A 71,195-nucleotide genomic window follows, 5' to 3' on the forward strand; every position below is an offset into this window, starting at 1 on the left:
GCTGAACACGGCTGGACCCATCACACTCGGGCCAAGGTCTCTGCAGCCCCAGAGATTTGGACATCTCAGCTGCAGGAGAAGGACGGGAAGCCGCGACTGACACTCGGCAGGAGGGGACTGGAGCAGCAGCCAGGGCGTCGACATCGGGGGAAGCCTCGTGTGCCCACCCACAGAGTGCCTGCTGAAATAGTCTGTGTGGGCATCCCTCCTCTCAGATCTCCAGGCACTGGGGGCCAACCCTTGCTGTCATTGTTTTCTTTATGTTAAGCTCTTTCTGTGCCTTCACTCGCCACAGGTGGTGTGGAAGACAACGTGAAAGTAAAAATTAAGTTAGGAGATTAGATTACACAATCAGAATGTTTCTCTTAATAATGTTCCCTTTATATTATCAGTTAGGTTGGGGCCAAGAATGGGAAAATAATTTTTTGACCTTAGGAGAAGAAGTAGCAAAAACCTTTAACCTTAGCAATTGTTGGGTCTGTGGAGGTCCAGGAGAATCTGAAAACGGGCCATGGGTGGCCAGCCCAGTTGAACATCAATAGTAGATTAACACCCTGAGTAAAGTCTGTAATGGAACAGGATTTTGGGATGAAGTAGGAAGTCCATGGCGGCTTCATTCTTCTGAAAAAGACACTTATTGCCTAAATAGGCAAATAGAAGACAATGGAAAAGTGGTGAAAAAAATTGCAAAATGAATAAAAAAAATTAGCTCATGTGCCAGTCCAAACATGAAAAGGATGGGAATGGGACATGTTTTCTTGGCTACCTGGTGAACTATAAGTTAAACAATTGCTTTTTCCCTCTTATGTGCTGCAGCAACTCTAATCTTTTTTGGCAAGCATGATCCCTTGCTTAGTACAACTTATTCAACATGTGATCAAAGGGATGCAGGTAATAGCCACGCCCACTGATCCAGAGATGATTACAAAAGGACAGAAATTGATGTCACTCCAAATAATTGCAAAACCAAAAAAGACTCAGGAACAAAAAATTAAGTCAATGAGAGCTAAAGTTTGTAAAGACAATTACTAAAAAATAAAAGAGGAGGGATTGAGAGGAATGTTGAATTTGTCTTTACAAATGAGCTGTGGATCTGCCTGTAGATAAGGCTAGCACTGAGAGATAAAAGAAACAATGGGATGAATTCCACTGATTGATGAATGGAAAGAGATATTTGCCTTTACAAACAAACTGTAGGGCTGCTGATAAATGAAATTAGATATTGAAAGATGAAAGAAGTAACGGGGGAGAAAACTATGAGTTCTGTAAGAATTAAAAATTAAAAGGGAGGGTTATACATTAGAGGGGAATTTCAGGTATCAGGCGTTCTGGGAAGTCTGTGCCTCTCAAGTACCTCAGCCAATGGGGAAAGAGAGAGGGAAATGCGGCCGGGAAAATAGGATAAAAAGGAGGCTGCGTCCTCCAAAAATTTGAGAGATGCCAGGGGAATGTCCCATGGCCTCTCCCTTTATTCGAATAAAGCAAAAAGGACTCCTCTCTCTCCTTTCTGGACATAAATCTCTGGTGTTTGTGGATTAATTTTCCTGACATAGGTGACCCGGGAGAGGGACCTCGCCCCCAATATCTTGGGCCGTCCTGGCAGGGTTTTTTTGAAAGGGGGAGGGATATTTGGAGCTCACCCGAAGTATCTTTGGGTCTCCCTGTTTGTGTATTTCGGGAGACGGCGGGCGGAGCGATGTTTGCATCTTGCAGGGCTCCAGAGCTGTCCCGAAATCCCCTTTTGGGGGATCCTGCGGGGTCCCCGGGTGGTTTTTTGGGGATGTCTGGGTGGCGGCTGCAGACAGAGCCCCGGCGGTGGGTGGGGGATGGAGGTCCCCGGAGCCCCGTGGCGATCGCCCGGGACTGGCAGGGCGAGGGGAGCAGCCTTGAGGGGGGGAAAGCGAAAAGGGGAGAGCCCCGGGAGTGCCGGAGCCTGGAATGGGGGCCTGGAGAGGGGGGACCCCGAGAGCCGGGAGTGAGGGGAGCCTGGAGAAGGGATGAGCCTGGAGACGGGGAACCCCTGGGACACCAACGTGGGGACCCCAAAGCCTCCCAGGGCTCTGGCCACCCAGGGGCTACAGGGACACGAGGCCGGGGCTGCTCCGGGCCACTTCCAGGCTGTCCCTCTGCTCTTGGGTGCCGGGGGTGGCCCTTTGTGACACAGGCGTGTGTCAGGGCCCTCGGTGATGTGGGACATTGTGGTGCTGTCATGAATGAGAGCGTTTGAGATCGCTTAAAAATCGGTGACAAGGGCATGAACAAAAGTCAGATTTAATATTAAGCAACAAAGTACAATAAGTTTGTTGGCAAGATTCACTCCACTGCCTACAGGACAGGTGAGGCACAACAAGGCAAGAACAACACCAAATAAAATCCATGCAATCAGAACAGAAATTAACGGGGAACTCTCTAGGGGAGTGTGGGTGGGTGTGTGCTGTGTTTAGGTGCATGCAGGGATTAAAAGGAACACGGCCTAAAAACTTAACAACTCTAAACAACTCTTTAAATTCTACCTTAATTTGTAACTTAACCTATACCTTAGGCCTAGCAATTCAACAGACGAACAACACCGAACTTATACCTAACTTAACTGATAACATTAACAATTCCACAGAGCAATAATACTTAACAAGTTTAAGCTAACTTACAGCTATAACTTCCAAGTTGTACTTAGCAACTTAATACAAAAACAACCCTGATTACTTACATTTAAGAATTTAGCAAAACACTTAGCATTTAACAGCATTTAAGTATGTTCATAACTATAACTGAACCTTGCTTACAGGCCTAACTTAGATATCCAAGGTACTTCCACATCTAGGAAAGCTGTATTTCTCCCAGATGTGCTATAGCATATGTGCAGGGGCAAACACAGACAGGAATAGTCAATGTAGGCAATTCACCTCAGAGCTCAGTGAAATCGTCCCTTCAGATGTTTTTGCATCTCCCACTGGCCGAAGGATGGGGCCTTGATCAGTGAGGGTATGGGCCCAGGACACGTCGTGTTTCAGCGATCCTCCAGGCACAGCAAAGCCGAGGGTTTGCTGGCTCTGAGGCCACTCAGAGAGAGACTGCTGGTCACAGCCCACGGTGGCCCAGGAGAGCTCAAAGGTCTCCTTTTGGATTTCTGTTGATAGAGAGTGGGCTCCAGTCATAACCATGTTTCATCCTAGCCGCAGTTTGGGTTGGACTTTATCTAGAAGTGGGGGAATGCATCACCACACTGGAATCTCAGGGGTGCCCATGGCCTGGGTGACGCTGGCCTGATGCCAGGCACCCACCAAAGCCACTCTGATCCTGCTCCTCCAGCTGCAAGGGAAGAGAAAGTTGAACCAGGAGCACCAGGATCAGATTAAGACAGGGAGAGCAAACACACAAAACAGCAAAACGGGTGTAACAGACCCAGCCTGGGCACAGCGAGGGAATTTATTCCCAATCAAATCATAGCAACAGAAGGAAAAGAGAGAGAAATCTCTCCAACAACTTCCCCCCACCCAATGGGGTTCACCAGGACCACGGATCACCAGGGCTCTGCCCAACGGGGGTCACTGGGGATCATCCAACACCGATCCTCCCATGGGGGATGGAGCTGGAGCAGAGGACAAAGCTCTTCCCACACTCGGGGCACTCACAGGGCTTCCCTTAGTGGTGACTCCGTTGGTGTCGGGTCAAGTTAGAGCTCTGTGAGAAGCTCTTCCCACACTCAGGACACTCGTAGGGCCTCTCCCCAGTGTGGATGCGCCGGTGGACAGTGAGGTTGCCATGTTGCTTGAAGCCCTTCCCACAGTCGGGGCAGCGGAAGGGCCTCTCCTCTGTGTGAATCCGCTCGTGTAGGAGGAGATTGGAGCTTCTCTGAAACCTCTTCCCACACTGGGGACACTCGTAGGGCCTCTCCCCACTGTGGATGCGCTGGTGGTATCTCAGGGAGGACATCCACCCAAAACTCTTCCCACATTCCAAGCAGGTGTAGGGCCGTTCCCCTGTGTGGATCACCTGGTGCTGGATCAGGTTGGAGCTGTTGCTGAAGCTCTTGCTGCATTCCCCACACTCGTAGGGCTTTTCCCCAGTGTGGATCATCTGATGCTGGATCAGCCTGCACTTGTAGCTGAAACCCATCCCACATTCCGAGCACTCGTGGGGCTTCTCCCCTCTAGGAGGCTTCTCCACCAGCTCTGAGCTCTGCCTGGATCTCCGGCCACCTTCTTGGAACAGGGAGGGTCTTTCCTCCTCGCAGCTCCCTGGGCTGGGTTTGCAGCCCCTCCTCATGAGGGATCTATGGGGCTTTTCACCGTCCTCCATCCACCCACGCCTTGGGAATGAAAAATCCTGGTTTGGGGAAAAAACAGGAAGAGAGCTCCATAAACTCCTTGCCCAAGTTCATCTCCAGAATTCAGGAGGACTGGGCATGTCATGTCTGTAAGAACCTCCCAAACACCAGGATTCAGAACCAAAAACCTCCTGTGTTTGTTTGAAAGATAGGGGTCTGTTAAGAAAGGCAGAAACCTCTCTTTAAAATGGTGAATGTAAACCCCCTCCCTCCAAGTTATTTTAATTTTGAAATTAAGGGGCTCTCAGGGAAAGATATGGGAATAGAAATTACAGTTCTTTACGAGGAAAAATTAAAATGGAACTACAGTATTACAAAGAACAAACCCAAAACACTGACCGAGTTAGAATACAACCTGACACCCCGTCAGTCAGGGTGTTGGTAGCAGTCCCATTAAATGGTGGCTGCAGTCCTCCTGGATGACAGATGTTGTTCAGTTGAGCACTGGTCCTCTAGAAGGGTGCAGTTTTCCTCCAAAGGTTCAGTGATGAAATGGAAATGTCTGGTTTTTCCTCTGGAATTCAATGGAAAAAGGCTGCCTTGGTGTTCCAAATCTCAGATTTTATCTAGCTAGGAAAGGCTTGGCTCCTCCCCCTGGCTGGAGCATCTCCCAGTGGGATGATGGAATTTTATCAGTCATGCAGTGGCACTCAATGGCCCATTAACAGAAGATATCTTCCTGGAGGAAGGATGGGTTGTGGAAAAGATAAAGAACACTGCCCCACCTGGTTTTAACAGATGGCCCATTAGCAGAGGATATCTCCCACAGAGATAAGGATCACTGCTCCACCTGTTTTTTTCCACCACTCTTTGTTCTTTTGTTTCTTCCTGGGACCTCTGACTGGTTACTTCATGTTTGCTGCTGATTTCCTCTCCCTTTTGAAGATGAAAATGGTAAAAGTGTCTTTGACCTGCCTTGCTGGATATTGTGAAGAGGAACAGTCATCTACTGCAAGTGGAAGTGTCACAGGTGGAGCAGAGTTCTGTGAGTGCTGTATCAAACCAGACCTCGTCAGACCTGCCAGAACAACTGGTCCATGCTGCCCTTCTCTGCCCTGCCTGTTCCCCACTGTTTCATGCCAGAGTAATTTAACTGCTGTTAATTGGGTGTGTGTTTCACTCGAGCCAGTCCAGCAGAACCAGCAGAAAGCAGCCCCAGAATGAATGGGGCTCTGCAGAGGAGCCCCAGACTATTCATCAGCCTGCCCGCAGAACTGGCTCCAGCTCTGAACCCTTGTGACCACACTCTGAAGAAGACACACTTCTGATATTTCTGAGGCACTTATGACTGAGGCACTGCACGTGCTTGTGCAGGGAAGAATCCCAAAGGTCTTTCTGCCAGGAAAATTAATCCACAAACACCAGAGGTTTATGTCCAAACAGGAGACAGAGGAATCCTTTTTGCTTCATTTAAATAAAGGGAGAGGCCATGGGACATTCCCCTGGGATCTCTCCAATTTTTGGAGGACACAGCCTCCTTTTTATCCTATTTTCCCGGCCGCATTTCCCTCTCTCTTTCCCCGTTGGCTGAGGTACTTGAGAGGCACAGACTTCCCGGAACGCCTGATACCTGAAATTCCCCTCTAATGTATAACCCTCCCTTTTAATTTTTAATTCTTACAGAATTCATAGTTTTCCCCCCTTGCTTCTTTCATCTTTCAGTATCCAATTTCATTTATCAGCAGCCTTACAGTTTGTTTGTAAAGGCAAATATCTCTTCCCATTCATCAGTCAGTGGAATCCATCCCATTGTTTCTTTTATCTCTCAGTGCTAGCCTTATCTACAGGCTGATCCACAGCTCATTTGTAAAGACAAATTCAACATTCCTCTCAATCAAAATCCATTTTTTACTGAGCACTACATGTGCTTATATACCATTTACAGGAAGGCTGGTAATATTTTACTGCAATCACATAGACAAACCTTACACAGACAAACTCTCACATAGACAAACTTTACATGTGGACTTAGTAAAATCTTATTTCCCATAACCCAGACTTGATCCAGTCCTCTTGCAGTCAGGTCTCTCTTTGCTCTTGCCAGGCATCCTCGTTGTCAGGCTGCATTTGCTGATTAAATCTGCAGTACTATCAGTCTCATTTGCATTACCCATATCCACACCTCCCCCGTTTCTTTTAACTAAAAATACACTCTTAAGCGATTTGTCTATTAAATTCTTAACACACTGTAAAATACAAGGAATAACTACTACAATGCATAATATGATGCCTAATACATACAAACCTATTTTAACTAAATTTCTAACCCAGCCAGTGAGTCCCCAGTGCCCTAAGAGCCAGTTCAGCCAGTCGTACCCATGATCTACCCGAAGTTTATTGACACCTTCTTTGAGGGCTTGAATGCTGGCATAGATGGGCTGGGAGTGGTCAGAAAGGTTAAGGCAACACATCCCATCGAATTCCTCAGCCACAGGCGGCGGCGGAGCTCGGAGGCGGCCCCAGCGCAGGTGGGAGCCGCGCTCGGTTGTGCGGGGGCTCGGGGCTCGCTGCGGGCCGAGGGGGCGGCAGGGGGCTCTGGCGGGTTGGTTGTGCCGGTGCCGGCCCGTGTTGGCGCTGGGCTGAGGGCGCTGCGGGAGCGGCTGCCCGCGGTCTCCTTCCCGCTGGGGCCTCGGCAGGAGCCGGTGCCGGAGCAGCGCTGCCTCGTCCCGGTTGCTGTGGGTGGCACAGAGGTGTCTGCCCTGTGGCCGGGGCTGTGCGGGAAAATTCCCGTGGCCAGAGGTTTGTGTGCCCAAAGGAGACAGAGGAGTCCTGTAAAAGTGACTTTATTGGTGAACAAAGAGAGAGGCCATGCGGCATTTGCCATGCGGTCTCTAAAACGCAGCCTCCTTTTTATCCTCATTTTCCCGGCTGCGTCTCCCTCTCCCTTTCCCCTCTTGCTGACGTTTTTGGAAGGTTCAGACTTCCCGATCCCCCTACTGCATGTCCCTCTTAATATTCACTCCTACTACGATATTAATATTACTGCTTTCAATCCCTCCTTTTCTTATTTTCTTAAGAATTGCCTTTACAAACTTTTAATTTCCATTGACTCAATCTCTTTTCCTGCGTCCTCTTTGGCGCAAGGTGTCGTGCATAGTAAAAAGCTGAGAGTTGCTGCAGCACGTCAGAGGAGGAGCAGCATTCGTTTAAGCCATGGTCTGCCAGGAAACCACGAAAACGTGTCCCATTCCCATCCTTTCCCTGTTTGGACTGGTACATGAACTAATTTCTTACTTCCTTTGTTATCTGTTTCACCACTTTTCGGTTATCATCTAGTCGCTAACAGCAATTTGAGTAATAAATTTTCCACAAACTCCCCCTCCTTCTTTTAATAGATAATCTGATCCCATCACGTGGTGAAATGTCTCGTTCCTCATTTCAGTGGATTGTTTGGCAGGAAGGTCAGGAGCTGGAGTTGTCTGGTTGGTTATTATTTCAAGGACAGTTTTTAACCTAATTATGCGACTCAAATTATGGATGGATTCTCTATATCGTGATATGAATTCGTTAGGGTTTCCAAGGGCTGCTCCATGATATTGTAGGATTTGTTCTGGTGTCTCTTCATCTTTTTCCTATTTTTGGGTGCTCCCTCCAGCCGGGGAAGAATCAATTGACCACTTTTTTCTAATTAAATCATCAAATACTTGGATACCAAACTGATTTCTCTGGGCAAGAAAATACAGTTCTGATATGCCCTATATAGCCTGGACAGTGGCAGCACATGTTGGAGTGAGGAGAGGGATGATTTCCCCCCACTTTTTTTCATGAAGTTTTCCCAACATTCTGCGTTTGCTGTTTCCCTTTGCAGCTTAACCAATTTCTGTTGCAGTCAGATATCCTCACTATGGGCTCTGCCTTTAGTTGTGCAAATTCCATCTGTGCAAGCAGGCAGAGCTGGGGGTGAGGAGCAGAGAGAATCAGCCCAATTCCTCCCCCAGGCAAGAAGATCCTGGGGCATTGTCCACACTTTGCTTCAGGTAATTTGCATTTCTAAAGCTCCCCTCAGGGCTGCCTCGAACCGATTCTTCTCTTCCAGAGCTGTCGTTTGGTGATTCACATGTGCACCCCCACAACCTGCTTGTTTTGTTTTGTTTTGTTTTGTTTTGCTTTGCTTTTTTTCTAAACGATTTTGTATTAACTGGTTATGCATTAAAGTCTCACCATTAATATTGTTCTAGTTTTGCCAAATGCAACCTAAAGATGTGCATCCAAAAATCCATTCTGACATTCTGCCATCATTAAGAGCCTCCTGCAAATATGTACAAAAATATTCCAATGCAATCAAGTCTTTTCTGCTTTTCCTGGGAGTAAAAATTGTCACAACCCTGGACCAATCCTAACTGATAATATAAATGTGGGATTATTATGAAATTTTTTTCTAATGGAGTAATCTTGTCAGTTAAACTGCAGGAAAAACAAAACTCTCCAATAATATCTTTAGTGTTAGAGAGTCAAGGTTTTACTTGATTCTGGTCGGGGTGTGCAACAGAAATCATTTCATCCACACATAGCCCGGATGTGCCAAGAAAATGATACCATGACACGTGAGTTTTACTAGATTTTCATAAAGGTTTTACAGCCTGAACCCATAGAAATCCACTCGTCTATTCCTCATTACATCAAAGTTGTGTGGTTCTTAGTATTTTGTTTCTTAGCAGACCCGGATTTCTCCTCTTGTGATGTTAATTAGGTCCGAACTCCTGGATTTCCTTCTCAGCCTTTTCCAGACCAGGTGTCTCCATCTGTGCTCTATGCCGGGGGCAGTGTCTGGGGTGGGTGTTCTTTGATATTTGCTGATGTTTCGTTGAGGTTTTGTTGATGGGCATTCTCTTTGTGGGTGTCTTTTGGGCTCTTCCCAGTCTGTTGACATGTTAAACTCATCCCTATTGACTGGTGTAACACCCCTTAAAAAGTTCTTTAAAATTTCTTTCCCCAGTGCAAAGGCAAAACAAGCCTGAGTTGAGAAATAACTTTTAAAAATTTAAACAAGGTATATTTTCCAACAGTGGAATCCCGGGCAGGCCAGTGTGTGAGTGTAACTGAGAGGCAGAGTGGAATTCTGCCATTGTCTTCCCCAGCAGCTGTGGCAGTGCAGGCACTCTTTTGGTTATCAAAGCTTTAATTTGATGCAAGACTTGACCAACAGGAGATCCTCCTTCCAGCAGTTTTTGGGCCTCAGGTCCCATTAAAGCTGTGGCTGCACAATTCTGCAGACAATGAGGCCACTCTGGCCACTGGGTTAAATATTTTAGCATGAGAATTCCTTGGGCATGGCCCTGTTTAGCATTCTCATACAATTCAAATTCTTTTTCCCTTTGTGGTAGGGCCAGGGCAGGAGGCTCAGTTAATCTGCTTTTTAACACTTGAAAATTCTGCTTTCCTCCTGCTGTCCATCCCTCCAGTTTCTTGACTGGCAAGACAGGAATGTCTTAGGAATAAATACCTGGCTCCAAAAGCCCTGCCTTTAGCAGGGACTCAATAGGAGGCTGTAAGCCCTTCCTTCCCTCCCTTGGAATAGGGTATTGCTTTCAGACGCCACTTGTCCTGGTTACTTCAAAGAGCTTTGGAGAGGCTCCATATCTAATTTCCCTATTTTCCTGGAGCTGCCCACACTTCTGGTTTCACTTCAGCATAGGCCTTGCCAGACATTTGATACAAAGGCACAACAGAACTAGCCTCTGTATCACCTTTTACAATATCAATTTGCATTCCCAATTTAGCCATCAATCCCTTCCCAGCAAATTACAGTCACAATTAGGAGGAAATAAAAATTCCTAAATTACAAACCCATCCCCCACAGCTGCTAACAGCGGTTGAATAAAACACACCAGCTCACCTTTCCCATTTATCCCCTGAATAATTTTTGGCGTTTTGTCACCTTAAATCTAAGATTGGGAGTGGATGGAGAGGTCTCTGTGTCCATCAGGAAAGGCCTCCTCTCGATCCAGATCCACCCTGAATGTTCTCAAGGGCCCCAATGCTCTGTGTCCCTGGTGTAATGGGAGCTGTGACACCCCTGACAATGTATGTCCATCAAGGGCTGGACTTGCTCCTCCTGAGGGTGCTCCTGTATCTGCTTCCAGTGTCCTTCTGCCCTGCAAATGGAACCCTGATTCCTTCCCAGGGACTGTTTGGGTTGGCTCTCCCCTACCGAGGAGGGCAATGCCTCTGCCAGGTCCTTGTGGCCGACCCCGTCCCCTGGGTGCTGGGGCCCCCTTGGGCCCTGGGGTTCATCCCTCAGGGGCTGTAGAAACTCTGCCATGGCCTTTGCCTTCCCCTTGGCCTTTTCCTCATCCCTTCTTGCATTCCCCTGCTGTGCCTTTGTGACCAAGTGCTCCAGGGGCTTCTTCTGCCCCTCCTGCAGCCCCCTCAGTGCCTGGGGGTGCTCATCCTCTGACAGCTGCTGAGCTTTCTGCTAAATCATTCCTTTCTGCACTGACCCAAGGAAAATGCTTAAAGGGTAATCTCGATCCGTGCACGTCCAATCCCCATTTCCCAGCTGTTCCTTCGTGCTGCTCCTTGTGCTGTGGCTGCCGTGGCCAGCCCGTATCCCAGAGCCGGTGCCTGTCCTGCCGCAGTGTCCAAACGCGGCCCCCCCGGCGGGCAGGGCCGGCAGCTCCACGGGGCCGGGCAGCGGCCGGGGCGTCCCGCAGCCTCCTGGGGGCCGGGGGCCACTGCCGGGCCTGCAATTGCCGGGGGGTGCTGGGCTCAGGCAGCGCCCGGCGCTGAGCCCCGGCTGCCCCACAGCCCCGGCCCGGCCCCGCAGCTCCCCACAGGCCCCCAGCCCGTGCTCCCGGTGCCGCCCCTCTGCGCCCGCTCCTGCCGCTGCCCAGCACAGAGAAACCCCCTGCAATCCTGACCTCCTTGTGTGCCTGTCCTGGCAACCGGGGATACAAAGGATCTGCAGCAGCTGGCAACTTCTGAGGATGAGTCTGCTGAAAAACATCCCCATCCTCAGTATTTTTCTCTTCCTCCTCTTTTCTATCACCCTTTTTCTTCCCACGTAGATTGCTCCTGCTGCATCTTGCCTGAACCATATTCCTGCACACTCCCCTTCACCCAGTCCCTTCCCAGCACACCATCACCATCCATCCCCTGTTGTCTAAATCCCTTCTGGACTTCCCTTATTGCCCCTCTGTGTGTCCATGTCCTTGATTACCTCTGGGAGAATGTGCAAACTCCCTCAAAATGCTCCCCAGGGACCCTTCAGAGATATTTTGGGATCATCATCCCTTTTGCCGGCATCCCTTCCTGGCCTTCCCTTTCTTCCCTCCATGGGTGCCCTGTAGTCACTGCTGAGATTTTCAGTGCTCTCTGGCTGCCGACTCTTCCCAGCCCCCCTGATCTGTCACTCGTCTGTCTCCTGGCCCCAGCGCCCCCCTGGAGGGGAATTTGGGGAGGTGGGAGGGGGGGAGCGCCAAGACCGGGTCCCCCCGCGCTGTGGTGGCGGCAGCGGCTGCAGTGGGGAGCGAGTGCGGGCGGGAGCGGCCGAGAGCCCAGCGCTGCCCCAGCCCGAGCTGCCCCAGCTCCATCGCTGCCCCTGCGCTGGGATGCTGTGGGTTTGGGGGGAAGAGGGAGCCGGCAGTGGGTGCTGGGCCTGGGGGCAGCAGGAGGAGGGAGGGACAAGCAGAGTTGAAGAACAAAATGATCAAACGATGCATATGGGAGGAGAAGGTGGGATTGTGCAGGAGAAGGAGGAATAGTAGGAGGAAGAGGAATGTGAGGAAAAGCAGAGACACAGGAAGAGCAGAAATGGGAAGCAGCACAGGATTCCAAACCTACAGCGTCCCTCCAGTCCCAGCGTGTTGGCCCCCCCCTCCACATTCAGCAGGTGACTGGAGAGGGGGATCCACCATTTTCAGAGGGGTGAACCTTGTTGTTTCTGAGCTTTATTGGGCTAAGACGTGGTGCTTTGTTTTTTTGCTGGGCCTGAATCTTTGTATTTTGCAGGGGGTTTGGCTGAGTCTTGCTTTTTTGGGAGTTTTTGATCTATGTCTTGATATTTGGAGGATTTTTGTGATCAGTCTGGGTGTTTGGGAAGTCCTTACAAACACAGGATGCCCAGTGTCTTCCTCAGCTGCACATCGGTTGGAAGAACCTCTAGCTCAAGGCAGTCCCCTCTTGTTTTTTCCCCAAACCAGGATTCTTCATTCCCATGGGGTGGGCAGATGGCGGAGGAGGAAAATTTCCTGGGATCCCTCAGGAGGAGGGGCTGCAAACCCAGCCCAGTGAGCTGTGAGGAGGAAAGACCCTCCCTGAGCCGGGAAGGCGGCCGGAGATCCAGGCAGAGCTCAGAGCTGGTGGAGAAGCCTCATGGAAGGCAGAAGCCCCACAAGTGCTTGGAATGTGGGAAGGGTTTCAGCTACAGCTCCCATCTGATCCAGCACCAGATGATCCACACTGGGGAAAAGCCCTATGAGTGTGAGGAATGTGGGAAGGGATTCAGAGACAGCTTCCATCTGATCCGGCACCAGATGATCCACACTGGGGAAAAGCCCTACGAGTGTGGGAAATGTGGGAAGAGCTTCGGAGACATCTCTGGTCTAATGCAGCACCAGGTGATCCACACAGGAGAACGGCCCTACACCTGCTTGGAATGTGGGAAGAGCTTTGGACACATCTCCAACCTGAGAAAACACCAGCGCATCCACACCGGGGAGAGGCTCAAGAGTGTCCCAAGTGTGGGAAGAGGTTTCAGAGAAGCTCCAATCTCCTTGTACATGAGCGAATTCACACAGAGGAGAGGCCCTTCCGCTGCCCCGACTGCGGGAAGGGCTTCAGGCACAACTCCCATCTCATGAGGCACCGGCGCATCCACACTGGGGAGAGGCCCTACGAGTGTCCTGAGTGTGGGAAGAGCTTCTCACAGAGCTCAACCTTGACCAAACACCAACGGAGGCACCACTAAGGGAAGCCCTGTGAGTGCCCTGAGTGTGGGAAGAGCTTCGTGCTCTGCTCCAGCTCCATCCCCCATGGGAGGATCAGTGTTGGATGATCCCCAGTGACCCCCGTTGGGCAGGGCCCTGGTGATCCATGGTCCTGGTGATCCGTGTTGGGAAGACACCTGGCTGGGGGGGCTGTGCATCATCCTGTCTCCCTCTGGGCACCTGGATGAATGCAGGGACAGGAACGTCCATCGGGATGGAAACCAACATTGGGAATTCCTTGGGGAGAGTGAATTTGTTGATGTTCAACCCCAGAAAATCTTCTGTTTTCAGTCCTGTCTTGGTGGTCTTTTCCATCCCCAGAGATTCCAGGATTTTGATTTTGATTTTTGATTTTTTGATTGTCCAAGGGTGTTTTCCACAGAAAAATGGTGATGAACTGGGGCAAAGACCAAGATTTTGGAGACAGTGGGGTGGAAACACCTCCAAAAGCATTCTTCCCTCACTCCTTCCCTGCTGGATTCTCAGACAGCATGGACACAGAAATCCTTTTATTTTGGGCTGGATTTGCTTTTCATTTCTCTTCATCTCTTTAAAACATCCAACACTGGCTTGAAAATAAAGACACTGAACTGAGACTTGGGTAGGGAGAAAGACACGGTAGTACACAGACATGGAGAGTGACATGGGGACACATGGACATGGACGGTGATGTGGCCATTCCTGGGGACATGGGGGGACACAGGCATGGATGGAGATGTGGGGGACAGTGACAGGGATGGAAACATGGTGGGGACACAGCCATGGGTGAGGACATGGTGGGACACGGCCAGTGACATGTGGGGACACGGCCACGGCCGGTGCCATGGGGGGAACTTGCAGGGGCTGTGGGGGATGCTGGCTTGGAGGGAGTTGAGGGTTCCTGGCAGGGACTTGGGGCTCGCTGAGGCCTTTGGGGACCCCAGGCCGAGCGGCTCTGGCTGTGCTGGGAGACCCTGGCGGAGGTTCTGGGGCAGCTGCTCAAGGACCCCCTGCCCTGGAGCCCCAGCCGGGCATTGGGCTCCTGGAAGGGAATGAACGTCCTTGTCCCCAGCAGGGAAATCCCAGCACCCCCAGGGTGTCGGGGGCAGCTGAGAGGCCACAACAGGGAGAGGAAAGCCAGACAGAGCTGTTCTCCAAAACTACACCCCAAAAATCCCAAAATTCAGGGATTCCTTCCAGAAAGAAGCTTTCAAGAGGTGCCTGAATTGAGGGAAAGGGGAATGGGACCCCAAATGTAGCAGGAGGGGCCTGAAGGCATTAAAAACAAGCATGGAGGATGGGAGTGTTTGACTGGGGGGCAGTGGGGAAGGGGTGGGTGAGCAGGGGAAAGAAGGGGAACCCTTATATAGTTGGGCAGGGGGATGGGACCCACAAATTGCATTGGGAGGGGTCCCAGTCCTTGTCCTTTCTAGTCCTGCTTCCTCTCCATCCCTTCTCCCAGTCCTTCCTGAGCCCTCCTCCTCCGCCTCCATCTGTTTCATGCTCGCCCGGAGCCTAGTGCTCATCCTTGCCCCCCCGTTTTCCCAACATCATCCTATCCCATGGTAGGAGCTGGGATGGAGCCAGGGCAGGTCGGGCTGGGGCAGCGCTGGGCTCTTGGCTCAGCCTGGGCGCCCCCCATGTGCCCCCTCCCCAAATTCCCGTTTGTTTATTGGGGTCCTGGCACCTTTAGGGTTGGGGCGGTGCTGTGTTGTGTTTCAGGGTCCTCCCAAGGTCCCCCAGAGCGGGGTGACAAGGGGGGGACACGACAATTCCTGGAGGTCCCCATTCCCAATCCATGCCAGGGCCTGTTCTGCCCCCTCCCCAACCATGACTCCCCCTGTGAGGTCCCTCCAAGTCCTTCCCCAATAAACAGGACCAGGCAAACTGGGAAGCTTTATTGGGAATACTGGGAGCAGCCATTTGGGGGCAGAGTGACACCGGGCTGGGGGTCCCCGGGGGGAGCACACACGTTCACCCGAGTCCCGCTGGCCCCCAGACAGGTGAGCTCCCAGCAGCACCAGTAGCACCAGTAGGGCCCCAGCTCCCCCGACACGCCCCATGCCCAGCGCCGGGCGGTGCCGCCAGCCCCAAAGCAGCCGCGCTGTGCCCTGGGGGGGTCCCCGCGGCCCCGCCCCACGCGGCACTGGGAGCACCAGTCCGGACCAGTTGGAAGCGTGGGCGGGCGGCACCAGAACCCACGGAAGTGAGTCCACCACAAGGCGTTTAGAACCCCCAAAATTGGTGGAAATCATCAGGATTCTCCCAAAAAGGAGGTCACATCTGCCCATAAACTAACCGGGAAATCCCCCAAAGCTGTTTATAACCCCCTAAAAGTGGCAGAAAGCAGCAGGATCTTCCCTAATATGGGCTCCTGTGATAGGTTGACTTAGGAAGAAGAAACTCAGAAAAGATTCTTCCTAAGGGAATTTTTTCTGTGGGGGTTGGGATACCTGCAACAGCCAATTAAAGAAAGTTAGTTCGCTCCGTGCACACACATTTTGAGGAAGGTAATCCGGAACTGAGCCTCTTGGTCTTCCGGCGGCTGAGCAGGTAACACCAACCCGAGCTTCCCCCTCCCTCATGCCGGGGGGGCGGAGGCTCGGGAGGCCGCTTGGGCCCCTTTTGCCAACGAGGGGGACCCGATGGCCGGGGGGAGAAAAAAGTTGTGTGATGAGACCTTCACGGCTTCCTCCTCCACGGGCCCGCGGCTCTGGCGTGGGGGGAGGCCGACTCTTGCTGCTGCCGGACGGGCCGGGCCTGCCCGGGTGGCCATGAGCAGTGTGGGGCTGCAGCCCAGCCCCAGAAAGGCTGATTAACACCTCAGCCGCCCCCCCCAGCACGGCCTGAGCCTGGCCCAACTCTTGTAGTTGTGTTAAACTTTAACTCTTTAGTGCTCAGATAAGATTTGCAAAGCCTCCAGCCTTTCCTTTTAATATGAAAGGGAATAAGAAGATTTCTGAAGTCAGTGATGTAAGAGCTAAGTTTTTAAGATGGAAGGAGAATGAGAAGATGCCGAAATGGCTGAAAATCTTTTTGTAAAATTGTAGGGATGAACTGATGTACTGAATATTCCTATAAACTATGGAAAGAGATATGGGAGGATGGAAATGTTCCATTTAATAGATGATTTGACTAAAGAGCACCTGTGTTAAGAATTTCTGTCCTGAGAAGAGAAGGGGATTTTGGTTTTCTGAAGATGAAGCCTGAGCAGAGAAAAAGGAGACAGAGAGAATCTTTGCGGTTGAACATTTCATTCTTAAAAGTAATACCCCATGGAGCAGACATGGCCCACATCTACAGCTTTGGGACGGCTGTAGAGTTGGGAGGAGCGTCACGGTTGCAGGTTCCCGGGCGGATGCAAATCGTGAAAGATAAAACCACAAGAGAACTGGTTTTTTTCCTTCTTGTGGGAAAAATCCCTACAACTTCAACAAGAAGAAGCTTCTCTCTCCAGAAGTGAACTGAGAAAGACTAAATTGGGCACTGACCGAAGTATTTGTTATATGTTTGTTTTGTTGTTATGAAGATTGGGAGAGGGAGGGAAGGAGTGATCTAAAAAATCTTATTCTGAATTTTTTTTTTCCTCTCTTTTTGTTTGTGTAGTTAATAAATTTTCTTTTATACTCTCTCAAGTTTTAGGCCTGCCTTGCTCTTTTGCTCCTGGTTCTGTCTCACAACAAGAAAAATAAGTTTATTCAAATTGGCAACTCAAACTCAAGACATTAATTTGGTGCATTGGCCGGGAAACGTCAAAATTAAACCAAGACAGCTCCCCAAGTCCTTCCCTGTGGGGCCCCACTCCAATGTCAGAGCCTGTTGGAATGTGTAAAATTAGAAGCCTCTCTGAGTCACTCAGAGAAAAGAATGGAGGGATTATATTAAAGCCTTTAGAGAAATTAAAATATATTAAGCCACACAGACGTGAAGTAGAAGGTTAAGTTTTAGTTTTAATTCAGTAGGAATATTATTTAATCACATAGATATGAAGAAGAAGTTTTAGTTTTAAATAAGAATATATTTTAAGTGCCTTAAGAGTGTTTAAACCCCTAAAATCTATTTTAAAGTTCAGAAACTTAGCCCCGGACTGTGCTAGGTTACAATGGAAAGATATGCCCAAAATGATGTATTCTGTGACCTCTTCATGAGCTGTGGAAACCAGGTGGGGCAGTGATCCTTATCTCTGTGGGAGATATCCTCTGCTAATGGGCCATCTGTTAAAACCATGTGGGGCAGTGTTCTTTATCTTTTCCACAACCCATCCTTCCTCCAGGAAGATATCTTCTGTTAATGGGCCATTGAGTGCCACTGCATGACTGATAAAATTCCATCATCCCATTGGGAGATGCTCCAGCCAGGGGGAGGAGCCAAGCCTTTCCTAGCTAGATAAAATCTGAGATTTGGAACACCAAGGCAGCCTTTTTCCATTGAATTCCAGAGGAAAAACCAGACATTTCCATTTCATCACTGAACCTTTGGAGGAAAACTGCACCCTTCTAGAGGACCAGTGCTCAACTGAACAACATCTGTCATCCAGGAGGACTGCAGCCACCATTTAATGGGACTGCTACCAACACCCTGACTGACGGGGTGTCAGGTTGTATTCTAACTTGGTCAGTGTTTTGGGTTTGTTCTTTGTAATACTGTAGTTCCATTTTAATTTTTCCTCGTAAAGAACTGTAATTTCTATTCCCATATCTTTCCCTGAGAGCCCCTTAATTTCAAAATTAAAATAACTTGGAGGGAGGGGGTTTACATTCACCATTTTAAAGAGAGGTTTCTGCCTTTCTTAACAGACCCCTATCTTTCAAACAAAGACAGGAGGTTTTTGGTTCTGAATCCTGGTGTTTGGGAGGTTCTTACAGACATGACATGCCCAGTCCTCCTGAATTCTGGAGATGAACTTGGGCAAGGAGTTTATGGAGCTCTCTTCCTGTTTTTTCCCCAAACCAGGATTTTTCATTCCCAAGGCGTGGGCAGATGGAGGACGGTGAAAAGCCCCATAGATCCCTCATGAGGAGGGGCTGCAAACCCAGCCCAGGGAGCTGCGAGGAGGAAAGACCCTCCCTGAGCCGGGAAGGCGGCCGGAGATCCAGGCAGAGCTCAGAGCTGGTGGAGAAGCCTCCTGGAGGGGAGAAGCCCCACAAGTGCTCGGAATGTGGGATGGGTTTCAGCTACAAGTGCAGGCTGATTCAGCATCAGATGATCCACACTGGGGAAAAGCCCTACGAGTGTGGGGAATGCAGCAAGAGCTTCAGCAACAGCTCCACCCTGATCCAGCACCAGGTGATCCACACAGGGGAACGGCCCTACACCTGCTTGGAATGTGGGAAGAGTTTTGGGTGGATGTCCTCCCTGAGAAGCCACCAGCACATCCACACTGGGGAGAGGCCCTACGAGTGTCCCAAGTGTGGGAAGAGGTTTCAGAGAAGCTCCAATCTCCTCCTACATGAGCGGATTCACACAGAGGAGAGGCCCTTCCGCTGCCCCGACTGCGGGAAGGGCTTCAAGCAACATGGCAACCTCACTGTCCACCGGCGCATCCACACTGGGGAGAGGCCCTACGAGTGTCCTGAGTGTGGGAAGAGCTTCTCACAGAGCTCTAACTTGACCCGACACCAACGGAGTCACCACTAAGGGAAGCCCTGTGAGTGCCCCGAGTGTGGGAAGATCTTCGTGCTCTGCTCCAGCTCCATCCCCCATGGGAGGATCGCTGTTGGATGATCCCCAGTGACCCCCGTTGGGCAGAGCCCTGGTGATCCGTGGTCCTGGTGAACCCCATTGGGTGGGGGGAAGTTGTTGGAGAGATTTCTCTCTGTTTTCCTTCTGTTGCTATGATTTGATTGGGAATAAATTCCCTCGCTGTGCCCAGGCTGGGTCTGTTACACCCGTTTTGCTGTTTTGTGTGTTTGCTCTCCCTGTCTTAATCTGATCCTGGTGCTCCTGGTTCAACTTTCTCTTCCCTTGCAGCTGGAGGAGCAGGATCAGAGTGGCTTTGGTGGGTGCCTGGCATCAGGCCAGCGTCACCCAGGCCATGGGCACCCCTGAGATTCCAGTGTGGTGATGCATTCCCCCACTTCTAGATAAAGTCCAACCCAAACTGCGGCTAGGATGAAACATGGTTATGACTGGAGCCCACTCTCTTGTGACCCTCTCAACAGAAATCCAAAAGGAGACCTTTGAGCTCTCCTGGGCCACCGTGGGCTGTGACCAGCAGTCTCTCTCTGAGTGGCCTCAGAGCCAGCAAACCCTCGGCTTTGCTGTGCCTGGAGGATCGCTGAAACACGACGTGTCCTGGGCCCATACCCTCACTGCTCAAGGCCCCATCCTTCGGCCAGTGGGAGATGCAAAAACATCTGAAGGGAGGATTTCACTGAGCTCTGAGGTGAATTGCCTACATTGACTATTCCTGTCTGTGTTTGCCCCTGCACATATGCTATAGCAAATCTGGGAGAAATACAGCTTTCCTAGGTGTGGAAGTACCTTGGATATCTAAGTTAGGCCTGGAAGCAAGGTTCAGTTATAGTTATGAACATACTTAAATGCTGTTAAATGCTAAGTGTTTTGCTAAATTCTTAAATGTAAGTAATCAGGGTTGTTTTTGTATTAAGTTGCTAAGTACAACTTGGAAGTTATAGCTGTAAGTTAGCTTAAACTTGTTAAGTATTATTGCTCTGTGGAATTGTTAATGTTATCAGTTAAGTTAGGTATAAGTTCGGTGTTGTTCGTCTGTTGAATTGCTAGGCCTAAGGTATAGGTTAAGTTACAAATTAAGGTAGAATTTAAAGAGTTGTTTAGAGTTGTTAAGTTTTTAGGCCGTGTTCCTTTTAATCCCTGCATGCACCTAAACACAGCACACACCCATCCACACTCCCCTAGGGAGTTCCCCGTTAATTTCTGTTCTGATTGCATGGATTTTATTTGGTGTTGTTCTTGCCTTGTTGTGCCTCACCTGTCCTGTAGGCAGTAGAGCGAGTCTTGCCAACAAACTTATTGTACTTTGTTGCTTAATATTAAATCTGACTTTTGTTCATGCCCTTGTCACCGACTTTTAAGCGATCTCAAACGCTCTCATTCATGACAGCACCACAATGTCCCGCATCACCGAGGGCCCTGACACACGCCCGTGTCACAAAGGGCCACCCCCGGCACCCAAGAGCAGAGGGACAGCCTGGAAGCGGCCCGGAGCAGCCCCGGCCTCGTGTCCCTGTAGCCCCTGGCGTGGCCAGAGCCCTGGGAGGCTTTGGGGTCCCCACTTTGGTGTCCCAGGGTTCCCTGTCTCCAGGCTCATCCCTTCTCCGGGCTGCCCCTTCTCCAGGCTCCCCTCACTCCCGGCTCTCGGGGTCCCCCCTCTCCAGGCCCCCATTTCAGGCTCCGGCACTCCCGGGGCTCTCCCCTTTTCGCTTTCCCCCCCTCAAGGCTGCTCCCCTCGCCCTGCCAGTCCCGGGCGATCGCCACGGGGCTCCGGGGACCTCCATCCCCCACCCACCGCCGGGGCTCTGTCTGCAGCCGCCACCCAGACATCCCCAAAAAACCACCCGGGGACCCCGCAGGATCCCCCAAAAGGGGATTTCGGGACAGCTTTGGAGCCCTGCAAGATGCAAACACCGCTCTGCCCGCCGCGTCCCGAAAAGAAGAAACAGGGAGAACTAAAGATACTTCGGGTGAGCTCCAAATATCCCTCACCCTTTCAAAAAAACCCTGCCAGGACCGCCCAAGATATTGGGGGCGAGGTCCCCCTCCCGGGTCACCTATGTCAGGAAAATTAATCCAAAAACACCAGAGGTTTATGTCCAAAAAGGAGACAGAGGAGTCCTTTTTGCTTTATTCGAATAAAGGGAGAGGCCATGGGACATTCCCCTGGGATCTCTCAAATTTTTGGAGGACGCAGCCTCCTTTTTATCCTATTTTCCCGGCCGCATTTCCCTCTCTCTTTCCCCATTGGCTGAGGTACTTGAGAGGCACAGACTTCCCGGAACGCCTGATACCTGAAATTCCCCTCTAATGTATAAAATTCCCTTTTAATTTTTAATTCTTATAGAATTCATAGTTTCCCCCCCCCCCCCGTTGCTTCTTTCATCTTTCGATATCCAATTTCATTTATCAGCAGCCCTACAGTTTGTTTGTAAAGGCAAATATCTCTTTCCATTCATCAATCAGTGGAATCCATCCCATTGTTTCTTTTATCTCTCAGTATCTTATCTACAGGCTGATCCACAGCTCATTTGTAAAGACAAATTCAACATTCCTCTCAACCCCTCCTCTTTTATTGTTTAATAATTGTCTTTACAAACTTTAGGTATCATTGACTTAATTTCTTGTTCCTGAGTTGTTTTTGGTTTTGTAATTATTTGGAGTGACATCAATTTCTGTCCTTTTGTAACCATCTCTGGATCAGTAGGCGTGGCTATTACCTGCATCCCTTTGATCACATGTTGAATAAGTTGTACTAAGCAAGGGAACATGCCTGGCAAAAAGATTAGAGTTGCTACAGCACATAAGAGGAAAAAAAGCAGTTGTTTAACTTATAGTCCACCAGGTAGCCAAGAAAACATGTCCTATTCCCATCTTTTTCATCTTTGGACTGGTACATGAGCTAATTTTTTAAATTCATTTTGCAATTTGTTTCACCACTTTTCCATTGTCATCTACTTGTCTATTTAGGCAATAAGTGTCTTTTTCAGAAAAATGAAGCCGTCATGGACTTCCTTCTTCATCCCAAAATCCTGTTCCATTACAGACTTTACTCAGGGTGCTAATCTACTGCTGATGTTCAACTGGGCTGGCCACCCATGGCCCGTTTTCAGATTCTCCTGGACCTCCACAGACCCAACAATTGCTAAGGTTAAAGGTTTTTGCTACTTTTTCTCCTAAGGTCAAAAAATTATTTTCCCATTCTTGGCCCCAACCTAACTGATAATATAAAGGTAACATTATTAAGAGAAACATTCTGATTGTGTAATCTAATTTCCTAACTTAATTTTTACTTTCACTTTATCTTCCACACCACCTGTGGCGAGTGAAGGCACAGAAAGAGCTTAACATAAAGAAAACAATGACAGCAAGGGTTGGCCCCCAGTGCCTGGAGATCTGAGAGGAGGGATGCCCACACAGACTATTTCAGCAGGCACTCTGTGGGTGGGCACACGAGGCTTCCCCCGATGTCGACGCCCTGGCTGCTGCTCCAGTCCCCTCCTGCCGAGTGTCAGTCGCGGCTTCCCGTCCTTCTCCTGCAGCTGAGATGTCCAAATCTCTGGGGCTGCAGAGACCTTGGCCCGAGTGTGATGGGTCCAGCCGTGTTCAGCTGTCTTGACGGCTGTGTCTGTGCTCAGCAACACCTGGAAAGGTCCACGCCACTTGGCCACCAGTGGTGCTTCTTCCCACTCCTTAACCAGGACCCAGTGTCCCGGTTGGATGTTGTGAACAGCAAAGTCCAAAGGCAGGGTCTGTGCCAGCTGAGCTTCCTGTCGAAGAGATTTCACAAGAGACAGTTGTTTTAACAATTGTAAGGCTCGAGCTCTTGGTATCCACTGCTTACCATTCCTTGTAAACCAATTATTTTCTTCTTTCCTCTGCCTCACTCTTTTTAATTATCTCAAGTTTCTCTGGTGGAAAAGAGAGTTTCTCTGGCAGCGGTGCAGTTACTGGGAGCAAAGGCAGGGTCTTAGAGACTTCTGGCAACAATGCAGCTTTGCGAGCTTCTTCATCAGCCAGTCGGTTTCCTATTGCCTCCTCCGACCATCCTGCCTGATGCCCCTTAATGTGGATTATCGCCACCTTTTTTAGTAAATTCACTGCCTCCAATAGGCGAGAGATTAAGTTCTCGTGAGCTAACGTCTTTCCTTTGCACCTGAATAAACCTCTTTTTTTTTTTTTTCCATCGTTTTCCAAAGGCATGTATCACCCCATATGCATATTTAGAATCAGTAAATATATTTACTGTCTTGTCCTAGTATAATTCACAGGCTCTCACAAGCCCGTACAGCTCTGCTGTCTGAGCTGACCAGGTGTGTGGTAACCTCCCCCCTTCCTTTAATTGCTTCCCATTCACGATAGAGTATCCTGTAAATCGTTTCCCTTCTACCACCTTGGAGGACCCATCAATGAACACATTCTCTCCCTCAGGCCAGGGAATATCTCGTAAATCTTCCCTAGCCCTTGTCTGGAGGTCTATAACCTGGATACAATCATGGATTTCTTCCTGGCCCCCCTTTTCTCTAGGGCCATGTAAATAAGAGGCTGGATTAAAATCTTCTCCACTTTTAAATTCTAAATCCTCCTGTTCCATTAAACAAGATTCCTACTGTAATAATCGAGCACTCGTCATCCACTTAGAGGCTCTCTCAGTTAACAAAGCTTTAATCTGATGTGGGACTTTAACAATGAGATGCCCTCCCCTTGTCAGCTTTCGGGCCTCAGCCACCATCAGAGCTGTGGCTGCACAGTTCTGCAGACAATGGGGCCGCCTCTGGCCACCGGGTCTAACAACTTAGAAAAACAGGCAACAGGCCTCCGTGTTCCCCCATGCTCTTGCACCAAAATTCCTTTAGCATGACCCTGTTTGACATCCACATATAGTTGAATTTTTTTTTTCTGCATCTGGAAGAGCTAAGACTGGGGCCTTAACCAATTTGTCCCTGGGGCTGCCCATACTTCCTAATTTATTTCAGCATGAGCCTTCTCAGACATTTTACACAAAGATATCACAGTTTCGGACTCCGTGTCACTTTTTTACAATGCTAATTTGCATTCCCATTCTAGCCATCAAATCTCTTCCCAGTAAATTACAATCACAATTAGGAACAAACAAGAATTCATGCAGTTCAAATCTGTCCCCCACATCTATTAACAGCGGTTGAATAAAATGCACTCGCTCATCCTTCCCGCTTACTCCTTGAATAACCAAGGATCTTTTTGACAATTTCCCCCTCTTAGGTATAAAATTTAAGGTGGACCGAGAGGCCCCCCGTGTCTACCAAAAAACACACCTCCTCTCGATCCAGACCCACCTTAAAAGTTATCAAGGGCTCTTGAGTGGTGGGTCCTTGGTATAATAGGAGCCCCTGACACCCCTAACAATCCATTTCCATTATCCTCTGGACTTCCTCCTCCTCAGGGTCCAGTTGTTTCTGCAGACACTCGTTTTTCCAATGCCCTTCTGCCCTGCAGACAGCACACTGGTTCTTCCCCAGCCGCTGTTTGGGTCGGCTGTCCCCTGCCGAGGAGGGAATCCCTCTGCCCCTTCCTTGTGGCCGACCCCGTCTCCTCTGTCCCTGGGGACCCCTTGGACCCTGTGGTTTATTCCTCCGGGGTGCAAAAACTCTGCCATCATCCTTGCTTTAGCTTCTGCCTTTTCCTCATCCCTTCTTACATATATCTGCTGTGTTTTTCTAACCAATTCCTCTAGAGGCTTATTCTGCCACTCTTCATCTTTCTGTACTCCTTTCCTTATATCAGGCCAGGCCTTAGTAACAAATTGTACTTTAAGCAATGTGTTGAAGGCTGGCCCTTCAGGATCCATCCCCCCGTGCTTCCTCAAGGCATCCCTAATCCTCTCCAACCAATGAGGGCTTTCCTGTTTCTCCTGTTCCAACGACAGAGCCTTAGCTATGTTGTTCGTTCTGGGAGCCGCTGACTTGATTGCCCTGATCAAATAAGCACGGCAATCACGGTGAGCCAGACTGGCCTGGTTATTTGGGTCCCACTGGGGGTCTGCCTGGGGGATGGCATCACCCACCGTAGGTGCATTGGGTCCAGCCCCCACAGCTGCCGAGCTTTCTGCAAAATCATTCGTTTCTCTGATTACCCAAACAAAATTCCCAAAAGAAAATCACAATCCTTCCATGTATAATCCGCATTTCCCAAATATTCCTCTATCTTTTCCCCCACCCCTATGGGATCATCCAAATATGGGGGTAATTCTTTTTCCAACCCTCTTGTATTCTGGGTAGTAAGTGGTACAATTACAAACCCAAATCCTCCCCCTTGACCCCCCAAAGGAACTTGACAGAGTGGCATCTGGTGTACCCCTGTCTCTTGGGGGGCTTCTGATGCCCTAAACTGAGTTCCTCTTCCAGTTCTGGGGGGTGATACAACATGCTGCTCCCCTCCCCCTACACCATTATCCTTCTCAGGTGGGGCTGCAGGAATAACATTTTCCTGATCCCCTTGCTCTGAAAGTTGAGGATACAGACGACCTGCAGCTGGCAACACTGGAGGACAAGACGGGGGAAGGTGCTGAAAAACATCCCAATCCTCACCACTCTCCTCTTCCTCCTCTTTTTCCTCTTCTCCTTTTTTTCTTAACATATACATTTCTCTTGTTTCTTGTCTGACCCATATTAATCCACATTCCCTTTCAATCCATCCTTTCCAATTCTCCTCTAAATACCTCCACAAAATTCGACACAAATGAATTTTATCTGTTCCATAGGGTGGCCATATAAGTCCCCTTGCCAACTTATACTCTGGCCACACAAAATAACAATATTTTACCATCATTTCCATAGTTACTTCTGGGTAAATGTACAATCTGTCCCAAGACCTCAGCATTCACCCCAAGGGACTCTCCAGGGGTATTATGGGATCGTCATCCCTTTTGCCAGGGCCCCTTCGCGGCTTCACCTTTCCAACCCTCTCTGGGTGCCCCGTTTTACCTGTGCTACCCTCCATGGGTGCCCTCCCACGGTTGCTCCCCGAAGATCCCATTTTACTCACCGGTGAGATTTTCAGTGGTCCTTCCCTGCGGACTCTTCACGGACCCCCCTGGTCCGCCACTCGTCTGTCTCCTGGACAGTCTCGGGAACCCAATGGACCGCCCGGTACCGGCCGGCACCAAGGGGAGCTGATCACCCAAACTGGGTGAGGCGCCTTCAGCTCCACTCTCTGCCCCGGACGGTGGAAAGATCCCGGACGAGCCCCCAAAATTGTCAGGAAAATTAATCCACAAACACCAGAGGTTTATGTCCAAAAAGGAGACAGACGAACACTTTTTGCTTTATTGGAATAAAGGGAGAGGCCATGGGACATTCCCCTGGGATCTCTCCAATTTTTGGAGGACGCAGCCTCCTTTTTATCCTATTTTCCCGGCCGCATTTCCCTCTCTCTTTCCCCATTGGCTGAGGTACTTGAGAGGCACAGACTTCCCGGAATGCCTGATAGATGAAATTCCCCTCTAATGTACAACCTACCCTTTTCATTTTCAATTTTTATAGAATTCATAGTTTTCCCCCCCGTTGCTTCTTTCATCTTTTGATATCCAATTTCATTTATCAGCAGCCTTACAGTTTGTTTGGAAAGGCAAACATCTCTTTCCATTCATCAATCAGTGGAATCCATCCCATTGTTTCTTTTATATCTCAGTGCTTAACCTTATCTACAGGCAGATCCAGAGCTCATTTTTAAAGACAAATTCAACATTCCTCTCAGCCCAGAGGAGAATCTAGCACAAAACATTCTCCCTGTGTACTGCACGACAAGAAATATTCAGGGGAAAATACAGTGGCAGCTGAGACTTGTGGAACTCCCAGAATACTGAGCCTGCAGAGGAGGCAAACAGCCCTGGATGTGCCTGAGGGGACTTCTCCTCACAGACTCCTCTCAAAGTGTGTCACTTCAGCACGGGAAGGCTTTCAAACCTTTTCTTTTCCTTCCTCCTGTGCTGAAATTAAGGCTCCTCCTGAGAAAATAATGAGCTACAAACAATTCTCCATTCCTCAACAAAGCTACTCAGGTGCTCAACCGAAGAAAGAGCAAAACTAAAGGTGGTCAGAAATTTCCCATCAAGGCCTATTTGCAGAGAAACCCCATCATATGGGAGCAAATATTTATTAGCATCAGTTCACCCAAAAGAAACCCAACCCTGTATTAAGCAGCGTTTTAAACGAACTTGAATTCGTTTTCCTCACATATCTGCTGGACTGGTTTGCTCCTTTTTTATCCTTGAGAGAATATTAGAACGATTTGCTCTTGACAGGACTCCTTGGGTGGTCCCCAGCCCTGGCTCCTCACCACGCCTTGCCTGGGCTGTTAACGCAGCCTGTCAGCACCACCTGACTTTGGCAGACTGTTCAGGCCTCGGACACGGCTGGTGCCACGGTCCCCTCTGGTGCCACGGTCCCCTCTGGTGCCACGGTCCCCTCTGGCTCCTGGCGTGTCCCTGCTGCTGGAGGAGCCCTGCTCGTGCTGCTGCCTGCGTTCAACAACGCCCGTCCTGCTCCCCAGGCAAAGAGAGACCAAAATCACTGCTTTGGGCAGCTCGTTTGAACGAGTTGAACACTTACTCATCTCTAACACAGACCTCTTAACATCCACACACCAACACCAGGAAGTCACCTCATCGACAGACGTGAGGAAGCCTGAGCGAACAGAAGGTCGACATTCAAGCACATTGGGTTTTTAATTTAGTGGAAGCACTCACACGTTCACAAGCCTTACTTGTCAAACTGAATTGGGCAATGCAATTGTCTTGCTTGTGTTAGAGAGAAACCAGGGAGAAATTAGCTAAGAAATGAGAACCACACTTGGGGCTCGGGCTTGTCAGACAAAGGGAGCAGGGCGGCACCTGCCCGCTTTGCCCGAGTCCCTGCTCCTGCCGGACAAAGGCGGACGCGGCTCCGTGCGGGGCGAGCCGGGCGCTCCGTGCCGGGGCCGGGGCCGAGCGCTCGGGCGGGCGGCGCTCAGGATGCTCGGGCAGCGCCGCGGGCCGGGCGGGCGCGATGGAGCCGCCTGAGGGCTGGGACCCCTCCGGGCGGCCGGCCCGGCGCACGCAGTGGCTGCTCAGCGCCCTCGCCCACCGCTACGGGCTGGAGCGCGGCGTGGAGAACGAGATGGTCGTGCTGGCCAGCGGCCCGGAGCAGTCCCTGCACGAGATCTTCCAGCAGCGGGACTGCGCCGGGCCGGGCCGCATCCCCGGCGAGGAGTCCCGCACGCTGTGCCGGGCGCTGGGGCCGGAGGAGGCGGCGGAGCCCGAGGAGTGCGCGGGGCTGTGGGACGGGCTCTGGGCCGAGCTCACCTTCCGCCAGCTCCACGCGCGGCTCTGCGGCCACTTCAGCACCCGCGCGGGGCCGCGGCTGCCGCTGGGCCGGGAGGGCGAGCACATCGAGAGCCACATCCGCCCGCGCAGCCCCCGCCGAGCCCGAGCGGCGGCCGCCGGGGCCCTGCTCCCGAGAGCGCTGCGAGGAGATGGTGGCGCTGGAGCGGGCCGAGGAGCGCATGGCCGAGCTGCAGCAGGAGAAGGGCAGCCTGCGGCAGCTGCTGGAGGACGTGCGGGCCGCCCTGCAGAGCAGCGATGCGCGGTGCCCGGCGCTGCGGCTGAGTCCGGGCCGGCTTCTGCACCGCGCTCCCGGCGGCGGCTCTGGGGCCCTGAGCGCTTCAGGAGAGATGCTGCTCTCGGAAAGTCAGTGTTTAGAACACCTCCACCTCCGGACTGAGACTGAAGTTGCTCGTTCATTCTCGGCGTTAACTTTCTAGCAAAGTTTAGTTACAAGGGAGGCTTTTAGGAGAAATGTATGGCATCGGTGTGCCATTAAATATGTTTGTGATGAGCACTGTTCAAAGTGTAGGGGAGTTCAGCTTAACAAACCCACGTGTACAATGCTGCTGCTGCTTCTCCTGCACGTGCAGCCAGGATGTGCTGACAGCAGATGCTGGGTATGCACTGCTGCAGGATTTTTCCTGAAGTAAGAAAGAACTTTGGGATTCTTACCTGCACAAGCACGTGCAGTGCCACAGTCATAAGTGGCTCAGAAATATCAGAAGTGTGTCTTCTTCTTCAGAGTGTGGTCACAAGGGTTCAGAGTTGGAGCCAGTTCTGCGGGCAGGCTGATGAATAGTCTGGGGCTCCTCTGCAGAGCCCCATTCATTCTGGGGCTGCTTTCTGCTGGTTCTGCTGGACTGGCTCGAGTGAAACACACACCCAATTAACAGCAGTTAAATTACTCTGGCATGAAACAGTGGGGAACAGGCAGAGCAGTGAAGGGCAGCATGGACCAGTTGTTCTGGCAGGTCTGACGAGGTCTGGTTTGATACAGCACTCACAGAACTCTGCTCCACCCGTGACACTTCCACTTGCAGTAGATGACTGTTCCTCTTTACAATATCCAGCAAGGCAGGTCAAAGACACTTTTACCATTTTCATCTTCAAAAGGGAGAGGAAATCAGCAGCAAACATGAAGTAACCAGTCAGAGGTCCTGGGAAGAAACAAAAGAACAAAGAGTGGTGGATAAAACCAGGTGGAGCAGTGATCCTTATCTGTGTGGGAGATATCCTCTGCTAATGGGCCATCTGTTAAAACCAGGTAGGGCAGTATTCTTTATATTTTCCACAACCCATCCTTCCTCCAGCAAGATATCTTCTGTTAATGGGCCATTGAGTGCCACTGCATGACTGATAAAATTCCATCATCCCATTGGGAGATGCTCCAGCCAGGGGGAGGAGCCAAGCCTTTCCTACCTAGATAAAATCTGAGATTTGGAACACCAAGGCAGCCCTTACCCACTGGTTTCCAGAGGACAAGAGCTACCAGACCTTTCTACAGCATCACTACTACAACAAGACCCCTTCATCTGGACTGCTACCACCACCCTAACTAGCGGGGTGTCAGGTTGTATTCTGATTCTGTCAGTTGTTTTCTTTTGTACTATTGCATGTATTTTTTTTCTCTTATCTTTTTTCCTATAGAATTGTATTTCTGACTGATTCTCTCATTGGTTTTGCATTCAAACCAGCACATGTCTGGAGGGGATTTTGGCTGAAGCTTGATATTTGGGGAGTTTTTCATCCGTGTGTTAAAGTTTGGAGGATTTTGGGCAGGAATCTTGTTGTTTGGGAGGTTATTACAGACACAAGATGCTCAATGACTACCAGAGATGAACTTGGGCATGGAGGAACACCCAGTTTATGGAGCTGTCTTCTTGTTATTTCCCCCTAAACCAGGAATTTTCATTCCTCAGGTGTGCAGGGATGGAGGAGGCAGAAAAGCCCCGGAGATCCCTCTCGAGGAGGGGCTGCAAAACCAGCCCAGGGAGCTGTGAGGAGGAAAGACCCTCCCTGAGCCGGGAAGGCGGCCGGAGATCCAGGCAGAGCTCAGAGCTGGTGGAGAAGCCTCCTGGAGGGGAGAAGCCCCACAAGTGCTTGGAATGTGGGAAGGGTTTCAGCTACAAGTGCAGGCTGATCCAGCATCAGATGATCCACACTGGGGAAAAGCCCTACGAGTGTGGGGAATGCAGCAAGAGCTTCAGCAACAGCTCCACCCTGATCCAGCACCAGGTGATCCACACAGGGGAACGGCCCTACACCTGCTTGGAATGTGGGAAGAGTTTTGGGTGGATGTCCTCCCTGAGATACCACCAGCGCATCCATAGTGGGGAGAGGCCCTACGAGTGTCCCAAGTGTGGGAAGAGGTTTCAGAGAAGCTCCAATCTCCTCCTACATGAGCGGATTCACACAGAGGAGAGGCCCTTCCGCTGCCCCGACTGCGGGAAGGGCTTCAAGCAACATGGCAACCTCACTGTCCACCGGCGCATCCACACTGGGGAGAGGCCCTACGAGTGTCCTGAGTGTGGGAAGAGCTTCTCACAGAGCTCTAACTTGACCCGACACCAACGGAGTCACCACTAAGGGAAGCCTGTGAGTGCCCCAAGTATGGGAAGAGCTTCGTGCTCTGCTCCAGCTCCATCCCCCATGGGAGGATCGCTGTTGGATGATCCCCAGTGACCCCCGTTGGGCAGAGCCCTGGTGATCCGTGGTCCTGGTGAACCCCATTGGGTGGGGGGAAGTTGTTGGAGAGATTTCTCTCTCTTTTCCTTCTGTTGCTATGATTTGATTGGGAATAAATTCCCTCGCTGTGCCCAGGCTGGGTCTGTTACACCCGTTTTGCTGTTTTGTGTGTTTGCTCTCCCTGTCTTAATCTGATCCTGGAGTTCCTGGTTCAACTTTCTCTTGCCTTGCAGCTGGAGGAGCAGGATCAGAGTGGCTTTGGTGGGTGCCTGGCATCGGGCCAGCGTCACCCAGGCCATGGGCACCCCTGAGATTCCAGTGTGGGGATGCATTCCCCCACTTCTAGATAAAGTCCCACCCAAACTGCGGCCAGGATGAAACATGGTTATGACTGGAGCCCACTCTCTATCAACAGAAATCCAAAAGGAGACCTTTGAGCTCTCCTGGGCCACCGTGGGCTGTGACCAGCAGTCTCCCTCTGAGGGGCCTCTCAGAGCCAGCAAACCCTCGGCTTTGCTGTGCCTGGAGGATCGCTGAAACACGACGTGTCCTGGGCCCATACCCTCACTGCTCAAGGCCCATCCTTCGGCCAGTGGGAGATGCAAAAACATCTGAAGGGAGGATTTCACTGAGCTCTGGGGGGAATTGTTTGCACTGACTGTTCCTGTCTGTGTGTGTGCCCCTGCACATATGCTATAGCAAATCTGGGAGAAATACAGCTTTCCTAGATGTGGAAGTACCTTGGATATCTAAGTTAGGCCTGGAAGCAAGGTTCAGTTATAGTTATGAACATACTTAAATGCTGTTAAATGCTAAGTGTTTTGCTAAGTTCTTAAATGTAAGTAATCAGGGTTGTTTTTGTATTAAGTTGCTAAGTACAACTTGGAAGTTATAGCTGTAAGTTAGGTTAAATGCTGTTAAGTGTTATTGCTCTGTGGAATTGTTAATGTTATCAGTTAAGTTAGGTATAAGTTCGGTGTTGTTTGTCTGTTGAACTGCTAGGCCTAAGGTATAAGTTAAGTTACAAATTAAGGTAGAAGTTAAAGAGTTGTTTAAGTTCTTTTTTTAAGTTTTTTTATAAGTTGTTAAGTTTTTAGGCCGTGTTCCTTTTAATCCCTGCATGCACCTAAACACAGCACACACCCATCCACACTCCCCTAGAGAGTTCCCAGTTAATTTCTGTTCTGATTGCATGGATTTTATTTGGTGTTGTTCTTGCCTTGTTGTGCCTCACCTGTCCTGTAGGCAGTGGAGTGAATCTTGACAACAAACTTATTGTACTTTGTTGCTTAATATTAAATCTGACTTTTGTTCATGCCCTTGTCACCGATTTTTAAGCGATCTCAAACGCTCTCATTCATGACAGCACCACAATGTCCCGCATCACCGAGGGCCCTGACACACGCCCGTGTCACAAAGGGCCACCCCCGGCACCCAAGAGCAGAGGGACAGCCTGGAAGCGGCCCGGAGCAGCCCCGGCCTCGTGGCCTTGTAGCCCCTGGCGTGGCCAGAGCCCTGGGAGGCTTTGGGGTCCCCACGTTGGTGTCCCAGGGGTTCCCCGTCTCCAGGCTCATCCCTTCTCCAGGCTCCCCTCACTCCCGGCTCTCGGGGTCCCCCCTCTCCAGGCCCCCATTTCAGGCTCCGGCACTCCCGGGGCTCTCCCCTTTTCGCTTTCCCCCCCTCAAGGCTGCTCCCCTCGCCCTGCCAGTCCCGGGCGATCGCCACGGGGCTCCGGGGACCTCCATCCCCCACCCACCGCCGGGGCTCTGTCTGCAGCCGCCACCCAGACATCCCCAAAAAACCACCCGGGGACCCCACAGGATCCCCCAAAAGGGGATTTCGGGACACCTTTGTAGCCCTGCAAGATGCAAACATCGCTCCGCACGCCTCCTCCCGAAAAAAACAAACAGGGAGACCCAAAGATACTTCGGTTGAGCTCCAAATATCCCTCCCCCTCTCAAAAAAACCCTGCCAGGACCGCCCAAGATATTGGGGTCGAGGTCCCCCTCCCCGGTCACTTACACAATACGGGGGGCCCGATACTGCGGGCGCGAAGGGGCTGCACATCCAGAGAGCGATGGACGCACGGGCTGCCGCCTCTCGCTGCTCCTCCTCCTCTTCTTGCTCCTCCTCTACCCCTCCTCTTCCTCCTGATCCTCCTCCTCCTCCCTCTCCTGCTCCTTCTCCTCCATCCCTCGGCTGCCGGCGAGGAGCTCTCTCGGGTGAGCGGGGCGGGAACGGGACCGGTGGGAAAGGGGTGGGAGAGGGGATATAAAGGGAGATGGGACAGCGGGAAGAGGGTTCCCAGGGAGGGTGTCCACGTTAAGCCCAGGCCCCCCAATCCCCTCCGTGTCCTGCCAGCCCCTCCCGGCGCTGTGGGGTCCGGGCCGTGCCCCAGTGCCGGCTCAGGGGGTGCTCCAGGCTGACGTGCTCCACCTGGAGCTGGAGCTGACCCCGTGCCGGGGGGGTTTCCAGCAGCACCAGGAGCTGGTAGAAATCCAGTCCCCATTGGGGACCAGGTCGGTGGCCACCACGTGTCCCGAGAGCTCCTGCTGGCCCTGGAAGCAGCTCAGCTGGATGTCGGCAGGGTAGAAATCCATCAGGGAGCAGAGCAGGCAGGCGGGGCCGGGCTGGGAGCTCGAGGGAAGCAGCGAGATGGACACACTGGGATGGGCAGGGGGCCCCTCCAGTGCGGATCTGCCCCCCCATCCAAGCCGCAGATAATCGCTCCAGGGATCGAGTGCTAAGGGACAGGGAACCACCTTTCTTCCATCCCAACTCCACCTTTCCCTCCCGTCTCTCCCTTTCTCATCATTCCCCAAATCTACTGACCCCTCACGACTCAATGTGGGTTTCCCAGCCCCCTCCCCCAATCTTTGGGCGTCCCAGCTCCCTCTTTTCCCCCATTCTTTGGCCCATTCCCAATCATCATTCCAACATCAAACCCCCTGCCCCATTCTTGCTTTTGGGGGTTCCAGGCCTCTCCTGCTCAATCTCGGGTTCCCAATCCCCTCTTTCACTCTTTTTGGACAACTCCTGACAGCTTTTTTTCTGGGAGGAATCCCTGATTTTCAGCATTTTTGGGGTGTAGTTTCAAAGCGGACAGCTCCAGGTCCCTCCTGCTACCTCTGGGGATCCAACCCCCTTTTTCCCAATTCAAGCATCTCTTGAAAGCCCATCAGGTGACTCACATATTCTCTCCTTCCTCTCTCCCCTCCCCCCTCCCGCTGCTTTTCTTTTTTGGTCTGTTTTTAAAACAATATTCTATGGCTTCTGGTTTTGCCAAATGCAGCCTAAAGGTGAACAGTGAACATTACAAATTCCATACCAAAATTTTGCCATCACTAACAGCCACTCATAAACATACACAAAAAATCCCCGAAGGAATAAAGATTTTTTCTGCTTATTACCCTAACACTAAAATGTGTTCTCACACCCTTGGCCCAATCTTAACTGAAAATATAAAAGTAGGATTATTAAGAAAAAACATTCTAATGGTGTAATCTTGTCACCAAAACTGCGGGAGGACCCAAAACTCTTCAACACCATTTCTACTGTTAGAGAATCAAGGCATTACTTGATTCTGGCCAGGATGTGCAAAAGAAATAATTTCAGCCACACATAGCCCGGGTGTGCAGAGAAAATCATTCCATGAGATGTGAGTTTTACTAGATTTTCCCTTAACTTTTTACATTCAAAACCTATAGAAATCCATTGGTTTTATGTTCATTGCTTCCAATTTATATAATTCTAAGTATTTAATTTCCTATCGGCCCCGGATTTCTTCCCCTCTATATTAATTAGGTCCGCACTCCTGGATTTCCTTCTTATCCTTTTGCAGACCAGGCATCTCCAACTATGCCAGGGGCAGTGTCTGGGGTGGGTGTTCCTTGATGTTTCCTGATGGGCCGTAATGGTCGTTCTCTTTGTGAGTATCTTTTGGGCTATTCCCAGTCTATTGAGATGTTAAACTTCTCTCTGTTGAGTGGAGGAACATTCCTTAGAAATCTCTTCAAAATTTGTTTCCCCAATGCAAAGGCACATGAAGCCTGAGTAGAGAAATATATTTTTAAAATTACACTCGGTATATTTTCCGACCATGGAATCCCCGGCAGCCCAGTGTGTGAGTGTAACTGAGGGGCAGAGTGGAATTGTGCCGTTGTCTTCCCCAGCAGCTGTGGCAGTGCAGGCACAGAAAGCAGCGAAGCTCCAGCAGTGGCAGCAAGGATTGGCCCCAGTGTGTGGAGATGCCAAAGGAGGGTGCCCAGGCAGAGGATTTCAGCAGAGGATCTGTGGGCAGGCCCAGGGGCTTGGCCCGATGTGGAGCCCTGGCTGCTGCTGCGTTGCCTTCAGTGCAGGGTCAGTGGTGCCCTCCCATGCTGCTCCTGCAGCCGGGAAGTCCAAATTCCTTTGGCATGGCCCTGTTTAACATCCACATCCCATTCCAATTTCTTTTCTGAGTCTGGTAGAGCCATGGCTGTGGCGTCAATCACTTTGTTTTTTCATTTTGTCAAGTTTTGTTCTTTTTCTTATGTCCATACCATAATACTAGGGCTGTCTGGGGTTAAAAAGTCGTACAATATTCGGGCGGGAACAAAGAATCCTCAATGCAGGTTCTGCAAATCCCTGTTAATCCTCAGAATTGTCCCAGCTGCTTTTTAGTGCTGGGTAATATTGCTTCTGAGATTCCCTGGTCCCTCCCTGGGTCGATACACCACAAACCTTGAGTCAAAATATGTCCCAAATCTTTTACTTTTTTCTCCACCATTTGCGCTGTTTTTTCAAATAATCAAAGATGTTTTTTAGCCTGAACATTCAGCCATTTCACAGAGGCTTCTTCTACCACTTCTTGTCCTCCTGATTGCAGCAAGTCATCCACATCCTGCATTAACCCAATCCCTGGGGTGGGGTAAATTCTTGTGATATTTTCTGCAAGGCTTGCCCCAATAAGGCTGGTGCTTCCCTGCATCCCTGCAGAAGGACCGTCCATGTCTTTCCCATTTTCCCTTCTACCTCTTGTTCCCACTCAAAGGCAAAATCCAGTTTACCATCCTGTGTGAGTGGGCATCCCCAGAAAGCATCTTTGCCATCAAGGACTGAATGGTGTCAGTGTGAGGAGGGCACCTGGTTGAAGATGGTGTAAGGATGTGAGAGCCCCTGGGTGCTGGGGCCCCCTTGGGCCCTGGGGTTCATCCCTCAGGGGCTGTAGAAACTCTGCCATGGCCTTTGCCTTCCCCTTGGCCTTTTCCTCATCCCTTCTTGCATTCCCCTGCTGTGCCTTTATGACCAAGTGCTCCAGGGGCTTCTTCTGCCCCTCCTGCAGCCCCCTCAGTGCCTGGGGGTGCTCATCCTCTGACAGCTGCTGAGCTTCCTGCTAAATCATTCCTTTCTGCACTGACCCAAGGAAAATGCTTAAAAGCTAATCTCGGTGCTTGCCCATCCAATCCCCGTTTCCCAGCTGTTCCTTTGTCCTGCTGCTCCTTGTGCTGTGGCTGCCGTGGCCAGCCCGTATCCCAGAGCCGGTGCCTGTCCTGCCGCAGTGTCCAAACGCGGCCCCCCCCGGCGGGCAGGGCCGGCAGCTCCACGGGGCCGGGCAGCGGCCGGGGCGTCCCGCAGCCTCCTGGGGGCCGGGGGCCACTGCCGGGCCTGCAATTGCCGGGGGGTGCTGGGCTCAGGCAGCGCCCGGCGCTGAGCCCCGGCTGCCCCACAGCCCCGGCCCGGCCCCGCAGCTCCCCACAGGCCCCCAGCCCGTGCTCCCGGTGCCGCCCCTCTGCGCCCGCTCCTGCCGCTGCCCAGCACAGAGAAACCCCCTGCAATCCTGACCTCCTTGTGTGCCTGTCCTGGCAACCGGGGATACAAAGGATCTGCATCAGCTGGCAACTTTTGACGAGAAGAGCCTGCTGAAAAACATCCCCATCCTCAGTATTTTCCTCTTCCTCCTCTTTTCCATCATTCTTTGTCTTCCCACATAGATTCCTGCTGCTGCTGCTTCTTGCCTGAACCATATTCCCTGCACTTCTCATCACACTAACAGCATCCATCCCCTGTTGTCTAAATCCCTTCTGGACTTCCCTTATTGCTCCCCTGTGTCTCCCTGTCCTTGATTACCTCTGGGAGAATGGGCAAACTTCCTCAACATGCTTCCAAGGGATCATTCAGGGATATTTTGGGATCATCATCCCTTTTTCCGGGATCCCTTCCTGACTTTCCCTTTCTATCTTCAATGGGTGCCCTGCCATGTTTAGTCCCCGAAGATGCCACTGTAGTCACTGCTGAGATTTTCAGTGCTCTCTGGCTGCCGACTCTTCCCAGCCCCCCTGATCTGTCACTCGTCTGTCTCCTGGCCCCAGCGCCCCCCTGGATGGGAATTTGGGGAGGTGGGAGGGGGGGAGCGCCAAGGCCGGGCCCCCCCGCGCTGTGGTGGCGGCAGCGGCTGCAGTGGGGAGCGAGTGCGGGCGGGAGCGGCCGAGAGCCCAGCGCTGCCCCAGCCCGAGCTGCCCCAGCTCCATCGCTGCCCCTGCGCTGGGATGCTGTGGGTTTGGGGGGAAGAGGGAGCCGGCAGTGGGTGCTGGGCCTGGGGGCAGCAGGAGAAGGGAAGGAGAAGCAAGGTTGAAGAACAAAATGGTCAAACGATGCATATGGGAGGAGCAGGTGGGATTGTGCATGAGAAGGAGGAATAGTAGGAGGAAGAGAAATGTGAGGAAAAGCAGGGACACAGGAGAAGGAGGAGCAGAAAAGAGAAGCAACACAAGTTTCCATCCCTCCCTCTATCTACAGCCTCACCCCTGCAGCCCCAAGTTCATTGCCCCCCTCCAAATGCAGCAGGTGACCAGAGAGGGGGATCTATGATTTTCTGAAGGGTCAATCTTGGTGTTTGAAAGCTTTATTGGGGTAAAAGTTGGTGCTTTATTTCTTTTGCGGGGACTGAATCTTTGTATTTCAAGGGGATTTTGGCTGAATCTTGCTTTGTGGGGCGTTTTTGATGTGTATCTTGAGGTTTGGAGGATTTTGGGGCTGAATCTTGGTGTTTCAGAGGTTCTTACAGACACAATATGGCCAGTAATTTTCTGGGATGAACTTGGGCAAAGGGGAACCGCCAGCTCAAGGCACTCCCCTCTTGTTTTTTCCCCAAACCAGGATTTTTCATTCCCAAGGCGTTGGCAGATGGAGGAGGAGGAAAAGCCCCGGAGATCTCTCTTGAGGAGGGGCTGCAAACCCAGCCCAGGGAGCTGCGAGGAGGAAAGACCCTCCCTGAGCCGGGAAGGCGGCCGGAGATCCAGGCAGAGCTCAGAGCTGGTGGAGAAGCCTCCTGGAGGGGAGAAGCCCCACAAGTGCTTGGAATGTGGGAAGGGTTTCAAGTGGAGCTCCGAGCTAATCCGACACCAGATGATCCACACTGGGGAAAAGCCCTATGAGTGTGGGAAATGCAGGAAGAGCTTCAGGACTATTTCTTATCTGATGCATCACCAGGTGATCCACACTGGGGAACGGCCCTACACCTGCTTGGAATGTGGGAAGAGCTTTGGGTGGATCTCTGCCCTGAAATACCACCAGCGCATCCACACTGGGGAGAGGCCCTACGAGTGTCCCCAGTGTGGGAAGAGATTTCACACCAGCTCCGATCGCCTCAGACATGAGCGGATTCACACAGAGGAGAGGCCCTTCCGCTGCCCCGACTGTGGGAAGGGATTCAACCGCAACTCCACCCTCACTCTCCACCGGCGCATCCACACTGGGGAGAGGCCCCACGAGTGCCCTGAGTGTGGGAAGGGCTTTTCTGACAGATCAGCCTTTACCAGACACCAACGGAGTCACCACTAAGGGAAGCCTTGCGAGTGCCCCGAGGGTGGGAAGAGCTTCGTGCTCTGCTCCAGCTCCATCCCCCATGGGAGGATCGGTGTTGGATGATCCCCAGTGACCCCCGTTGGGCAGAGCCCTGGTGATCCGTGGTCCTGGTGATCCCTGTTGGGTGGAAGGAAGGTGCTGGAGAGATTTCTCTCCCTTTTCCTTGTCCCGCTGTGATTTGGTTGGTAATAAATTCCCTCGCTGTGCCCAGGCTGGCTCTGTTGTTCCCGTGCCGGTGCTCGGGGCGAGATCTCTCCTGTTCCTTCTCTCAACTCCCGGGCCTCTCCTCAGCCAATCAGAGAATGCGGTGGAGAAGATTCAGCCAATGAGAGAGAACAGCTGTGATGACTCACCGGTTGCCGGGCAGACCCGCAGCACCCAGTGTTCCCCACCTGGGCCCCACCCTCCCCGCCCAGTCACGATCCCCCCGCGGGGTCCCCTCAAGTCCTTTCCTAGTACCCCCCACTAAATGAACTGGGTGTAACTGGGAAGCTTTACTGGGAACACTGGGAGCAGCTGGGCTTAGGCAGAGTTCCAGCAGGGCTGGGGGAGACACACTTCCCTCCCAAAATCAGTGTGGGGATGGAGCAGGGGGTCCTGGCCTTCCGTAAGTTCATGGGGAGGGGCTGCGGCCGCTGCCGGCTCAGGAACTCTGTGGGCAGAGAAAAGGGGGTGACACCCGGCTGGAGGTCCCCAGGAGGAGCACACACACCCTGGGGGCGGGGGAATATGAACCCGGGGTCCCCCCCTCACCTTCTTGCACAGGTAGAAGCCGAGCCCCAGCGCCAGGAAGACGAAGCCCAACACGGAGCCACCAATCTCCGTCAGCACATTGCTGTCAGCGGCGTCTGGCGGCATCTCTGGGGGATCACAGGGGTCAGGCCCACCCAAAACCTCTCACGGATGTTTCAAGCCTCTCCAAGAATCCTCCAAATCTCCCCCAGCCCACCTAGGGCTCCCTAAAACTTCTAATTCTTCTAATCTCTTCCTGGCTTCCTTGGGACCCACCAAAGCCCCTCCTGTCTCTTTCAAAATGCCATAACTCCCTCCCATTTGCCCCCCCCTGCCCCAGGACCCCCAAACCACCTCCCAATCCCTTCCCAGCCACACTAGAACTCACGAAGATCCTCCCAGTCTCTTTGCAGCACAACCAACCTCATTCCAACCCCTGCTTTCCAATCCCTGATCTTTTTCCAACTCCTCCAGGCTCACTCAAATCCTTCCCAGTTATACCCAGCACCCCCAGACACCCTCCCAGTGCTCTCCAGGACCCCTAGAACCGCATCCCACCCTCCCCAGCATCCTTTAAACTCCTTCTCAGCCATTCTAGGCCCCCGATCCCTTCTCCTATTTTAATCCAGGCTATCTCAAACTCTCCCCCAGTTACTCCCAGCACACGCCAATCCCTCTCCCAGGTCCCCCACTGCCTCCCCCACCCCCCTCACACTGTGAGGTCCGGGCCGTGCTCCAGGCTGACGTGCTCCACCTGGAGCTGGAGCTGACCCCGTGCCGGGGGGGTTTCCAGAAGCACCAAGAGCTGGTAGAAATCCAGTCCCCATTGGGGACCAGATTGGTGGCCACCACATGCCCCGAGAGCTCCTGCTGGCCCTGGAACCATCTCAGCTGGATCTCGGCAAGGCAGAAATCCATCACGGAGCAGAGCAGGCAGCTGGGGCTGGGCTGGGAGCTCGAGGGCCACAGTGAGATGGGGACACTGGGGGGCGCTGGGAGAGAGCGGGGACACACTGGGATCAGCTGGGGGGGGAATAGGAGAAATGGAAGAGGGCTGTTGTGGAAGTGAGAGGGACTGGGGATGAAAGTGGAGAAAGTGGGGGAACACTGGGAGAGAGTGGAATGGATTGGGGAACGGGAGAAAGAGTGGAGGTTCGGGATTGGACTGAAAAGGACTTGGAACAGACTGGGAGGGATTGGGAATTCACTGGTAGAGAGGGTGGAGGTCTGGGAGTGGAATGCGAATGGAATGGCTGTGGACTGAGAGGAATTGGGAGGGACTCTGGTGACACTGGGAGGGACTGTGAGGACACTGGGAGAGACTGGGATGGACTGGGAGAGCCACCGGAGTTACTTGGGGTGGGGGGGCAGGAGGCCCCGGGGTGGGCACAAGAAGGGCTGACGTGTCTCGGGTGATTCCCAGGGAGGTTTTGAGGGGCTCCAGGGTCATTCCCAGGGCAGGGCCCGAGGGGACACGCTCTGCCCCACGCTCACCTCTGTGCTCCACGAGGAACGGGCTGGACAACTCGTAGTTGTGCCGGCAGTGCCTGTCCACCGCAGCCCGTCTGTACTCCATCCATTGCGGGTCGCTGTTCCAGTGCCTGGCAGCCTTGTCCCCAAAGGAGGTGTCCCCACGTGCAGCCCCACATCGCTGCCCAAGTGCAGGAACTGCTCCCGGTTGGAGATGTTCCTCTCCACGAACCTCAGCCGGTCGGTGCCGTGAATGAAGTGACACTCGGACTGAACCATCTCCTGGAACAGCGCTGTGTGTGCAGGACACAGGTCCGGGGGTGTCCCCCCAGCAGCCCCCCAGCAGCCCACAGTAGCCAAGAGCTCCGGGCCCCCGCCACACGCCCCATGGCCAGCGCCGGGCAGGGTCTGACACCTCCCCCTGTTGGAACCCTGGAAACTGAGGGGTTTGGGCTTTCTGTGCTGACAGGCACTGACCCCCAGGAAAACACTGCTTTTGACCTGAGGCCGTGAAGAAGGTTTCCAGAATTGAGTGATAGAACTGGGATCACTGATGTGTAGTTTGAATAGGAGTGTGTAATGTCCCATGGTGGAAAATTTAGAATTTGTGGTTTTAGACTATATTAATACATATAAAAAAAGATGGAGGTTTTAGGGTGGAGTTTTCTTTCTTTTTCACCTTCTTCACGGGTCTTGGTGGTACTTTTGTAATTGGATAGAAAAATCCACAGTGCAGGTCACAGGTGATTGGTTGTTGGGTTAAAAGTAAAAAGAATTTAGCTGTGTGTTCTTAATTGGACAGATTGGCCCTTAAAAGGCCTTGTAGAGAGAGATACGTGTCCATTTTTAGCCTGTTAGCTAGAAGTGCTGTAGAACTCACTGTAATATCGAGAAGAATTAATAAATATCTGAGTCCGAAGACGAAATTCCGTCTCTCGAGCATTTAATCCTGACTCTGGAACAACAAAAAAGAAGATAAAATGCGATACCCTCCTCCCCAAATTCTCCTAGCAAGAGGCACTGGGGGCGGGGCGCGGGTGGAGTCCAGGTGAGGAGCTCTGGGCGCTCTGGGACTGCCTGAGGAGTCATCAGCGCCGCGCGCTCTGATTGGCTCAATTATTTTGGTGCCTTCTCTGATTGGCTGAGGAGAGGCCCGGGAGTTGAGAGGAGGACCGGGAGAGATCCTGCCCCAGGCTAGCGGTGGAAGAACATCCAATTAACAAGGCATGCAGATCATTTCCCAGTGGTGCCCACACTCCTGTAGGAACTAAATGCACCGAGGATCTCACGAGGGTCACCAACTCTCTGGCGGCCAAATCCAGCCCTGCGCTCCCTGCGGGTGCGGGCACTCTGGGAAGGGCTCAGCTGCGGGTCAGATGGCCGGAGAGTGGCTTGGTGGTCACCTCGTGTGTGAGGCAGTGATGGGCTGGGGAGATGCGTGGACACCACATGATCAGAGAGCTGACTGGGTAAAGGGACACGGGAACAGTGACACCGCAGTGACAGGCAGCCAATGCGGGCTTGTTTCAGTAAAGTTTGGGTTAAGTTTCTCTTGGGGGTTGTTTTTATTTTCTTTTTTTTCCCTCGTCTCGCTGTCTGGAATTTTTTCCCATTGACATGCTAAGATGGCTAGTGATAGGGGAGACTCCCTGACCCTTTTTGGAGTTTCCCTCGTAGGGCAGGGGGGATGGGGGAGAAGAGGGAGAACATCGCAAGATCAGGGGCAGGTAAAGGAGAGGTGTGTGCAGCTGCTCGCTCTCTCGCTCGTTTGGCTCGGAGATGGATGGCCACTGGAAAACCTCGCCCTGCCATCCCAACGCCGGGAGCTGCCTTTCCTCGGCTGTGGGACCCCGCACTCTCCTGCTTGGACGCTCTCCCACTTCAGCCTGCCACCTCCACACAACCTATTGGAGCACTGGGACTGACACTGCCTCCAAGGATCCATGAGCAGAGTCTTTCCTCCGCCCTTCCCACCCAGGACACATCCGCCATCACCCCCAGCACTCCTGCAGCCACACGGGATCACCGCATCTGCCCCTGCCCACCGGGAGCTGGCTGGCACTGACTGCCAAACTGGGACAGTAACTGCAGCAGAGGGGAAAGGTGTCCACAACCAGAAAAACTGTTTCTGGGTTCCCGTCTTCTATTTGTTGTTAATTACTTAACTGTTGTTGTTTTGTTTGCCTTGTTATATATATATACACATACTAGTAAAGAACTGTTATTCCTATCCCCGTATTTTCGCCTGAAATCCCCATAATTCCAAAATTATACTAATTCAGAGGGAGGGATTTATTAGCTCCATTTCGAAGGAAGGCTCTGCTCTTCTCCAGCACACACCTGTCCTTTTTCAAACCAGGACAGATTTTTGGTGCCCAACATGGCCCCTTTCCCTCTGGGAGTGGCTTTTATTGAGTGTAAGAGAGAGGTTTGTCCACAGAGAGAGAATGCAGGAGCACCATCATAGAATGTGTTGGAAGACCCTTGAGGAAGGGATCCAGCAGTTGAGAGAAGTGGCAGTGCTGGAGGTGCTCTTTGGGAGGGATGGACAGCATGACAATGACCCTGACAAGGTCAGGTGCACAGGGCAGATGTTGTGGAACCTGGCAAACCTGGGCCCATCTCAATACACCACCTTCATTGCAATGGTTAGTGCTGACAGCAGCCGAGAAACAGTGGGTTCTGTCACCAACAAACTTAGAAATTAGGAGAATATGATCAATGGCCCAGTGCAGGCTCATGTCTCTGCTGTGATTAAGGAACACAAAGAGGAGATTAAAGAGGAGATGAGGGAGGAGATGAGGAAGATCAGTGCAGCACCAGTGCGAGTCACAGGCCCCAAAGTCAGAGCCCAAATGTCCCCCAGCTAGAGAGAGGGTACACCTCATGAGCTGCCTGTGGTTCTTTCTGCGTGACCATGGGGAAGACATGAGAAGGTGGGATGGGAAACCCACTTCTGTCCTGGCAGCACGGGTGCATCAGCTCAGTGAGGGAAACACAAACTGAAGGAGTTCTGATAAAGTGAAGGTAGCCTCAGCCTCCCATGACTGAGGTGTTGGATATTACAGAAGGGAGGATGATCTGTCAGATTTCCTTGAAGGAATCTCCAGCATGTATCCTCAGGAAAGAAATAATAACCAGGGCTATAGGGGCCCTTTTTCTAGCCAGGGAGAGGCACAGGAAAACCGGGTCTTTTGGATGGTGTGGATCTGATGGCCTGGCACATCAGAGCCACAGAAATATAGAGTGTTAGTTGATCCTGGTGCACAGTGTACCCTAATGCCATTGGGACATGTGGGAACAGATCCTGTGTCAATTCCTGGGGTGACGGGAGGATGGCAGGAATTGACTCTGCTGGAGGCTGAGGTGAGCCTGACTGGGAAGGAGTGGCAGAAACATCCAATTTTGACCGGCCACTTCCCTGGTGGGCGTTGCCCATGGTGTCTCTGCTGCAGCTCTTGCAGCCATGTCCTGTCCATGGCTCTGAGCCCCTTCTATTTCTTCTCTGGAAAATCACATTCCTGTATCTCCATCTGCTTCTTCTTTTTGGAAGAATCTTCTATTTACAAGGGTCCCCAGCACGTTCTTCTATTTACAAGGTCTGGACCTCCACAGCTCTCGACTGCTGGCAGCTCTTCCCAGTCACCTTCCCCCACTGGGGTTCCATCTCCACCACTATCCCCACAGCCGGGCTATTGCCTATCACGTCGGGGTCACCACTCATTGCAGTTGAGACAGAAGCGATGACAAAAACTCCGTGTTCATGCAACAAAAACCAACTTTTATTGAGGGCTGTTCTCCCTATATAGCCTTTGAAGTCTGCATGGTTAGCTCTGCTTGGCTAAATTAGTTGCCACCTGGCTAACTGGCCAATGTCTGCCCGTGTCCCAGATGGCCTAGACCTGCTCCCCAACAGCCCAGACTGCTCAAGTTATATCATTACGGTAGTTATAGAATTATTTACATTATAAAATTACAATTGGGATTAGTTATAACTGGAAGGCCTCCAGGCCAGCTGTTAGCTACTACAGGTTTAGTGCTGGCCAAATCTTCCACTAGAATTATTTACTCATTTCCTGCTGTGAGATAAGTTTAGGAGGAAGGCAAAGCCGGCTCAAACCTTAAAGGGTATAAAGAATGGACTGTACTAACAGAACTAAAAAAATTATAAGAATCAGAATAAAACCTTCACAACACTTCTCCTCCCCCCGATACCTTCTTTTCTTTCCCACTGACAGAGTGCAGGAACAATTCAGCCAGTTTACCGTCTCTAAAATAGTCTTTTTCCAGTTCACTTAGGGAGAGGAGTCTCTCTTGTCGTGCTATGGAGACTTCTCCACAAGAGACAATTCTCTCGTGGCTTCAAAGTCACAGTGCATCAGCTGCCCAGGAGAATGGAAATCTCATCACTTTGTAAAAGTCTCTCCCCTCGACCTACAGCTTTCCCCATAATTGTTTTTGAGGGCTCAATCTTTGGCTAATGGGGTACACTTTTAAGGATGAGCTGCTCAGAAGCAAAGGTTCTCTTCATCTATCTCTGAGATCATCTTCATCTCTGGGAACAGAGGTTCTCTTCTTCTTCCCTGGGGTAAAGGGTCTTCATCACTCTCATCTCTCTCTGTTCAAGCTACTTCAATATCTGCTTGTTCAGCATGGATGCTTTTGCTCATGCCTACAATTTGAACACTTCATCCTCCACGTGCTTTTCAAAAAGTTACAGGGAAATGGAGTCTGACGTATCTTCCCCATAGACTTACAAGAGGATTTCAGCCCAAGAGTGAGGCATCTCCTCAATCCCTCCCATCTGGGACCTGAATTCTACTTCTCTAACCTTGGGGTCCACATGTTGTTCCTCCAGGTGTCTTCACTCTGTCCTGTTCTCTCACTCAAGAGAGAATTGAAGGTCTGCAAGTCTCATCTGTACCGTGAAAGAGATAATATCTTGTTCCAAGGCCTGCAGATAATCATATGATCCCTGCTAGGTGGTGGCCAGAGCTGTTTACAGTGGAGAATTCTGGGGGGGGGGTGTGCCAGGATTTTCAAGGGGCCCAGACAGGACAGTGTGGCCACTCTGGCTGCACAGCTTTTTCAGTGGTTTAACAGGTTGTCAGTTCTCAACACTAATCACTGATTAGATTTTGTCAGACATGGAGGAAGCTCTCAGCAGCTCTTGTCAAAAAAAGTCATTTCCAGTGGTGGTTTCTTCCCTCCTCACAAAATGTCAAATGTGCAAAACCAGCACAGAGGGACCCCCTTTCTGTTGTGAGGTCTCATGTTGTCACCCTTGGCTCCATGAGGCCCTGTAAAGTCAAAATGGATCCTTCTTTCCAGGAGACCCCACAATGTCACAATGATCTCTGGACACCATAAGGCCCTGAGGCATCACAATGGTCCCTTGGTTCCAAAAATCCCCACAGAACCATAGGGGCCTCTGGATTCCATCAGACCCCACAGTGTCACAGAATCCCTTTCATTCCCTGAAGCCCCAAAATATCACAAAGGATTCTTGGTCCCATGAGGCCCCACAGAACTATAAGGGCTTCTGGATTCTACAAGACCCCAAAGTGTCACAGAGTCACTTTCTTTCCTCAAATCCTGAATGTGTCACAATGGATTCTTGGATTCAAGAGACCCCACAGTGTCACAGTGTCCCCTCAGTTCCATGAAGTCGTGGAGAATGACAAGGCCTTGTGGGATCACAATGGATCCTTGGTTCCATGAGGCCCTGCAGAATCACAGGGGCCTCTGGATTCCACAAGACACTGGAGTGTCACCATGGCCCCACGGTTCCATGGGACCCCTGAGTGTCACAATGGCCCCACAGTCCCACATGTCCCCTCAATGTCACAATGTCCATTCTGTTCCAGGAGGCCCTGCAGTGTCACAATGGCCCCACAGTTCCATGTGTCCCCTCAGTGGCACAATAGCACCAGCGTGCCATGTGACCTCTCAGTGTCACAATGGTCCCACAGTTTCAAGAGGCCCTGAGGTGTCACAACATCTCACCGTTCCATGTGTACCCTGAATGTCACAATGGCCCCATGGTTCCATGTGTCCCCTGAAATTTACCATATCCCCAAAGTTCCACGTGTCCCATTAGTGTCACAATGGCCCAGGGTCCCATGTGTCCCTTCACTATCTCCATGGTCCCACGGTTCCAAGAGACCCTGCCATGTCACAATGGTCCCATGGTTCCATGTGTCCCCTCATGTCACAATGGCCCCACAGTTCCATGTGTCCCCTCAGTGTCACCATGGACCCATGGTTCCACGAGCCCCTCAGTGACACAATGGCCTCAGGCTTTCATGTGTCCCCTCATTGTCACAATATCCGCATGGTTTCATGTGTCCCCTGAGTGTCACTTTGGGCCCAGGGTTCCATGTGTGCCCTCAATGTCACAATAGCCCCACAATTCCATGTGTCTCCTGAGTGTCACAATGGCCCCACGGTTCCATGTGTCCCCTCAGTGTCACCATGGTCCCATAGCTCCAAGACACCCTGCCATTTCACAATGGCCCAACGGTTCCATGTTTCCCCTCAGTGACACAATGCCCCATGCTTCCAGGAGGCTCTGCAGTGACACAGTCGCCCCAGTGTTCCATGTCCCCTCAATGTCACAATGGCCCCAAAGTGTCATGTGTGCCCTCAGTGTCACAAGGGACCCAGAGTTCCATGTGTCCCCTCATTGTCACAGACGAGCAGCACTGGAGTGGGATCAGCACCACTGGAGGGGTTGCAGCTGCACTGGAACAGGAGCAGTGGCTGTGGAACAACAGGGGAGAAGCTGTGGAACACAAGTCCTGTGAGGAGCAGCTGAGGGAGCTGGGAATGTTTATCCTGGGGAAGAGGAGGCTCAGGGGAGACCTCATCACTCTCTACAACTCCCTGACAGGAGGGTGCAGCCTGGTGGGGGTCGGGCTCTTCTCTTAGGGAACAGGGACAGGACCAGAGGACACAGCCTTAACTGCACCAAAGGAAGGTTTATCCTGAACATTAGAAAAAATTTATTCACAGGGTGATTGGGCATTGGAATGGGCTGCCCAGGGAAGTGATGGAGTCACTTGTAAATGGGGTAACTGCACCACCTAATTAGTACCATGTCTTCATTTTCTCTTGTTTTTACTCAGAGTCAGGATTAAAAACATGAAGGAGGTGAATTTTCTCGACTTTGGGCTTGGTAGTTTAATAAATCTTAATTAAAGTACAGAGAGTTCTGCAACAAGTCTAGCCACCAGCTAAAAGCCAGCAAAATGGAGGCATATCGAGCTAGTTACAAGGTTTTTTAAAGTTAAAAAGTTCAATAAAGAACTAACACCTATATTATTTATACTTCTCACTCAATAACCAAACTCCTGTGACCCACTGTGCAGCATTAACTGTCAAACCAGAAACTACTACCTGAAAATATGAAGAAGAAGGAAGAAGACAGAAAGAGACAACACTTAAAAACTTCGATCTTGTTCCATACTTTTTACTATATTCTAAAAACCCCAAATTCCAAACCCTTCACAATGTGAAATCACACACTTTCATTCCAATAAGAAACCCGTGACTCCAATTCTATTATTCAAATTTGGAAGCCTTCTCTAAGGCCTCAAGTCAAAAGCAGTGTTTTCCTGAGGGTCAGTATCAGAAAGTACAAAAAGTTCCAAACTCCCGGGTTTCTGGGATCCAACAGTCACCATCCCTGGAAGTGTTTAAGGAAAGACTGGATGTGGCACTCAGTGCCATGGGATGGTGACAAGGTGGTGTTGGGTCATTGGTTGGACTGGATGATCTCAAAGGTCTTTTCCAACCTCAGTTCTGTGATTCTGTGATTCAATGGAGCATCAATGGCAAATGGGTGGATAAAGAGTGGAACAGGCCTGGCAGCTGTTCTGGGAGCAGTGCTGGAGATGCCGAAGGGAACGGCGGCGGAGCGGGAATGGAGCGGCGCCGGAGATGCCGAAGCTGCAGGACACAGAGCGGCTCCGAGCGCTGTGTCCTGCAGGAGCCAGCCCTGCACACCAGAGCCGAGCCCGTCAGGCTGACCCAGAGCAGGGGGCAGAGGCAGGAATTGCTGCTGGGCCATGGGAGGTGCGGATCGAGTGCATTTAATGGTGACTTGGGGGTTTGAGTCTTGTCACTGCAGCCACATTTTGTGGTGCCAGGACCCTTCCAGTTCATCTGAAGTCATGAACTCAGGACAAACTGAGAAAAAAAGGAATCAAACGGCCTTCTCTACTGCAGGGGAACACATCCTGGTTTAATGATTTCTGTTATAGGAGCCAAACTGGGTTAGCTATTGGTCTGTGGTTTGTTCTAATGCAGGAAAAAATTCCTAAGTACTGACATTTGGCATTAAAAATTAGCAACGTGCCTCATCATCTGGATATTGCACACAGAGTACAGAGCTATTTGTGGTTGTTCATATTAGGTTTTGTCTTCTTTTTTCTCCTCTACCAGAGTTAGAATTAAAAGCTCTACAGACGGTATGTTGTGTTTGGACTGAAATGTTTATTAATTCTTGTCTAAATTACAGCAAGTTCTACAGCACGTCTAGATAACAAGCTAAAAATGGTGATGTATCTCTGTCGTTACAAGGCCTTTTAAGACCTAACTGTCCAATTAAGAACAAACATCTAAATTATTTTTACTTTTAACCCAATAACCAATCACCCGTGACCTGCAATGTGGAATTTCCAGTCCAATTAAACAAGATCCCACCTAGACCCATGAAGAAGAAGGTGAAGAAGAAAGAAACCTCCTCCCTAAAACCTCCATCTTGCCTTCTACATATTACTATATTCTAAAACCCAAAATTCCAAAATTTCCACCATGTGATATTACACACTTCTATTCAAACTTCACACCAGTGATCCCAGTTCTATCATTCCGTTTTGGAAGCCTTCTCCACAGCCTCAGGTCAAAAGCAGTGTTTTCTTGTGGGTCAGTATCTGGCAGCACAGAAAGTCTAAAACTCTCAGTGTCCAGGGTTCCAACAGTTATGATCAAGGAAACAACAGGAATTCCTTTCTTTCCTGGTTTCACTCTTTCTTCCTCTCTCTGGATTTAAGCCTCCACCACTCCCTGCAGGTCAGCTTTCCATAATCTGCTCCTCTGGAATTGGGATGTGACAAATGAGCAGTGGAAAGAGGGAGGATAATGGATAATGGACCATTCCTACTGCAAACTCTGCTTTAGTAGCCTCCGGATTTCCAGTGTTTAGAAATTCTCATGTTTTAAACTACCTGACCAAATCCCACGTTTCTCACTTTTGCCCTGGCAGAAATCCTTCCTTTGGCCTTGTTTAGGAACTCACCCTCAGAAACACCTCATTGCAGACGCTTTTCTGTTGGTTTTGATAAGAGATGACAAGAAAATCAGCACGAGGGGGAGTGATGACGGAGAGGGAACAAACAATTCCTTCCTTCTGTCTCCCTTGTGGAAAGTCTCTAGAGGTTGTGCTGCAGCTGGAGACTTGGCCAGAGGGAAGGGATTGAGCTGAGGCAGCAGAGGCATCTCCTCCCTGGTTTGTAGCCCTGGGGCTGGGAGGGGACACAGGTGCCCCCCTTGCACTCCACAACCCCCTGGAATGGGGGATTCTCCCTGCCTCTGCCAGGTGCTCCTTATCCATGCCTGGCCTGGGTGCTCCTGGTCTGAGCTCCCTCCCATGGTCATTCCTGATGGTGGGGAGTGGGAGGGAGGAGTTCAGTGCCAATCTGGGAGGTGCCAGCAGGGTCAGAGATGTGGGGAGGTGACAGTGACAGAGTGACAGGATGTGCAGATGGACACAGGGACAAGACAACACCTCTGGGGGAAACCTCTTGGAGATTTGGGCAGTTTTTGTTTGTAAAATACACACGGACACAGAGCAAAGCTTTGCTCAAAGGGTTTATTGATTATTCAGGGCAAATGGCCCAGGGCTCAAAGGGTTCAGGAGGTTCCTCCAGGGATGATCATCTCCTCATGCCACCAGAGGGGATCAGGACACCGGTGTCCCCACAGCTTGCAATCCTAAAAATCAAAACCCAGAAGGTGACCTCTGGTGCCCACTGGGAAATGAGAGGGGCCCTGTCCCCACCCCTCTCCCTGCAGGCACGGCTCACCTAGGCACCCAGAGAGGCAGCCAGGCGCTTCTGCCGCAGAACAGCCTCCAGCTTCTCAACAAGAGGGGGTTGGGGACAAACACAGCATTAGAGACACACTGGGGGCACTGGGCTGCACTGGGAGGTGGGGAAAAGAACAGGGGTCATTGGGGAAGGGGCCTGTGGGGGGAAATGGGGGGCAGGAGCTGCTGTGCTCCTGCCCAGAAGCCCTGGGGTCCTGCCAAGAGGCACAGCTGGGGCAGGGGCTGCGTCCTGGGTCACCCAGGGGGGTGCTGGGGCAACAGGGATGGGAATGCAATGGGGGCCTGGGAAAGGGGCGCTCTGGGGGGGATCTGTGGGGCAGGGGAGTTGTCTGGGGTGTCAGTAGGGGTGCACTGGGCTGTTCTGGGACAAACTGAGATGGTCTGGGGTGTGGTGGCCATGCAAGGGGAGGGTCTGACACTGCCAGAACTCGTGGTACCCACCAGGGGCGTCTCCAGGATCACGACATCGTCTACATCAATCTGCAGAGAGACCAGGAGACCTCGCTGGGCACTGGGATGGCCCCGGTGCCAGCAAAGGATGGGGGGACACAACTGTCCCTAATTCCCAGAGGGAATGCCCTCCAATCCCAGCACCCCACTCACCTCCCGCAGATCATCTTGGGTTCCTTCCAGGAGCGCCTGGGAATCAAGAACAAAAGTTTGGCCTGGATTAGATCCAGTGGGGCTGTGGGGGGACAGGGAGCAGGGTGGAGGTGATGGGGTGGGAATTCAGGGCCTCCAAGGAGATCTGTTTGAGGTGGGGGGAGAGCCAAAGACACTGAACTGGGGTCAATGGAGGGATCAAGGGACTGGGCTGGGTCTGGGGAAGGGGCTCGGTGTGAGGTACAGGGGAGGAGAAAGGAATTGCAGGGTAGGGACATGGGAATGCAAGGGAGGGGCTGGGTGGGGACAGAAGAACGAGGATGGGTGGGGACAAAAGCGACAGGACCGAGTGAGGATTTGGGAAGGGTGGGGGGTGACTCGGGGAACTGTTGAAGGGGAACCCGCTGCAGTGACCAGGAAGAAAGGCAAAGGATTCACGGGAGGAGACATGGAAGGAAAGGCCTCGGGAATGGTCAGTGGGAGGCGTTTGGGGACCCTGGAGAGGACACAGAGGAGGAAGCAGGGACGGAATTCCTGAAGAAACCGAAAGGGTGGGATGGGAGGGGACAAAGGGCAGGGTGTGGGGACAGCGTTTGGCTGGTGCCTCACCTTGGCCTGTGCCGGGGGGCACAGCAGGATGGAGAAGAGCAGGGCCACGCTGAGCACAGCCACCTTCATCTTCCTCTCACCCTGGGCAGCGCTGGCTGAGGCTGCAGCAGGGCAGGAGCACCTTTATCCCTGCCGGGACTCTTCCCTGCGCCCTCCCTGACAGACCCCAGGCCAAAGCCCGGCTTGGCACAGCCCCCAGCCCTGGCCACAAGCCCTGGCACAGAGTCCATCCCGGCTGTGGCACGGATCCAGCCCCGCTCCCCGCATCCCTGCAGCTTCCTGCACGGGGCAGCTGCCCCTGGAGGGGACCGGGCACCCGGGGGGCCGAGGGGGGCAGGCAGGGATCCAAAGGCAGCTGGGGACCCTGTGGAGACACCCCCACTCCAACACAATCCATCCTCCAACAGCCCCCAGCCCCACACCCCCCATCTCCCGGTACCCCTCCTCTCCAAGGGTTTTTCCTTCCAGACACCCCAGAGCTGAGCCCAGCCACTCACCCAGTGGGTCTGAGCAGAATTGCCACTGTTCATCCTCGTGCCCCACGGGGAAACAGGAGATGGACTGACCCCCTCTTCTTGGGACAACGAGACTCCGGAATATTGGAAAATTGGGATATGATAGGACAGAGGTGTCATGAACCTGGGAAATAGCCAGGTGATTTGGATCTCCAGGCACTGGAGACACTGGAGAGAACTGGGAAATGATCACCTCAAGACAAGGCTGAAGCTTGAGGAATTGCTCAGGTGTGGCACTTCCCACATCCACACCAGCCATTATTTCCACAGCTCTGGGCTGTCCCACGGGGAAAGCTCTGGGAGCAAACAGGCAGCGGGGGAATCACAGCCATGGACAGCTCTCAGGAACCACTTCTCAGTGGATTTTCACTTCTTGGATGCCCAAGATGTCTGAATGTCTTCCTGGTGCTTCAGGCCCTGGGTAAACAGGGCTTATCAGAGATTCTGACAGGACCAACATCCCTCCCCTGACTGGGCACCTCTGTTTGTCCAATTAGATCCCAATGGCTGCTCTAGGAGAAGTGCCAACTTCCCCATATTCCTTGGGATGGGCACATCCTGCTCAGGGCCAGTGCTGGCCTGGGCAAAGGCCAGGGCATTGCAGAGACCCTGTATGGGGACAAGGGCCTTGGGGAGCTGTGGGCAAGTCCCAGGCAGGGACAGAGCTGGAGTGGGAGCTTTGTTGGGGATGGGGTTGCTGGCCCCGGCTGCCTGCTCTGCTCCCTGATGGATTTCTACTCTGCCGACATCCAGCTGAGCTGGTTCCAGGGCCAGCAGGAGCTCTCGGGACACATGGTGGCCACCGACCTGGTCCCCAGTGGGGACTGGATTTCTACCAGCTCCTGGTGCTGCTGGAAACCGCCCCCGGCACGGGGTCAGCTCCAGCTCCAGGTGGAGCACGTCAGCCTGGAGCACCCCCTGAGCCGGCACTGGGGCACGGCCCGGACGCCACAGTGTGGGGGGAGTGAGGGAGGTATTGGGGGGACTGGTAGGGGAATTGAGGTGTGCTGGGAGTAACAGGGAGAGAGTTTAAGATAGCCTGGTTTAAACTGGGAGTAAGGCTGGGGGTTCTAGAATGGCTGAGGAGTCTGAAGGATGTTGGGGAGGGTGGGATGGGGTTCCGGGGGTCCTGGTGGGCACTGGGAGGGAGTCTGGGGATGCTGGGTGTAACTGGGAGGGATTTGAGTGAGCCTGGAGGGGATGGAAGATCAGGAATGGAAAAGCAGGGGTTGGAATGAGGTTGGTCGTGCTGGAAAGAGACTGGGAGGAGATTTTAAGGGGTCCTACGTGGGCTGGAGGCAATTGGGAGGGTGCTTAGAGGGGTTTCGGGTATCTGTGACAGGTCTGGGGGGGTTCTGACCCTTGTGAACCCCCAGAGATGTTGCCAGACACCATCGACACCAAGGTGCTGATGGGGATTGGGGGCTCTGTGCTGGGCTTCATCTTCCTGGCACTGGAGTTCGGCTTCTACCTGTGCAAGAAGGTGAGAGGGGGTCCTAACGAGTCGTGGGCCCCCTCCTCCAGAGCCTGTGTGCTCCCCCTGGGGAACCCTGGCTCAGTGTTACCCCCTTTTCTCTGCCCACAAAGCTCCTGTCCCAGCAGCCGCTGCAGACCCTGCTGTCACCATCCGCTATTAATGCAGAGCGGGGGTCGTGATGGTTCTTTTGATCTCAAAGGTGCAAACAGGCAAAATGCAGGGGACAAAATCAGTTTATTCAACAGCAGAAAATCAGTTTATTCAACAACAGCAATGCATTTCATCAAATGCCAACAATTCAGTTACGGTAAAGGGGAGAGGTATAGGAAACAAAGTATAGGGAAAGGGGAAGGAAAGGAAGGGATGGGAGAATAGCTACCAACAGATGAGACGGGCGTCCTCACGGGTCATCCGATAGACGAGTCTTCGTCCGTGGGGAGATCTCAGGGGTCTTCTCCAGGGGGTCTTCATCAGTGGAGAGATCTCAAAGGGTCTTTCCCAGAGGGTCGCTCTTTTATAGTCCTTCTCCAAAGCGAGTGGCCTCTGGCCAAGAGGTGGGAAGTTTTATGGACCATTGTGTGGTGCTGCAGGAGACAAGTACGGACAAGCAGTCCTCAGTTGGTACAACACAGTCTCTGGTTGGTGCCACAACAGCACAGTCCAGTGAACACAATACACCAGCACACAGTCACGAGCATCCACCTGGCCCGGCCAGTAAACCATTGTCCAGAGTCAGCCTGGGTGGGGTCCTCGAGGTCTCCTTGCGACGGTTGGGAGGCAAAATCGAGGGGAATTTCGGACCGACCCTTACACCTGCCCAGGTGGGGAACACTGGGTGCTGTGGGTCTGCCCGGCAACCGGTGAGTCATCACAGCTGCTCTCTCTCATTGGCTGAATCTTCTTCATCGCATTCTCTGATTGGCTGAGGACAGCCCCGGGAGTTGAGAGAAGGAACAGGAGAGATCCCGCCCCGAGCACCGAGCACCGGCACGGGAACAACAGAGCCAGCCTGGGCACAGCGAGGGAATTTATTATAACCAAATCACAGCAGCACAAGGAGAAGGGAAAGAAATCTCTCCAACCCCTTTCCCCTATCCAACAGGGATCACCAGGACCAAAGATCACCAGAGCTCTGCCCAACGGGGGTCACTGGGGATCATCCAACACTGATCCTCCCATGGGGGATGGAGCTGCAGCAGAGCACGAAGCTCTTCCCACACTCGGGGCACTCACAGGGCTTCCCTTAGTGGTGACTCCGTTGGTGTCGGGTCAAGTCGGAGCTCCTGGAGAAGCTCTTCCCACACTCAGGACACTCGTAGGGCCTCTCCCCAGTGTGGATGCGCCGGTGGACAGTGAGGGTGGAGTTGCGGTTGAATCCCTTCCCGCAGTCAGGGCAGCGGAAGGGCCTCTCCTCTGTGTGAATCCGCTCATGTCTGACGAGATTGGAGCTTCTCTGAAACCTCTTCCCACACTGGGGACACTCGTAGGGCCTCTCCCCAGTGTGGGTGCGCCGGTGGTTTATCAGGCTGGAGCTCCACCCAAAGCTCTTCCCACATTCCAAGCAGCTGTAGGGCCCTTCCCCTGTGTGGATCACCTGGTGCCGGATCAGGCTGGAGCTGTAGTTGAAACTCTTCCCACATTGCCCACACTGGTAGGGCTTTTCCCCAGTGTGGATCACCTGGTGCCGGATCAGGCTGGAGCTGTCGGTGAAGCTCTTCCCACATTCCCCACACTCGTAGGGCCCTTCCCCTGTGTGGATCATCTGGTGCCGGATCAGGCAGAAGCTGTCTCTGAATCCCTTCCCACATTCCCCACACTCGTAAGGCTTTTCCCCAGTGTGGATCATCTGGTGCCGGATCAGGCTGGAGCTGTTGATGAATCCCTTCCCACATTCCCCACACTCATAGGGCTTTTCCCCAGTGTGGACTCTCTGGTGCCGGATCAGATGGGAGCTGTACCTGAAACCCTTCCCACATTCCGAGCACTCGTGGGGCTTCTCCCCTCCAGGAGGCTTCTCCACCAGCTCTGAGCTCTGCCTGGATCTCCGGCCGCCTTCCTGGCTCAGGGAGGGTCTTTCCTCTTCGCAGCTCCCTGGGCTGGGTTTGCAGCCCCTCCTTGTGAGGGATCTCCGGGGCTTTTCCTCCTCCATCTGCCAATGCCTTGGGAATGAAAAATCCTGGTTTGGGGAAAAAACAAGAGAAGAGTGTGTTGGGCTGGGTGTTCCTCCTTGTCCAAGTGCAACTCAGGAACTCATTGGGCATCTTGTGTCTGTAAGAACCTCCAAAACACCAAGATTCAAACCAAAAATCCTCCAAACATCATGACGCAGATCAAAACCCCCACAAACACCAAGATTTAGCCAAAACCCTCTCCAAAATAGAAAGATTCAACTGCTGCAAAAAACCAAAGCACCAACATTTAGCCAAATAAAGCTCAGAAATACCAAGATTAACCCATGTGAAAATCATGGATCCCCCTCTCCGGTCACCTGCTGCATGTGATGGGGACAATGCTCCTGAGGCCTGGGGAGAGGCTGCAGATACAGGGAGGGGGGAACCTTGTGCTCCTTCCTGTTTCTTCTCTTCCTACTCCTGTGTCCCTACTCTTCCTCCTATTATTCCTCCTTCTCCTGCACAATCCCACCTGCTCCTCCCACGTGCATCCATGGCTGCTTTAGGAATACAATGGGACCTTCACAAGCCCTTGCACCCCCAGAGCTCAGGTCAGGTTGAAAGAACAAACAGGAAATAAAGAAACACCTTTGGAAGCTGGTGATAGAAGCCAAGATGCCATGGCTATGGCTTTTGCCATTGGCTTTGGCCAGAAAAAGTGCCAGATCCAGGGCAGATATTCCATTATCTCCCTTGGAATTGGTGTGTGAAATTTTTTACCCTGGTAATTCTCCATCTAGTGGAGAATAATCCTACTTTTGTGTTGTCAGTTAGGTTTGGGCCAAGGATGTGACAAGCAATTTTTACTCCTTGGAGAAGAAGTAGGAAAATCTTGATTGCATTGGAAATTTCTGTGTATATTTTTGAATGGCTCTTAATGATGGCAACATTTCCATATGGGTTTTTCCATGTTCACGTTTAGGGTGGATTTTGCAATACCAGAAAAGCTTTAAAGGTGATGCTTCAATGCATAAACATTTAAGAAATATTGTTAAAAAGGAAAAAAAAATGGCAAAAAATAATGCAGATTGTGGGGGTGCACTTGTGGATCACCCAATGACTGCTCTGGAATAGAAGCATTGGACCCAGGCACAGCCAGGATAGGAGCTTTAGAAATGCAAATTAACACAGTTAGGGCAAAGTGTGCACAATGTACCAGGGTCTTGTTCCCTGGGAGAGGAATTTCGCTGATTTCCTCTGCCCCTCACCCCAAGCTCTGCCGGCTTGCACAGATGGAATTTGCACAACTAAAGGCAGAGCCCATAGTGAGGATATCTGACTGCAACAGAAACTGGTTAAGCTGCAAAGGGAAACAGCAAAGGAAAACGTTGTGAAAACTTCATGAAAAATGTGGGAGGGGGGAATAATCCCTCTCCCCAGTCCAACATGTGCTGTCACTGTTCAGAGAAATCAGTTGGGAATCCAAGTATTTGATGATTATTTAGAGAAAAGTGGTCAATTGATGCAGCCCTGGCTGGAGGGAGCACCCAAAAATGGGAAAAAGATGAACGGCCACCAGAACAAATCCTACAACACCACGGACCAGCCCCTGGAAGCCCTAATGATTTCGTACCAGGAGACAAAAAAAATCCATCCATAATTTGAGTGGCATAATTAGGTTAAAAACTGTCCTCGAAATAATAACTAAACAGACAGCTCCAGCTCCTGACTTTACTGCCCACCAATCCAAGGAAATGAACAATGAGACATTTCACCATGGGATAGAATCAGATTATCTATTAAAAGAAGGAGAGGAGTTTGTGGAAAATTAAATGATTGAAACTGCTATTTGCAAACAGATGATAACCAAAAAGTGGTGAAATAGATAACAAAGGAAAGAAGAAAACAGCTCATATTCCAATCCAAATGTAGAAAGGATGAGAATGGGACACGTTTCTGTGGTTCCCTGGCAGACCATGGGTTAAACGAATGCTGTTCCTCCTCTGATGTGCTGCAGCAACTCTCATCTTTTTACCATGCACTGAGTGCAGCTCATTCAGCAGGTGAGCAAGGGGACGCAGGTGGCAGCCAGGCCTCCTGATCCAGAAACGGCTACAAAAGGACAGGGAATGAGGTCACTGAGAATAATCCCAAAATCAAAGAGGATCCAGGAAAAGAGACTAAGTCAATGGTAATAAAGTTAGTAAAGATAATTATTGAGAAAATGAGAAGAGAGTTTGAACAGAGTAAGATGAATGTGCCTGGAGACAGGGCCAGGAATTTGTACAAAAGGAAGTAACAAGACAAACCATCATTTTCAGAAAATTAATTGGTACGGACAACTGCTCAGCCAAGATCCTTCTCAATTCCTGAACTTCGAGAAGGAGAAACACTTAACAGAGCCGGGAATATCGGATGTTATACAAAAGGAGGGGTGCATATTAACGAGGGCATGAAGTAGGCGGATCGCGAAGTCTGAACCCTCCAAGTACCTCAGGCAGTGGGGAAAGGGAGAGGGAGATCCGGCCGGGAAAATGAGGATAAAAAGGCGACTGCGTTTCAGAGACCGCATTACAAATGCCGCATGGCCTCTCCCCTTGTTCATGAATAAAGTGACTTTTACAGGACTCCTCTGTCTCTTTTGTGCACACAAACCTCTCGCCACGTGAATTATCCCGTAGAGCCCCAGAGACAAGGGCAGCTACCTCTGTGCTACCCACAGGAACCGGGACGAGCCAGCGCTGCTCCGGCACCGGCTCCTGCCGAGGCTGCAGGTGGGTCTGGGCTCCATCCCGGACTCACCCCCAGCTCCCAGCGCCCTCAGCTCCCGCTCACCCCGAGCTCCCGGCGGTTCAGGGCAGCAGCGGTTCCTTGGCCTCCTGCCCGCTCCTCAGGCGAGGTTTCCGAGAAATGGCGGAGCTCGGGCAAAGAGAGCAGAGTCCGTGCCGCGTGCAGAGCCCGCCCCTCGCGGCGATTGGCTGGTTCCGCTGTCACTCCTCGAATTCGCGCGCTGATTGGGCAGAGCCGGGGAGAGCCCGGCCCCGGGGCCGCCGCCACCAGGAGACAAAGAGCGAGCGAGGGGGACGGGGCTTGTGTGACTTAGAGCAAAGGATAAATCCATCTCAAACAAAAGATGTTCTTAACAAGCAAAAAGATTTTCACAGACAAACAAGAAAGCTGGCGTGGCAAGTAGAGAAAAGAGCTCAGAATTTTCCAATGCAAGAAAACTGAAAAAGTACTTCTAGCTTAAACTGTAACATACTAACCTTTGGTGATTGGACAATAGTAACATGAATATGGTAATGTTAGTTGTAAGGATTGGCTATAGGTAACAGTAAAGGATGCTCTGTAATGGAAAGTATAGAATGCACTGTAACCAGAACTAGAGAAGCTTCAGACGAACCTACAGCTGTGGCTGAAAAGGCTCCACGACCTGTGAATTGCGGTATCATCTGGATACAAAAAACAGCATTTTAAAGAGCCGTCTGGAGCCCCACATAGCTCGTTTTGGCTCTTACAGACGGGCACACACAGACACACAGACACACACACACACACAGACACACACAGACACACACAGACACACACAGACACACACACACAGACACCCCCCCAGCACATCCGTGCTACACACACACCCACCTAGGCACAGTCTCCACTAATGCTCACCTGCCCACAAGCACAAGACCTGTTGTCCTTAGAGAGCTCGTGCACACGAATACGTGCAGTGTCATTGACACACGGATGTCCCACACAGAGCCGTGCTCACCCTTGCGGAGCTGTGCACACCTACAAGCACAGAGCTGTGCACAGACTCCACACACGTGTACACAGCAGTGCACAGATGTGAACAGTGCTGTGCACACCCGCACACATGGACACTGTGCAAAGCAGGACGGGCACTCTTACATCTGGACACGCTAGAAAATATCCGTGTGTGCAGCTGTGCACACTGACACACGTGTGCACTTCGGTGTCTGTGTGTGCACACAGAGCTCTGCACACTGGCACACGTGCACTGCACTTTTCTAGAGCCCTCCTGGCCCCGACCCCCCTGTGGGTCTCTCTGTGGGATCATGACACGGTGGGGATGGGGACAGGAGAGTGGAATATGGGTGGGACACTGTGGCACAGTTCATGCCTACAATTAGTTAAAATATGTCACTAGAACTTCTTCTTACTTCCCCAACCCTCCCCCACACACATACTCGAAGACAGGTCCCGCATTCCTGCAGGTAACACAAGGCTACACAGAACCCGGTCTTTGGGGACAATTTCTTGGTTATTTCCCTCTGGCGAGGCTCAGGGCGGGACAATGGGACTGTTCCTCTCCTCACATGTTCTTAGGGACAACCAACCCTGTTCCTTTCTTCATCTCACTCTCTGCAGAGCTCTGCCCACCATCATTCGCCTTTAATGAAGAAACAAAAGACAACCTAGAAATCTCCCTCCCAGTGCAAACAACACACAGAGAATCTGTGCTGGAAACAGAACACCCGCGGTGAACAGTGAGCTTGTTCTGCACAAACAGGAAAGGCCAGGCCAGTGCCCACATGAGTCGAGTCACATCCAGTGCCACCCTCCCAGGCAATATTCAACCTCTCAGCCTCACAGACCTCTGTTCTAGTACTCCCCGTGGGGTCCTGGAAAGAGAATGGTGGCACATCTACTGCCTGCTACCCCCCTCTAGGCAATATTCAACTGTTTAGTTCACAGACTCATCTTCTAGCACTCTTAGTGGGGTCAGCAGAGCCACTTCCCACTGGTGGGGGCAAAGAGCACCCTCTGTGCCTTTGTGGTGGGAGCAGACAGTGTTGTCTCAAAGGAAAGGTCAAAGAGAGACCAAGCTGGACCTCTGCCTCCTGCCCCTCACCCCACAAGGGCAGGAGGGCACAAAACTGAACACTTTTTTTTTGGACCCATCTTTTCCAGAAGCTTGACTAGTTTGAAAGAGAGGACTCATAGGATTTCTTGAGGATCACTGCCAGTGCACAGCACACATGGCATCCCTCACCCCTTACATCATCATGGCATGGAGGGGTAGGAACCAACAACAGCCCTACCCCACTGCTCCAGAAGCCAAAATCCCCATGCAAGCATTTAGTTATGGCCTTCTTAGAGAACCACATTCCCACGTGAGAGCCCTCCCGCACAGCCGGGCTGGTTCTCCACCCTCGGCCGCGCTGTCCGCGCCACCTCTGGGCTGGCGAACGCCGGGAGTTGCTGGGCTGCGTTTGATGGCCCCGCTCAGCGCTTTCGGCCGCTGCTCACGCCGCACCCTCGCGATTTTCTCTGGCAATCAATGCAGATTGGCCAGGAAAATCCAGAAAGCAAAAAATGGAGACCAAGGGCATTCCAGAAGGGGTTTCCTGCAGCCAGACACACAGCAGCAATTTCCAGGAGCTGTCACTTGCTAGTCCACGGCTTTAAGGATTCTGTGGTGGTGCTACAGGAGAAGACCCTTGGTGTTGTGCTGGAACAGGTTCCTGCAGAAGAAAAGGTGATGTTCCTATGTGCAGGGAACTCTGTGGTATCAGCAGTGGAGGAGCAGGGTAAGGAAGATCTCCAGCCTTGGGATATTTCTGCAAGAGCCTTCACCCCTGCCAGAGCCTGGGTGAGAGCAGCCAGAGTGCAGAGGGAGGCAGCCCTTTGGACAGGCGTCCCTGCTCCCTCAGAGCCACGGCTATGAGACAAACAGCCTCATCCCTGAGGATGCAGATGGGCAGGAAATGCCTGGAAGTAAAAAGGGGGGCCCAGACTTCTCCAAGAAGCTGTTCCCAGAGGCAAGTGTCCCAGCAGGAAGTGTCCTGGAGCCACTTGTGTTCAGCCTACAGTCAGTTCCCAGAACGCTGTCCCTGTTCCACTGGGGAACCCCCCACGCTTTGCAGCAGGAAAGATTCACATGAAACCAAGGAGGCTCTTGCATCTGCAGGAAGCTTCTCCCCTCTACTAGTGAGATGGCCTCTGACTACCAGGAATGTGTTTACAGATTAAGATCTGATCTTCTTCGGAGCATTAGTGTTAAATATATTAGGATTTTCTCGGAGGAGACTTGTCAGAATGTTCCCACTGTTTTGGATTTGACTGGTGTGATAATTGATAAAAGATTCGTGTTAATCACAAAAGCATTGGGGTTTGTATAAACCAGTATACTAAGCTCTGAAGTGAAGCATGGACACTAGATAATGGAAATTATATGATAAAATAATTCTGTTTAAAATCACCTTGTTATGTTATATTATGTTGTATTATGTTACATTATATAATATGTTATGTTTTCCAAATAACTTGTATCAGCTACCACCTTGCAAAATCAGACTTCCCAAAAAGCCCTTCCTGCCTTTGTCTAATCAATACTGCTTATCTCAAGGACCAGACTCCCAGAACTTCTTTGGTGGTTATCTACAAGGACCAGATGGCTATCTGTGACTGATTATCACCCAAAGGCTTTGTGAATTTGTGTAAGGATGTTTATTCGACCACCACTGCTTATGACAACAAAAAAACCAAAAATTATTGATTACAACGAGAACCCACAGTATAAGAAGAGGCTGCAAACTAAGGTTGGGTGGAGCGTGGAGTGGGCGGTGACCCCTCACGTTCCCCAGCGCGATGCTCGCTCTTTCTATATCAAATAAAGCAATCTAAATTTTGCTGAATATCGAGACGTTTGTCTGTCATTTGTAACAGCTTTAATAAATCTCTGAAATTTTTAAAAAAGTGAGCATTGTTTCTCACACCCTGCACTGCTGGGGTAGGAGGGAGGGGTGAGGGAAAGCTGGTTTGAAGGGTCTTCATTTACTTCTCATTATCCTGCTCTGAGTTTTTGGAGGTTTCTGCCAGACATCTCTCCCCTCCCCCACTCATCCACAGGGGTTTGGAGCAGTTTTCCCATTTTGGAGGAAATCAAAGCCATGCACTGACGCTCCTAATTAGGGGGTAGGAGAAGTGAAGCTCCACGGCTTCCCGCTGAGCCGGAGCCAGCGAACACGCAGGGCTGGGAAAGGCGTGCCGGGAGCTGCGGAGAACTTTGTTTGTGTTTCCAGGCCAATGGCGGCTCCGGCCCGGGCCCGTTCCAGGGCTGTTCCTCATCTCCGCCTTTGCCCTCCCACAGCCCGGGGGGCCCTGAGAGCGCGGGCCGAGGCTGGGCCGTGTGCAGAGCCCGGCCCTCGCTGCCATTGGCTGATTGTGCCAATGTCACTCCTGGTTGTCGCGCGCTGATTGGGCAGAGCAGCAAAGGCGCCATTGTGGCAGCGTCTGTGCGGGCCCGGCAGCGGCGGCAGCGGCCGGAGCCCGGGGAGGCGGCGGCGGAGCTCGGAGGCGGCCCCAGCGCAGGTGGGAGCCGCGCTCGGTTGTGCGGGGGCTCGGGGCTCGCTGCGGGCCGAGGGGGCGGCAGGGGGCTCTGGCGGGTTGGTTGTGCCGGTGCCGGCCCGTGTTGGCGCTGGGCTGAGGGCGCTGCGGGAGCGGCTGCCCGCGGTCTCCTTCCCGCTGGGGCCTCGGCAGGAGCCGGTGCCGGAGCAGCGCTGGCTCGTCCCGGTTGCTGTGGGTGGCACAGAGGTGTCTGCCCTGTGCCCGGGGCTGTGCGGGAAAATTCCCGTGGCCAGAGGTTTGTGTGCCCGCAGGAGACAGAGGAGTCCTGTAAAAGTGACTTTATTGATGAACAAAGAGAGAGGCCATGCGGCATTTGCCGTGCGGTCTCTAAAGCTCCGCCTCCTTTTTATCCTCATTTTCCCGTCTGCATCTCCCTCTCCCATTCCCCTCTGGCTGACGTTTTTTGAAGGTTCAGACTTCCCGATCCACCTACTGCATGTCCTCGTTAATATTCAGTCCTACTACGATATTAATCTTACTGTTTTCAATCCCTCCTTTTCTCATTTTCTCAAGAATTGCCTTTACAAACTTTTAACTTCCATTGTCTCAAGCTCTTTTCGTGCATCCTCTTTGGCGCAAGGTGTCGTGCATGGTAAAAAGCTGAGAGTTTCTGCAGCACGTCGGAGGAGGAGCAGCATTCGTTTAAGCCGTGGTGTGCCAGGCAACCAAGAAAACGTGTCCCATTCCCATCCTTTCCCTCTTTGGACTGGTACATGAGTTAATTTCTTATATCCTTTGTTATCTGTTTCACCACTTTTCGGTTATTATCTATTTGCAAACACCAGTTTGAATAATTTAATTTTCCACAAACTCCGCCTCCTTCTGTGAATAGATAATTTGATCCCATCCCATGGTGAAATTTCTCCTTCCTCATTTCAGTGGATTGGTCGGCAGGAAGGTCAGGAGCTGGAGCTGTCTGCTTGGTTATTATTACAAGGACAATTTTAACGTTATTATGCCTCTCAAATTATGGATGGATTTTCTGTCTCGTGATATGAATTCATTATGGTTCCCAGGGGCTGGTCCATGGTGTTGTAGGATTTGTTCTGGTGGCCATTCGCCTTTTTCCCATTTCTGGGTGCTCCTTCCATCCAGGGCTGCATCAGTTGACCACTTTTATCTTATTAAATCCTCAAATGTTTGGATTCCCAACTGATTTCTCTGGACTAGCAACAACACCCCAGTGCTCTGATATACCCTATATAACCTAGACAGTGACAGCACAGGTTGGAGTAGGGAGAGGGATGATTCCCCCCCGCTTTTTTAGTAAAGTTTTCCCAACATTCTGCTTTTGCTGTTTCCCTTTGCAGCTTAACCAATTTCTGTTGCAGTCAGATATCCTCACTATGGGCTCTGCCTTTATCTGTGCAAATTCCATCTGTGCAAGCAGGCAGAGCTTGGGTGAGAGACAGAGAGAATCAGACAAATTCCTCCCCCAGGCATGAAGAGTTTGGTTCATTGTGCACACATTACCCTAGCAGTGTTAATTTGCATTTCTAAAGCTCCTCTCCTGGCTGCCTGGAACCTATGATTTTCTCCTAGAGCAGCCATTAGGTGATTCACATGTGTGCCCTCACAATCTGCTTGTTTTGTTTTCTTTTCTTTTTTTTTTTTTTAACGGTTTTTAGTAATTGTTTATGTGTTAAAGCCTCACCATTAGTACTCTTCTAGGTTTGCAAAATGCAACTTAATGGTGAGCTTCGAAAAATCTATTCCAAAATTCTGCCATCATTAAGAGCCAGCCACAAATATATAGAAAATATTCCAGTGCAATCAAGCTTTTTCTACTTCTTCTCCTAAGAGTAAAAATTGCTTGTCACACCCCTGGCCCAAACCTAACTGATATAATAAAAGTAGGATTAATATGAAAAAAAATTTTAATGGTTAATGTTGTCACTGAAACTGCAGGAAAAACAAAAACTCTCCAATAATATCTTTAGTGTTAGAGAGTCAAGGCATTACTTGATTCTGGTCAGGATGAGCAACAGAAATCATTTCATCCACACATAGCCCGGGTGTGCAGAGAAAATCATTCCATGAGATGCGAATTTTACTAGATTTTCCCTAAATCTTTTACAGTCTGAATCCATTGAAATCCATTGTTTTAGTGTTTATTGCTTCCAGGTTGTGTAGTTCTTAGTGTTTTTGTTTCCTATTGGACCTGGATTTCTCCGCCTGTGATGTTAATGAGGTCCCGCTCCTGGATTTCCTTCTCAGCCTTTTCCAGACCAGGTGTCTCCATCTGGGCCAGGGGCAGTGTCTGGGGTGGGTGTTCCTTGATGTTTGCTGGTGTTTCGTTGATGTTTTATTGATGTTTGTTATCTTTGTGGGAATCTTTTGGGCTATTCCCAGTCTGTTGAGATGTTAAACTCATCTCTGTTGAGTGGTCTAACAGTCCATAAAAAGTACCTTTCAACATTTCTTTCCTGAGATAAAGACAGAGACTGACTAGTAAAATGGAATATAAAAAAATTTTAGAGTTGGTATATTTTGCAACAGTGGAATCGCAGGCAGCCCAGTGTGTGAGTGTAATGGAGAGGCAGAGTCCTGGGTGGATGCTGTGAACAGCAAAGTGCCAAGGCAGGCTCTGTGCCAGCCCAGCTTCCTGTGGCAGAGATTTCACAAGAGACAGGATTCTGGCCACAGACTGCTTGAAATATCCATCCCTTATCTCCAGCCCGCACTAGGTGGAGAATTCCCAGGGTAAGGAATTGCAAAGATCCATTCCAAGGGAGATAATTGAATATCTGCCCTGGCTCTGGCCAAAGGTTATAATGGCCGGATGCTTGGCCTTCAGCCAAGGGCACACAGTGACTCAGAAAACACTTCCTAAATGCAGCAACATGTTGCATATTCATAGACCTTCATCCATTATTCAGAATCATTCCCCTCCAACCTGTAAATCGTTATTTTTTCCTTCCCTGGGGTTCTGGTGTTACATAATCCAGAAATGTGAAGAATTTCCTGATTATCTTTTTTACCATTCTCTGAGTTAGTTACATGAACACAAGCATTTTACATCAAAATGTTGTACTTAAAAAACAGATATTTACTACAATTATTTCTAAGTTCTGTTAACCGCTAAAATAAACTATATTCATACAGCAAAGTTTTCCAACAGATAGCATTCATTTTAATATTTGCAAAAAGCCAATAATATAATATGTACTTATAAGGCACTTTGGATTCAGATTTCTTTTCTGAGTATGGAAGAGCGATAGCTGGGCACCAATCATTTTATTATTTTTAATTTTCTCAGGTTTTTTTCCATTTCTTATGTCCATGCCGTAGCCTTGAGGTTTTTGAGGTTTAGAAAGTGATAAAATGTTATGGGTAGAAGAGGGAATCCTCAGTCCAGGTCCTGCAATTTCCTATTAATGCTCAGAATTCTTACACCTCCTTTTCAGTCCTGGATTACTTCTGAGATTCCCCAGACACTCTTTAGGTCAAGACACCACAAACCTTCAGACAAAATATGTCCCAAATATTTAATTCTTTTCTCTTGCCTTTGGTCTTCTTTTTTCAAATACTCAAAGATGCTTTTTAGCCTGAACATTCAGCCATTTCACAGAGGCTTCTTCTACCACTTCTTGTCCTCCTGATTGCAGCAAGTCATCCACATCCTGCATTAACCCAATCCCTGGGGGTGGGGTAAATTCTTGTGATATTTTCAGCAAGGCTGGTGCTTCCGTGCATCCCTGCCAAAGGACCGTCCATGTCTTTTCCATTTTCCCTTCTACCTCTTGTTCCCACTCAAAGGCAAAATCCAGTTTACCATCCTGTGTGAGTGGGCATCCCCAGAAAGCATCTTTGCCATCAAGGACTGAATGGTGTCAGTGTGAGGAGGGCACCTGGTTGAAGATGGTGTAAGGATGTGAGAGCCCCTGGGTGCTGGGGCCCCCTTGGGCCCTGGGGTTCATCCCTCAGGGGCTGTAGAAACTCTGCCATGGCCTTTGCCTTCCCCTTGGCCTTTTCCTCCTCCCTTCTTGCATTCCCCTGCTGTGCCTTTGTGACCAAGTGCTCCAGGGGCTTCTTCTGCCCCTCCTGCAGCCCCCTCAGTGCCTGGGGGTGCTCATCCTCTGACAGCTGCTGAGCTTTCTGCTAAATCATTCCTTTCTGCAGTGACCCAAGGAAAATGTTTAAAAGCGAATCTGGATCCTTGCACGTCCAGTGCCCATTTCCCAGCTGTTCCTTTGTGCTGCTGCTCCTTGTGCTGTGGCTGCCGTGGCCAGCCCGTATCCCAGAGCCGGTGCCTGTCCTGCCGCAGTGTCCAAACGCGGCCCCCCCGGCGGGCAGGGCCGGCAGCTCCACGGGGCCGGGCAGCGGCCGGGGCGTCCCGCAGCCTCCTGGGGGCCGGGGGCCACTGCCGGGCCTGCAATTGCCGGGGGGTGCTGGGCTCAGGCAGCGCCCGGCGCTGAGCCCCGGCTGCCCCACAGCCCCGGCCCGGCCCCGCAGCTCCCCACAGGCCCCCAGCCCGTGCTCCCGGTGCCGCCCCTCTGCGCCCGCTCCTGCCGCTGCCCAGCACAGAGAAACCCCCTGCAATCCTGACCTCCTTGTGTGCCTGTCCTGGCAACCGGGGATACAAAGGATCTGCATCAGCTGGCAACTCTTGAGGATGAGAGCCTGCTGTATTTTTCTCTTCCTCCTCTTTTCCATCATCCATTTTCTTCCCACATAGATTTTTCCTGCTGCCTCTTTCCTGAACCATATTCCTGCACACTCCCCTTCACCCAATCCCTTCCCAGCACACCAACACCATCCATTCCCTGTTGTCTAAATCCCTTCTGGACTTCTGTTATTGACTCCCTAGGTGTCCATGTCCTTGATTACCTCTGGGAGAATGTGCAAACTCCCTCAACATGCTCCCAAGGGACCCTTCAGAGATATTTTGAGATCATCATCCCTTTTTCCGGGAGCCCTTCCTGGCTTTCCTTTTCTACCTTCCATGGGTGCCCTTCCATGTTTAGTCCCCGAAGATGCCACTGTAGTCCCTGCTGAGATTTTCAGTGCTCTCTGGCTGCCGACTCTTCCCAGCCCCCCGATCTGTCACTCGTCTGTCTCCTGGTCACTCTCGGGTACCCAATCCATGCCCGGCGCCGTAGCCACCCAAGGGAGCCGATCACCCAAACTGGGTGAGGCACCTTCAGCTCCATTCACTGCCCCCCCGCCCCGGACGGGGCAAGGAATTCCGGTCGAGTCCCAAGGTGTATGGGAAAATTCACATCACCAGAGGATTCTGTGCACAAAGAAGACAGAGGAGTCCTGTAAAAGTAATTTCATTCAAAAAAAAAGGGAGAGTCCATGGGCCATTTCCCAAGGGGTCTCTGCAATTGTTGGTAGACAGAGCATCCTTTTCATCCTAATTTTCCCAGCTGCATCTCCCTCTCTCTTTTCCCATTGGCTGAACTTCTTGAGAGGTACAGACTTTCCAGTGCACCTGCTGTATTCCCCCCCGCCCCGTTAATATGCACCCCACTTTTGAATAGCTAACGAGATTCATGGCTCTGTTAAGTGTTTGTTCTTCCTCTGGGAGTTCACGAATTGAGCAGGACCTTGGCTGAGCAGCAGTCTGTGTGGTCAATTAATAACATTTTCTGACCCCGATGGCTTCTGCTGTCACTTCCTTATGTCCACGTCCCCGGCCCTGTGTCCAAGCGGATTCGCAGCCTGTGTTTGTAGAGACCCTTTGCTGTTGTTCCTTGCATGGGGGTCCCCCGTTTTGGGGCCATCCCCCCTGGAGCAGGGTGTCCCGGCTTGGTGCAGCCCCGCCCCTCGGGCAGCGCTGAGCCAATGAGAGCGCGCGGCGGTGATGACGCAACAGTGTCCAGGCAGAGCCGCAGCTCCCAGCGTTGCCCACCTGGAGCCACCTGCGCCCGGCCCGGGCCCCAGCGCCCCCCGGCAGGGGAATTTGGGGAGGTGGGAGGGGGGGAGCGCCAAGGCCGGGCCCCCCCGCGCTGTGGTGGCGGCAGCGGCTGCAGTGGGGAGCGAGTGCGGGCGGGAGCGGCCGAGAGCCCAGCGCTGCCCCAGCCCGAGCTGCCCCAGCTCCATCGCTGCCCCTGCGCTGGGATGCTGTGGGTTTGGGGGGAAGAGGGAGCCGGCAGTGGGTGCTGGGCCTGGGGGCAGCAGGAGAAGGGAAGGAGAAGCGGGGTTGAAGAACAAAATGGTCAAACGATGCCTGTGGAAGGAGCAGGTGGGATTGTGCAGGAGAAAGAAGAATAATGGGCGGGAGTGTGAGGAAGAGTAGGGTCAGAAATGAGAAGCAGCACAATGTTCCACCCCTCCCTGTATCTGTAGCCTCTCCCCCAGCCCCAGGAGCGTTGCTCCCCCCATATGCAGCAAGTGACCGAAGAGGATGATCCATGATTTTCACAGGGGTGAATCTTGGTGTTTGTGAGCTTTATAGGGCTAAATGTTGGTGCTTTGGTTTTTTGCAGGGGCTGAATCTTTATATTTTGGAGGGGATTTGGGCTGCAACTTACTTTTTGGGGAGTGTTTGATCTATGTCTTGATGTTTGGATAATTTCTGTGCTGAATCGTTGTGTTTTGGAGGTTCTTATAGACACAAGATGCCAAATGACTTCCTGAGATGAACTTTGGAAGGAGGAACCCTCAGCCCAAGGTGCTCTTTTGTGTTTTCCCCCAAACCAGGATTTGTGATTCCCAAGGCGTGGGCGGATGGAGGAGGAGGAAAAGCCTCGGAGATCTCTCACAAGTAGGGGCTGCAAACCCAGCCCAGGGAGCTGCGAGGAGGAAAGACCCTCCCTGAGCCGGGAAGGCGGCCGGAGATCCAGGCAGAGCTCAGAGCTGGTGGAGAAGCCTCCTGGAGGGGAGAAGCCCCACAAGTGCTTGGAATGTGGGAAGGGTTTCAGGTGGAGCTGCAAGCTGATCCGGCACCAGATGATGCACACTGGAGAACGGCCCTATGAGTGTGGGAAATGTGGGAAGAACTTCAGGACTATTTCTCATCTGATGCAGCACCAGGTGATCCACACAGGGGAACGGCCCTACACCTGCTTGGAATGTGGGAAGAGCTTTCAGTGCAGCACCAACTTGAGAAGCCACCAGCGCATCCACACTGGGGAGAGGCCCTACGAGTGTCCCAAGTGTGGGAAGAGGTTTCAGACCAGGTCCAATCTCTTCCGACATGAGCGGATTCACACAGAGGAGAGGCCCTTCCGCTGCCCCGACTGCGGGAAGGGATTCAAACAAAACTCCACCCTCACTGTCCCCCGGCGCATCCACACTGGGGAGAGGCCCTACGAGTGTCCTGAGTGTGGGAAGAGCTTCTCACAGAGCTCTCACTTGACCCGACACCAACGGAGTCACCACTAAGGGAAGCCCTTTGAGTGTCCCGAGTGTGGGAAGAGCTTCGTGCTCTGCTCCAGCTCCATCCCCCATG

The 71,195-nt window shown here is 51.6% G+C and overlaps 1 protein-coding gene across 1 annotated transcript; it reads right to left on the reverse strand.

Annotated features, from left to right (window-relative positions):
- Window positions 1-3,555: 3,555 nt before the first annotated feature.
- LOC148217979 (uncharacterized) lies at window positions 3,556-59,319 on the reverse strand. Its single transcript, XM_088158024.1, is given in 4 exon segments — window positions 3,556-4,150; window positions 16,292-16,298; window positions 55,569-56,490; window positions 59,261-59,319. Coding segments are annotated over 3 exon segments (1,497 nt in total). The 5' UTR covers window positions 56,464-56,490; window positions 59,261-59,319.
- Between the last annotated feature and the right edge of the window lie 11,876 nt (window positions 59,320-71,195).

The sequence above is a fragment of the Sturnus vulgaris genome, unplaced genomic scaffold, assembly GCF_052056855.1.
Source record: "Sturnus vulgaris isolate bStuVul1 unplaced genomic scaffold, bStuVul1.hap1 Scaffold_195, whole genome shotgun sequence".
Taxonomy (NCBI): domain Eukaryota; kingdom Metazoa; phylum Chordata; class Aves; order Passeriformes; family Sturnidae; genus Sturnus; species Sturnus vulgaris.